The sequence below is a fragment of the Apodemus sylvaticus genome, chromosome 4 (genome assembly GCF_947179515.1).
Source record: "Apodemus sylvaticus chromosome 4, mApoSyl1.1, whole genome shotgun sequence".
Taxonomy (NCBI): domain Eukaryota; kingdom Metazoa; phylum Chordata; class Mammalia; order Rodentia; family Muridae; genus Apodemus; species Apodemus sylvaticus.
The window spans coordinates 156605393-156677481 of record NC_067475.1 but is presented as its reverse complement, the minus strand read 5'-3'; the positions used below and the strand labels follow the sequence as shown (position 1 = coordinate 156677481).

At 38.5% G+C, this 72089-nt stretch overlaps 1 protein-coding gene across 1 annotated transcript; it reads left to right on the top strand.

Moving 5' to 3' along the window:
• The first annotated feature begins 36895 nt into the window (after positions 1 to 36895).
• Positions 36896 to 61449, top strand: LOC127682423 (solute carrier family 7 member 13-like). Its single transcript, XM_052178797.1, has 4 exons — positions 36896 to 37562; positions 54021 to 54152; positions 55855 to 56216; positions 61192 to 61449. Exons 1-4 carry the CDS (start codon positions 36896 to 36898, stop codon positions 61447 to 61449), a joined length of 1419 nt encoding a protein of 472 aa, XP_052034757.1.
• The last annotated feature ends 10640 nt before the right edge of the window (positions 61450 to 72089 follow it).

Here is a 72089-nt window from a genome sequence, read left to right as displayed (position 1 = left end):
CTCAAATTGTGCGTTAGTTTTAGAGACTTGAGATTTTCCAGAAGACATCCCAGTGGGGTGCCTGGAGATACCAACGAAGACACTCTATTACCCATCAGGTGGGTGGGAACGTTGTTGGCTACAAATCCAGCGTCCTGAAAAGAGTAGCAACAATGAAAATGCAGCTAAGCCAAAGAGCCCAGGCTGTTGCAAGGGCCTTTAGGAGCTGGGGCATCCACGCCTGAAGAAGTGCCCCGCCTGGTCCAGGATATTGTCTGCGACTGTAAAGGCCAATGGGGGGGGGGGGTTTCAGGGTCACTTCTGGATTAGGGTACACCCGAGGGTTGAGTGTCCTAACACGAGTGTTAGCTGGAGAGGCAAACCTTAGCTCCAGAAAAGGTTGGCCAGATCCCTTCTGCAGTTAAGATTCCCTCCAGCCAACCGAAGCACCTTACCAATTAAGCCGCTGGTGTTTGTTAAAGGTGTGCAATCCGATAGCCGGGAGCATGGAACTGTTTGGTCTAGTAGCCCAGAGGCAACCCACATGGCAAGCTGTAGCTGTCTCCGGTGGTGGGCGGCAGTGGCGAGTGCAGGTGGCGGTAGCTGCCGTGTAGCAGAAGTGGGAGTACAGCTGCATAGCAGTTGTAAGCAGGATCTCCTGGCTGAGCTTGCCAAAATGTTGGTTTCTGTGCAAAAGGTCCTGTCTACCCGCCATGCACGCATGCCGCTCAGGCTACGGGGATGCGGTGGAAACGTGGGCCACAATGAGATACACCAGGCCAAACAGTTTCACGTATTTAAGATGGGGAAGGGGTAGCGAACAGGAAGGAAGGAGAGAAAGAGAGAAAAGAAAAGAGGACAGGGGAGAAACGCTGCCCGGTTATATACAGGTGATGATGTAATTACAGGTAAAGGTGGGCCATGGAATTCTGGGTATAAGGCGACTGTTGCCTTGGCAACAGACCTATACACTGTCTTAATTGTTGCTTGTGTGACGTCACAAGACTCGCAGGTCTTGGTACCTACAGATACTTCCCATTCTGTAGCCTACCACATTTCCAGAAACATGGTGTTCTTTGCTATACAGAAGCTATTCAGTTTCAAGAGATCCCATGTATTGATTGTTGATTTTACTTCCGGTGCTCTTGATGTCCTGTTCAGAAAACCTTACCCTATATCAATGTCTTAGGGTTTCATTGCTGTAAAGAGACATCATCACTAAGGGAACTCATATAAGAGAAACAATTTAATTGGGGCTTGCTTACAGGTTCAGAGATTCAGTCCATTATCATCAAGGCAGGAATATGGATGGCTACATCTTGGAAGGCATAGCACTGGAGTAGCAGAGATTTCTATATCTTGTTCCAAAGCCAAAAAGGAAAAGAATGGCCTCAGGCAGCTAGAAGGAAGGTCTCAAAGCCTACACCCCACAGTGACACACTTCCTCCAACAAAGCCACATTTATTCCAACAAAGACACATCTCCTAATAGTGCCACTCTTTGAGCCAAACAAATTCAAACCACCACAGCCAATAAGTTCAAGATAATTATCCTCCTTCTCTACTATTAGATTCAAAATACCTGGTCTTATCTTGAGATCCTTTATCACGTTGAGTTTAATCCAGAGTGATAAATATGGCTCTATTTGTATCCTTCTATATGCAGCCATCCAGTTTGACCAGCAACATTTGTTGAACATGCTATTTTCCCATGTTTATTTCTGAATTCTTTGCCAAAATATCAGGTGTCCTGGGTGTTAGGGCAGGGTCTTCAAATTTATTCAACTCTTCGACATATCAGTTTTGTGCCAATACCATGTTATTTTTAACGCTATGGTTTTGTAGTACAACTTGAAATCAAGGATGGTGGTATCTCCAGCAATTTTTTTATTACTCAGTACTTTTATTATTAAAAAATAATATTTTATTACTATTGTTTTAACTGTTCTGTTTCCATATGATGCTAAAATTGTCTTTTCAAGATCTGTAAAGAATAGGTTGGAAATTTGATAGAAATTGCACCGAATCTGTTTATTGCTTTTCATAAGATTGTCATTTTTTTATTGTATTAATGTTTTTAATCTACGAGTGTGGGAGGCATTTTCATTTTCTTATGTCTTCCTCAATTGCTTTCTTAAATGTCTTAAAGTTTTTATTATACAAGTCTTACACATGGTTAGTTAAAGCCACCCAAGATATTTTTTTTTCTTTTGAGGGTATTATGTGACTACAGCTTCTCTAATTTCTTTCTCAGATTGTCATTTGTACAAAGGAAGGTTGTTGATTTTTTTTCTCTTGGTAATTTTTAATGTTTATTGTATTATATTACTGAAAGTGTTTATCAAGTGTCAAGATTTCCTGCTGGAGCTCTTATGGTCTTTTATACTTCAAACCATATCATCTATGAATAGAGACTTTGGCTTCCTCATTTCCTATTTGTATACCTTTGATCTTCTCTTGTCTTGCTTTTATAGATAAGATTTCAGCTAGTAAGTTAATTACTAGTAAGAAATTACGTATTTCAGCTAGTAAGTTAATTATTCTCTGGAGAGAATGGGCAAAATTGTCTTTTTCCTGATTTGAGGGAAAATGGTTTCAGTTTCCCTTCATTTAGCTTGATATTTTATGTCGACTTGTTTAAAATTACTTTTATTATGTTGAGTTATGTTTCTATGTGTCTTGTATCCTTATTTTCTCCAGGATTTTGAAAAAAATCATATGGATTTTCTTTTAACTCTGTTTATAAGCAATGTTTAAGGTTTACATATGTTAAACTGCTTCTTCTGCTTTTTTATCTTCTGAAACGTTTGTTTCTATTTTGTGGAGGAATTAGAAAAGTGATTGCATGAATTAATTCTGAAGATATGGTAGGTTTCTGCACTGAATTTATCTGGCCTTGGGATTTTGGTTTGTGCTTGTTTTTTGGTCTGGAGGTGTTTTGTTTTGTTTTTTTTAATTATTGTCTCTATCTCACTAAAGATTATGGATCTCTTTAAATTGTTAATCTAACCTTGGCTTAATTTTAGAAGATGGTATATATCTTGAAATACAGCCATTTCCTTTTGCTTTTCCACTATAGTGCAGTTCAGATTTCTAAGTTATATATTTATGATTTCTTCAGTGTTTGTCTCCTTTTCATCTCTAATTTAACTTATTTGCAACTTTTCTATCTTTTAGTTAATTTGGCTAAGAGTTTATCAATCTTGTTGATTTACTGAAAGACAAACATTTTGTTTCATTGATTTTTTTGTATCTGTTTTTATTGCTTGTTCATTTGTTTCTATTTTATTGATTACATCCTTGAGTTTGATCATACCTAGCCATCTACTTCTTTTGAGTGGTATATGTTCATTTTGTTTTAGATGTTCCAGGTGGTTCTAAGCTGTTAATATGGGATCTCTCCTTTATTTCCCTTCATTGTGTCCCATAGGTTTGAAAATATTTCATTTTAATTTTCATTCAATTTTATTTAGTTTTTCTTTCCTCATTGATAAGGCATGGTCCTTTTAACAAAACTGTAGCCAAAATATGGTACTGCCTCACCCTTGCCTTTTGAACTTCTGAAGCTGATTTTTCCTCTCAAAAAAGCATGCCCTAAGAACAGACTAGTACCATAATTAGGGTCACCAGTCCTTTTTTATTGTCCTGATTGATCAGTCTTGGGGTGTGTTTATGTTCAATAAACTATTCTTGCTTAACAGAGATGAGTGTTTATATGGATTGTGTGATGATTCCTGAAGCCTAACACTCATTGGTTCCAGTTTTCTCCTATTTTTACACAATAGAGAGATATTTCATTTTCATGAATTTATATGGTTTCTGTTATTTCCCTTGCTGATGTCCAGTTTTATTGGTGGTCAGACAGGATGTAGGGTATTATCTCAGTTTCTTATATCTGGTGAGACTTGCCTTTATGTGCAAATATGTACTGAATTTTGTGGAAAGTTCCATGAACTACAGAAAGAAACATGTATTCTTTAGTTAATGGTGAAATGTTCTGTCTATTATGTCCACTTCATTTAGGATGTTATTTAACTCCAGTTCCTCTGTTTATTTTTATCTAGAAAACCTGATGTAAGACTGGGTTATTGAAGTTTCCCACTATCAGTGTGTGAGGGTCAGTATGTGATTTAAGCTGAAGAAGTATTTCTTTTATGAACTTGTTTGTTATCCTAAAGTTATGAATAAAGATAAGGACACTTCATACACATCAAAGGAAAAATCTACCAAGAAGAACTCTCAATTCTGAAAATCTATGCTCCAAATGAAAGGGCACCTATATTCACAAAAGAAACATTACTGAAACTCAAGGCACACATTGAACTTACACAACCACAGTGGGAGATTTCAACACCCCACTCTCATCAATGGACAGATCATGAAAACCAAAACTAAACAAAGACACAGTGAAGCTAACAAAAGATATGAACCAAATGGATTTAGCAGATATCTATAGAACATTTTATCCTAAAACAAAAGAATATACCTTCTTCTCAGCACCTCATAGTAGGTTCTCCAAAACTGACCATATAATCAGTCACAAAACAGACCTCAACAGATATAACCTTGAAATAATCCCATGCACCCTAACAGAATACCACGAACTAAGTCTGATCTTCAATAAAACAAAAATAACAGAAAACAAAAGAAAATAACAGAAAATAAAAGAAACTGGGGAAGACCCTGGAGGACATGGGCACAGGGGAAAAGTTCCTGAATAGAACACCAATAGCTTATGCTCTAAGATCAAGAATTGACAAATGGGACCTCATAAAACTACAAAGTTTCTGTAAGGCAAAGGACACCGTCAAAAGGACAAAACGTCAGCCAACAGACTGGGAAAGGATCTTCACCAACCCTAAATCCGACAGAGGGCTAATATCTAATATATACAAAGAACTCAAAAAGTAGAACTCAGAGAACCAAATAACCCCATTAAAAAGTGGGGTACGAAGCTAAACAAAGAATTTTCACATGAAGAACTTCGGAGAGCTGAGAAACACCTTAAGAAATATTCAACATCATTAATCATTAGGGAAATGCAAATCAAAACAACCCTGAGATTTCACCTCATACCAGTCAGAATGGCTAAGGTCAAAAACTCAAGAGACAGCAGGTGTTGGCGAGGATGTGGAGAAAGAGGAACACTCCTCCACTGCTGGTAGGATTGCAAGATGGTGCAACCACTTTGGAAATCAGTCTGGCGATTCCTCAGAAAACTGGGCATGACACTTCCTGAGGACCCTGTTATACCACTCCTGGGCATATATCCAGAGGATTCTTCAGCATGCAATGAGGACACATGCTCCACTATGTTCATAGCAGGCCTATTTGTAGTAGCCAGAAGCTGGAAAGAACCTAGGTGCCCTTCAACGAAGGAATAGATACAAAAATGTGGTATATTTACACAATGGAGTACTATTCAGCCATTAGAAACAATGAATTCATTAAATTCTTAGACAAATGGATGGAGCTGGAGAACATCATACTAAGTGAGGTAACCCAGTCTCAAAAGATCAATCATGGTATGCACTCACTGATAAGTGGATATTAGCCTAGAAACTTTGAATACCCAGGACATAATCCACAAATTAAATGATGTCCAAAAAGAATGGAAGAATGGCCCCTGGTTCTGGAAAGACTCAGTGCAAGAGTATAGGGGAATTCCAGAACAGGGAAATGGGAAGGGGTGGATGGAAGAACAGGGGGACAGAAGAGGGCTTATGGGACTTGCAGGGAGTGGGGACCCAGAAAAAGGGGAAATCATTTGAAATGTAAAAAAAATATATCAATAAAAATAAAGCCGGGGGTGGGAAGAAACCCCACATACACAGGGAAACTGAACAATATTCTACTCAACAATTACTTGGTAAAGGAAGAAATAAAGAAAAAATTAAAGACATTTTAGAATTTAATAATAATGAAGGCACAACATACCCAGACTTATGGGCACAACAAAAGCAAAGCTAAGAGGAAAACTCATAGTTCTCAGTGTCTCTTAAACGAAACTGGAAAGAGCATATACTAGCAGCTTTACAGAACATATGAAGGCTCAATAACAAAAAGAAGCAAATACACCCAAGAGGAATAGACAGAAGGAAATAATCAAACTCAGGGCTGAAATCAACCAAGTAGAAACAAAAAGAACTATGCAAAGAATCAACCAAACCAGGAGGTGGTTCTTTGAAATAACAACAACATAGATTAATTCTTAACCAAATTAACCAGAGGGCACAGAGACAGTATCAAAATCACTAAAATTAGAAATGAAAAGGGAGACCTAAAAACAGATACTGAGGAAATCCAAAAAAATCATCAGATCCTATTACAAAAGCTTATACACAACAAAACTAGAAAATCTAGATGAAATGGACAATTTTCTAGACAAATATCAGGCACCAAAGTTAAATCAGGATCAGATAAACAATCTAAACAGTCTGATAACCCCTAAAGAAATAGAATCAGTCCTTAATAGTCTTTCAACCAAAAAAACCCAGGACCAGATGGGTTTATTGAAGAGTTCTATCAGAACTTCAAGGAATACCAATACTCTTCAAATTATTAGAAACAGAAGGAAACCTACACAATTCATTCTATGAAGCTGCAATTACTCTGATACCTAAACCACAAAAAGATCCAACAAAAAAGAGAACTTCAGACAAATTTCCCTTATGAATATCGATGCAAGAATACTCAATAAAATTCTTGGCAATTGAATCCAAGAAAACATCAAAATGATCATCCACCATGATCAAATAGGCTTCATCCCAGGGATGCAGAGATTGTTCAATATAAGGAAATTCAACAATTCAATCCACTACATAAAAATAAAAAAAAAATACCACAAAGAAAAAAACATGATCATTTCATTAGATGCTGAGAAAGCATTTGACAAAATCAAACAACCCCTCATGATAAAAGTCCTGGAAAGATCAGAAATTCAAGGCCCACACCTAAAAGCATCATACAGCAAACCAATAACCAACATCAAACTAAATGGAGACAAATTTGAAGCAATCCCCCTGAAATCAGGGACTAGACAAAGCTGTCCACTATCTCCCTACCTGTTCAATACAGTAGTTGAAGTCCTAGCCAGAGCCGTTAGAAATCATTAGGAGGTCAAAGGGGTGCAAATTGGAAAAGAAGAAGTCAAAGTATCACTATGTGCAGATGACATGACAGTATTCTTAAGTGACACAAGAAATTCCACCAGAAAACTCCTAAACTTGATAAACAACTTCAGTAAAGCAGCTGGATATAACAATTAACTCAAACAAATCAATAGACTTCCTCTACTTAAAGGATAAACAGGGTGAGAAAAAAATTAGGGAAATGACACCCTTCACACTAGTCAAAAATAATATAAAATGCCTTGGTGTGACTGTAACCAAGCAAGTGAAAGATCTGTATGACAAGAACTTCAAGTCTCTGAAGAAAGAAATTGAAGATGTCAGAAGATGGAAAGATCTCCCATGCTCATGGATTGGCAGGATTAATATAGTAAAAATAACCACCTTGCCTAAAGCAATCTACAGATTCAATGTAATCCCAATCAAAATTCCAACTCATAGAGTTAGAAAGAGTAATTTCCAAATTTATCTGAAATAACAAACAACCCAGGATAGCAACAACAATTCTCAATAATAAAAGAACCTCTTGTGGAGTCAATATCCCTGACCTGAAGCTATACTACAGAGAAATCCTGATAAAAACTGCATGGTAGTGGTACAATGACAGGCAGGTAAATCAATGGAATAAAACTGAAGACCCAGAAATGAATCCACATAACTATGGTCACTTGAACTTTGACAATGGAGCTAAAACTATCAAGTGGAAAAAAAAAAGACAGCATTTTCAACAAAAGATGCTGAGTCAACTGGCAGTCAACATGTAGAAGAATGAAAAATGATCCATTCTTATCTCCCTGTACAAAACTCAAGGACAAATGGATCAAGAATCTACACATAAAACCAGACACAATAAAGCTTATAGAGAATAAAGTGGAGAAGAATCTTGAACACATGGGTAAAGGGGAAAATTTCATGAACAGAACACCAATAGCTTATGTTCTAAGATCAAGAATTGACAAATGGCACCTCATAAAACTACAAAGCTTCTGTAAGGCAAAGGACACTGTCAACAGGACAAAACACAAACAACAGATTGGGAAAAGATCTTCACCAATCCTACATCCAAAAAAGGGCTAATGTCCAATATATACAAAGAAATCAAGAAGTTAGACCCCAGAGAAACAAATAACCCTACTAAAAAGTGAGATTCAGTGGGATCTTTGAAGGCAGTCTGTAGCCAGGTTGAGCAAGGCTCACACTGGAGACCAAGTAGAACATTTTTCAAGGGACAGAACCCGAGAGTTATGCTCCCAGACTGCTGACTCCTAAAATCCATAATCCTGTGGCCGTCAGTCACATATGACCATGCCCCAGGCTTCTAGTGTTCTGGCTTGACTCCACCCCTACAGTTACCTGGATATAGCCAGGCTTTCCATGCTGCACAGTTACCTGGCTGTTGCCAGGTAACCTTGCCTACTATAAAAGGAGGGTTCTTTCCTCTCCTTGCTCTGTCTAGCCTCTCTCTCCTCTTCTCTCATCTTTGCCCTTGTCTCCCTCTTTCTCCATTTTCAACGTGGTCACAGCCAGCACTCATCTCTTTATGTTTTCTCTTTCTCTCTTTACTTCTCTATCTCCTTTTCTCTTCCTACTCTTCTATAATAAAACATTGAAACTATGAACTGTCTCTTCTTAACAAAACCCACTGCGTAGAAGCGTGGAGCCCTCAGTGTTTTCATCCACCAGGGAAGGACCCAGCCTCTTCTCAGCCAAGCTTCTTCCATATGTACCTGGGGCCAAGCAAAAGGCCCTACCTTCTGGGCAAAGACCTCCCCACTAGCCAGGCAGTCTCACACTCTACAGTACTCAGGCACCCACCATCCCTGCCCAGGTGTGGTGTGCAGGCCTAGCCAGAGCTCCGCTATGCCCCTAAGTAGGCTCTGCCTGTCAGTGTTCTCCTGTGAGGGCCCTGATTGCCAGTGTTTTTCCTATACTGGCTATGCCTGCCAGTCTTTTCCTATGCAGGAGCCACTGCTGCCACCCCCACCCATTCTATTTTTTTTTCCTGCAGTGTACAGAGCTAAACAAAGAATTCTTTATTGAAGAATACCAGATGGCTGAGAAACACCTACAGAAATGTTCAGCATCCTTAATCATCAGGGAAATGCAAAAAACCCTGAGATTCCACCTTACAACAGTCAGAATGGCTAAAATAAAAAACTCAGGATGTAGCAGATGCTGGGGAGGATGTGGAGAAAGAGGAACACTCCTCCATTGCTGGTGGGATTACAAGCTGGTAAAACCACTCTGAAAATCAGTTTGGCAGTTCCTTAGAAAAGTGGCCCAGCTATACCACTCCTGGTCATATACCCAAAAGATGTTCTAACATGTAATAAGGACACATGTTCCACTATGTTCATAGCAGCCTTATAATAGCCAGAAGCTGGAAAAAAAAACAGATGTCCCTTAACAGAGGAATTGATACAGAAAATGTGGTACATTTACACAATGGAGTACTACTCAGCTATTAAACACAATGAATTCATGAAATTTTTAGGCAAGTGGATGGAACTAGAAAATATCATCCTGAGTGAGGTAACCCAAAGAAAAAAGAACGCACATGATATGTACTCACTGTTAACTGGATATTAGCCCAAAAGCTCAGAATACCCAAGATACAATTCACAGACCACATGACGCTCAAGAGGAAAGAAGATCAAAGTGTAGATACTTTTGTCCTTCTTAGAAAGGGGATCAAAATAACCATAGCTCAAAGCCAACCAATTGACCCAAGCATAGGGTCCCCAATTGAAGAGCTTAGATAAAGGACCCAAGGAGCTATAGAGGTTTGCAGCCCCATAGAAAGAGCAATAATATGTACCAAATAGTACTCCCTGAGCTCCCAGGGAGTAAACCACCAACCAGGGGGGCAGCAGCAGCGGCAGTGGCAGTGGCAGCAGCACCTCATCTAGCAGAGAAGGCCACCACCAGTGGAACCAATGAGACATGGTCCAGGTGGGCCCTGTGCCCGCTACCACTGGCCACCACCAGCCAGCCAGGCTGCAAGCTGCAGCAGAGTTACAGCGCTTTTCACTGCACTGAAGCCACATTAGACCTCTGCCTCCTGCCAGCCAGTTACGAGAGGTGCTCCACCATATTGGCTCCAGGATGCCAGAGAGACCTGACAGCCCCAGGTACACAGGCATAGTCCGAGGCTAAGATCGAGGCTAAGATCGCTTGGGTCTAAGACTGACAGGCATTGACCTGCACCCAGGCCCTGGGCAGTTTGGTGGGCCATCTGTGTGCCAACCCGGCCAGGAGGTCATTTACTGTCCAGCACTTGCAGGGGGTGTGCGCCGCCATCTTGGCTACAGGATGCCAGAGAGCACTAACAGACAAAGCCAGCTAAAAAACATAGCCCAAAGCTAACATCGCGGGGGTCTAAGCCTGACAGGCGTTGACCTGCACCCAGGCCCTGGGAAGCTCAGTGGGCCATCTGTGTGCCAACCCAGCCAGGAGGTGGTTTGCCCGGCAGACTGCTCAGCACTTGTAGGGGCAAGCAGCACCATCTTGACTACCTGACAGAACCAGTTAGCAGACAGAGCCGAGGTGAACATTGCTCAGGTCTAAACCTGTCATGCTTTTGCCTGGACTCAGGGCCTGAGCAGCTAGGCTAGCCTTGTGTGCACCAACCCAGTTGGGGGATTGGGGCAGAGTGATCAGCACTTGGAAGAGGTCCGGCAGCATCCACCATCATCACTCCCTGAAGGAGCAAATGGGCATCACCAGGTTCACAGAGACAACCTAGAGCAAGGCACACTAGGGCTCCAAGGGCACCCAAGAGGAGGGCAGCAAGCACATCAGAATTCTGTGCCAGGGGAAACCCAGCCATCCAGTGTTGCGGAAATAGCCTTACAGCCTCACAGGAGGCTCAAACACCAGCCAGTGACAACAAGACCAACTTATGCAGGAGATTAAAAAAAATGGCAAAAGGCAAATGTAGGAACGTAACTAAGAGAAATCTAGGCAATATGGCAGCATCTGAACCCAACTCTCCAACAACAGCAAGTCCTGGATACCCAACACACCAGAAAAACAAGATTTGGATTTAAAATCACTAGTCATGATGCTGCTAGAAGAACACAAAAAGGACATAAATGAGTCTCTTAAAAAAAATTACAGGAGAACGTGAATAAGTTAGAAACCCATATAATGGAAACACAAAAATCACTTAAAGAAATTCAGGAAAATATGGATCAACAGATAGAAGCCAATAAAGAAACACAAAATAACTTAAAGAAATGCAGGAGAAAGTGAGTCAACTGGCAGAAGTCATGAAAGAGGAAACACAAAAATCTCATAAAGAATTAAAGGAAAACACAAACAAACAAATGAAGGAACTGAGCAAAATCATCCTGGATCTAAAAACAGAAGTAGAAACAACTAAGAAATCACAAAGGGAGACAACTTTGTAGATAGAAAACCTTGGGAAGAAATCAGGGGCCATAGATGCAAATATCAACAACAGAATACAAGAGATGGAAGAAAGAATCTCAGATGCCGAAGATACCTTAGAAACCATTGACTCAACAGTCAAAGAAAATGCAAAATGCAAAACGCTTGTAACCCAGGACATCCAGGAAATCCAGGACACAATGAGAAGGCCAAACCTAAGGATTATAGGCATAGATGAGAGTAAAGATTTACAACTGAAAGGGCCAGCAAATATCTTCAACAAAATTATGGAAGAAAACTTCCCTAACCTAAAGAGAGAGATGCCCATGAATATACAAGAAGCCTACGGAACTCCAAACAGACTAGACTAGAGCAGAAATACCTCCTGTCACAAAATAATCAAAACCCCAAATGATTTAAAAAATAAAGAATATTAAAGGCAGTAAGAGAAAAAGGCCAAGAAACATATAAAGGAAGACCTATCAGAATTACACCAGACTTCTCACCAGAGACCATGAAAACTAGAAGAGCCTGGGCAGATCTCATGCAGACTCTAAGAGAACACAAATGTCAGCCAAGACTACTATACCCAGCAAAACTCTCAATCAACACAGTTGGAGAAACCAAGATATTCCATGACAAAACCAAATTTACACAATATCTTTCTACAAACCCAGCTCTACAAAGAATAATAGGCGGAAAACTCCAATACAAGGAGGGAAACTACACCCTGGAAAAAGCAAGATAGTTACCTTCTTTCACCAAACCCAAAAGAAGATAACCACTCAAATATAAAAATAACATCAAAAATGACAGGAAGTAATAATCACTATTCCTTAATATCTCTTAATGTCAATGGACTCAACTCTCCAAAAAAAGACATAGACTAACAGACTGGATAAGGAAACAGGACCCTACATTTTGCTGCATTCAGGAAACACACCTCAATGTCAAAGACAAAAACTACCTTAGAGTAAATGAGCAGGAGTAGCCATTCTAATATCAGATAAAATTGACTTTCAATCTAAAGTCATCAAAAGAGACACAGAAGGACACTTCTTGCTGGTCAAAGGAAAAATCCACCAAGAAGAACTCTCAATTCCGAACATCTATGCTCCAAATGCAAGGGCACCCTCGTTCGTAAAAGAAACTTTAAAGCTCAAAGCACAGATTGCACCTAACACAACAATTGTGGGTGACCTCAAAACTCTACTCTCCTCAATGAACCCATCAGGAAAACAGAAACTAAACAGGGACACAGTAAAACTAATTGAAGCTTTAGACCAATTGGATTTAACTGATATTTATAGAATATTTCACCCTAAAGCAAAAGAATGTATCTTTTTCTCAGCACCTCATGGTCCCTTCTCCAAAATTGAACATATAATTTATTACAAGACAGACATCAACAAATATAAGAAGATTGAACGAATCCCATGCCTCCTATCAGATCACTATGGAGTATAAATGGCCTGCAATAGCAACAAAAACAACGGAAAGCCCACATACACATGGAGGCTGAACTATACTCTACTCAATGATACCTTGGCCAAAGAAGAAATAAAGAAAGAAATCAGAGACTTTTTAGAATTTAATGAAAATGAAGGCACAACATACCCAAATCTTTGGGACACAATGAAAGCAGTGATAAGAGGAAAACTCATAGCCCAGAGTGCCTCCAAAAAGAAACAGAAGAGAGCATTCACTAGGAACTTAATGACACACCTGAAAGCTCTGGAACAAAAAGAAGCTAATTCACCCAGGAGGAGAAGAAAACAGGACATCATCAAACTCAGGGCTGAAATCAATCAAGTGGAAACAAAGAGAATGATACAAAGAATCAACAAATCCAGGAGCTGGTTCTTTGAGAAAATCAACAAGATAGATAAACCCTTAGCCAGACTGACCAAAGGGTACAGAGACAGTATCGAAATTAACAAAATTAGAAATGAAAAGAGGGATATAACAACAGAAACTGAGAAAATTCAAAAAACCATCAGATCCTACTATAAAAGCCTATACTCAACACAACTGGAGAATCTGGAGGAAATGGACAATTTGCTAAACAGATACCAAATACCAAAATTAAATCAGGACCATATAGATCATCTAAACAGTCCCATAACCCCTAAAGAAATAGAGGGGGTCATAGAAAGTCCTCCAACCAAAAAATGCTCAGGACCAGATTGTTTCAGTGCAGAATTCTATCAGACCTTCAAAGAAGGCCGAACACCAATACTCTTCAAACTATTCCACAAAATAGAAACAGAAGAAACACTACCCAACTCCTTCTATGAATCCACAATTAAGCTGATACCAAAACCACACAAAGATCCAACAAAGAAAGAGAACTTCAGACCAATTTCCTTTATGAACATTGATTCAAAAATATTAAATAAAATTCTTGCCAACCAAATCCAAGAACACATCAAAATGATCATCCACCATGATCAAGTAGGCTTTATCCCAGGGATACAGGAATGGTTCAATATATGGGAATCCATCAATGCATTACACTACATAAACAAACTCAAAGAAAAAAAAAACCACATGGTCATTTCATTGGATGCTGAAAAAGCATTTGACAAAATTCAGCATCCTGTCATGTTTAAAGTATTGGAAAGAACAGGAATTCAAGGCCCATACCAAAACATAGTAAAAGCAATCTACAGCAAACCAGTAGCCAACATCAAACTAAATGTTAAGAAACTTGAAGCAATCCCACTAAAATCAGGGACTAGACAAGGCTGCCCCTTCTCTCCTTATCTTTTTAATATTGTACTTGAGGTACTAGCTATGGCAATTAGACAACAGAAGGAGGTCAAAGGGATACAAATTGGAAAGGAAGAAGTCAAACTGTCAATATTTGCAGATGATATTATAGTCTACCTAAGTGACCCCCCCCCAAAAAAAAACTCCACCAGAGAACTCCTACAGCTGATAAACAACTTCAACAAAGTGGTAGGTTATAAAATCAACTCAAGCAAATCAGGTAGACTTCCTATACTCAAAGGATAAGCAGGCTGAAAAAGAAATTAGGGAAATGACACCCTTCACAATAGCCACAAACAATATAAAGTACCTTGGTGTGACTCTGACCAAACAAGTAAAAGATCTTTATGACAAAAATTTCAAGTCTCTGAAGAAGAAAATGGAAGAAGACCTCAGAAAATGGAAAAATATTCCATGCTCATGGGTTGGCAGGAATAATATAGTTAAAATGGCCATTTTGACAAAAGCAATATACAGATTCAACGCAATACCAATCAAAATCCCAACTCAGTTTTTCATAGAGTTAGAAAGAGTAATTCTCAAATTCATCTGGAATAACGAAAAACCCAGGATAGCTTAAACTAGTCTCAACAACAAAAGAAATTCTGGGGGAATCAGTATCCCTGACCTCAAGCAATACTACAGAGCAATAGTGTTAAAAAAAAAAAAAAAAACTGCATGGTATTGGTACAGTGACAGGCAGGAGGATCAATGGAACAGGATTGAAGATCCAGAAATGAACCCACACACCTATGGCCACTTGATCCTCAACAAAGGGGCAGAAAACATCCAGTGGAAAAAAGATAGCCTTTTCAATAAATGGTGCTGGTTCAACTGGAGGACAGCACGCAGAATTCAAATTGATCCATCCTTATCTCCTTGTACTAAGCTCAACTCCAAATGGATCAAGGACTTCCACATAAAGCCAGACACACTGAAGCTAATAGAAAAGAAACTGGGGAAGACCCTTGAGGACATCGGTACAAGGGAAAGTTCCTGAACAGAACACCAATAGCTTATGCTCTAAGATCAAGAATTGACAAATGGGACCTCATAAAATTGCAAAGTTTCTGTAAGGCAAAGGACACCATCAAAAGGACAAATCAGCATCCAACAAATTGGTAAAAGATCTTCACCATCCCTACATCTGACAGAGGGCTAATATCCAATATATACAAAGAACTCAAGAAGTTAGACCCCAGAAAACTAAATAACCCTATTAAAAATGGAGTACAGAGATAAACAAAGAATTTTCACCTGAAGACCTTCGGATGGCTGAGAAGCATCTTAAAAAATGCTCAACACCCTTAGTCATTAGGGAAATGCAAATCAAAACAACCTTGGGATTTCACCTCACACCAGTCAGAATGGCTAAGATTAAACACTCAGGAGACAGCAGATGTTGGCGAGGATGTGGAGAAAGAGGAACACTCCTCCACTGCTGGTGGGGTTGCAAATTGGTACCAGACTGGAAATCAGTCTGGCGGTTCCTCAGAAAACTGGGCACATCACTTCCAGAGGATCCTGCTATACCACTCCTGGGCATATACCCAGAGGATTCCCCAGCATGTAATAAGGAAACGTGCTCCACCATGTTCATAGCAGCTCTATTTATAATAGCCAGAAGCTGGAAAGAACCCATGTATCCCTCAATGGAAGAATGGCTACAAAAAAATGTGGTATATATACACAATTCAGCCATTAGAAACAATGAATTCATGAAATTCTTAGACAAATGGATGGAGCTGGAGAACATCATACTAAGTGAGGTAACCCAGTCTCCAAAGATCAATCATGGTTTGCACTCACTAATAAGTGGATATTAGCCTAGAATACCCACGACATAATCCACACATCAAATGATGTCCAGGAAGAACAGAGGAGTGGCCCCTGGTTCTGGAAAGACTCATTGTAGCAGTATAGGGCAATACCAGAACAGGGAAGTGGAAAGGGGTGAATGGGGGAACAGGGGGAGGGAAGAGCGCTTATGGGACTTTTGGGGAGTGGGGAGCCAGAAAAGGAGAAATCATTTGAAATGTAAATAAAAAATATATCGAATAAAAAAAAAAAAACACCAACCAAAGAGTATGCATAGACAGACCCAAGACTCCAGCTACTTATGTAGCTGACGATGGCCTTTTCAGACATCAGTGAGAGGAGAGGCCATTTTTCCTGTGAAGGCTTGATGTCCCAGTGTAGGGAGATGCCTGTTAGGAAAGTGAGAGTGAGGAGGTTGTGGAGCAGGGGGAGGGAGAATGGAATAGGGGGTTTTTGAAAGGAAAAGGGGGAAAGGGGGAAAGGGGAATAACATTTGAAATGTAAAATAGCAAATATCTAATAAAAATTTAAAAAATGAACTTGTTTGCTTCTTTGTTTGATGCATAGATGTTAAGATATACAATATCATCTTTCTGGAATTTTGCTTTGATGAATATATAGTTTCTTTCCCCATCTCTTTTGATTAGTTCTGGTTTGCACTTTATTTTGTCAGATATTAAAATTGTTACAGTGGTTGCTTGGTATGTCCATTTCCTTAAAAATATTTTTCTATCTTTTGACTATGAGGCAATGCTTATCCTTAAGGTTCAGGTGTGTTTCCTAGATGCAGAAGAAAGACAGATACTGTTTTCGCATTCATTTTGTTAATCTGTTATTGTCCTCTTATTAGTAAATTGAGACCACTGAAGGTAAGAGCTACCAATAGGAGTATTTTTTTATTCCTCTAAATTTTTTGTTATGATGGGGTTTTATAGACCAGTATTTTATTCCAAGGTTTGCCTATTTTCCTGGCACATCAGTGCAATGAGTATGAAGACAAAGGGGACTGTAGGACAATGCTCTTAATAGATTTGGCTTAATCAACTAGACCTGCCTTGACATCATAGTATATTAAATTGATCTTACATATTTGGGACCTTGTGGGTTACAGTGCAGTGATTATAATTAGATGGCATCCTTCAAGTTCAGCCCTCATAGTTTTTATTGATCCTATATAAATCAAATAGATGGCATGTGTCTAGAATGTTATGTTTAGAGGTTATCTTAGTTGGGGTTTCCATTGCTGTGAAGAGTTACCCTCATCAAGGCAACTCTTATAAAGGACAACATTTAATTGGGGCTGGCTTACAGGTTCAGAGGTTCAGTCCATTATCACCATGGTGGCAACATGGCAGCTTCCAGGCAGGCATTGTTCTAAAGGACCTGAGAGTTCTACATCTTGATCCAAAGGCAGATTGGAGAATAGTATATCTTCCGCATTGGGCAGAGCTTCAAAGTTCACCACAACAATGACACACTTGCTCCAGCAAGGCCACACTTGCTAACAGAACCACTCCCTATGGGCCAACCATATTCAACTGTCACAGAGAACAGCATGTATATCAATCACCCGTATATTCTCTCTTGAAGTAGCTTTGTTAATTCTTTGACAATTTCATACAGTGTATTTTGACCTTGTTCATTCTCCCACAGTTTTTGAGAGACGAACCCTTTTCATATGCCTCTCTTTTCTCTCTGGTTTAAACCCCATACTAAGTTAAACCACAACTAAGATAACCTCTAAACATAACATTCTAGACACATACCATCTATTTGATTTATATAGGATCAATAAAAATTATTAGGGCTGAACTTGAAGGAGTGAATGCCATCTAACTATAATCACTACACTGTAACCCACAAGGTCCCAAATATGTAACATCAAAGTTTTGCTCCTTTTTCTTTCTTTCTCTTTCTTTCTTTCTTTCTTCCTCCATCAATCCAATTTTTGTTTCTCAACTACTCTTTGAAGTGGAGCTTGCTCTGGAATATGGTTACTCTACCAGAGCTCACCACACTAAAGAAATCTGACTCTCCTCTTCTTGTAGCTATGGAACTCCAATGCCTCCTCAGCAAGTGGTAGGATTCTATCCCCACATAGTACCTCTCTCTGTGCCTGGATTTTGTTAGCTTGAGCTTGGAGAGCTCTTGTGTATACTCCCACAATTGCTGTAATTTCACCTGTACTAATGACCTTCTTGTGTTAAAAAAAAAAAAACAACTTATTCCTTCAAATATTCACCACATCTGGCCTTTCCAATCTTTCCCCTCTACCAATAAGATAAACTTTGGGAGAAAGAATGTGATATGATCATCCCATTTAGAACTGAATACTGGATTTCACTCTCTGTGTATTGATCAATTGGGAATCTCTATATTAATTGCCATCTACTCCAAGAAGCAGTTTCTCTGGTAAGAGTTGAGAGATCCCCTGATCTATGGATATAGTAGTAAGCTATTTGTATTTCTTTTAATATCATGCCTATTTAGCAAAATAATACAATTAGATCTATGATCATTAGTTTATTGGTCCTATGATCAGGACCAGGTATTGGTTTTGTCTCATGTAGTGGGCATTAGATCCAAACAGAAAGTAGTTGCTTACTCCAATGCCACTCATGTCACTATTGCAGTAATTGTACTATCTTGACAGATCAGCTCTTATTATAAATTATAGAGTTTGAAGCTGAGTGAAATTGATGAGAAATTTTCTTCTCCATTTTTTGTGCATATCACTTACCAGGACCATAGAGGATACCCAGTATGGATGAAGTTTGAAGTGGGAACAAGGTTGATTTCTGCATGTCCTCTTACTCAAAATTTGTTAGATACATGACTAACAGAGTTTTATTGAGTCTCTGAGCCATCAGTGCACATTGACATCAATATTTAGAGATGTTTCTAGTTAAAGAAAGACTGTCAATAATCACCTGTGTTTCTGAGTTATACTTATTCCCTTGAGTAGTCCAAGCATCACTGCATTCTGAGATGGAAAGGGTGAAGTTGAGATGAAATGGGTGAGCCAGCAGGATCTCAATTGGGCTGTCAGTGCCAAGAAACAAGGCCTTCTCCAAGGTGTTCAGTATTACAGCTCTCTTTTAATCAGGGGAAAGTGAAATAGGTCTTCTAGAGATGATAGTCAGTGAAATAAGCTCCCTTAGATGATATTCTACGAAACAATAGCTCTCTTTCTTAACAGGTAACAAGAGTGATATAAACCTTGTGGAGTGGATAGGGGTTTCCAAAGAAAGTGTACATTATTGCCTGAGGCTTAAACCTGTAAGTTGGTAAAGAGGCTAAGTAGCTTCCTCAAGAAGAAAGGAGGTGGGGAGACATGGGGCTACATGTGCCCTGGGCATGAAGGCTGAGAACAATGAAGGAGCAATCCTTAACCATACTGTTGAGACAATGAGAATTTGGCTTCAAGACAACATATTAGGGGTTTGGATACTTCTCTACCTCACTCTTGTTCCAAGCCCATTCCCTGGTTGCACTTTCCCCACAACTACCCACTCCTCAGTTTTAGCATAAAATGCTTCTGATTTCATGAGATTATTGATGGAGACTCTCAAAAATTTATATAATTTTGTATTTAACATAGTATCACAAAATAAAATACATCATTGAAAGAAAATTTTGTGTAACACCGAAATAGTATCAGTGAGAGAACAGTGACAATTAAAGAATATTTTCAATTCCTTGTATTTCAAAGAATTCCAAGCTTTACAATATAACCTTATTCTACCTAACTTATTTTTGGTTTTTTGGAAGAGAGTTTAAAAAAATCCTGTGGAAATAATTCCCAGATCATTCACTTCTGTACTACATTCCATTGTAGCTGTGTTTTATTTATTGTCTAATGTATCCTCTCTGGCAATTTTGACTCTGAAGAAAATCATGTATGACTGAGTATAAATTCGAAGGAAAAGGCTGCCCCTTTCTACCCAGACTGAACTTGCATTGTCCTTCACATGGACACCCCAGGCACTAAAGATCCATTTTAGAATAGACCCCGTACATTCTTCTTGCACCATTATGCCTAGTGTTGCTCTCAGCCACATGAATATACCTTCCTCTGGGTGTAGCAGGATTTACTTCTAATGTCCTTGAGTCTAAATGCCTCATAAGGTCATATCCAACTCTATCTTGTTGTAGAGAATTTGAAATTCAGTTGAAAACCTAAAATTCAATGAAAGAAGGACTGGAGAGATGGCTCAGTGGTTAAGAGCACTGCCTGCTCTTCTAGAGGTCCTGTGTTCACTTCCTAGCAACCACATGGTGGCTCACAACCACTTGTAATGGAATCTGACAACCTCTTCTGATGTGTCTGAAGACAGCTACAGTGTACACATATACATAAAATTAATAAGTATAAAATTCAAGGAAAGAACTGTACTAAAATTCTGAAAGCATTAATTTCTTCAGAATAATAAACTCTGTTTTAGATCAGAGATGAGATATAAAACCAAAGCTCAGCTCATTCATTTTTCTAATACACATATTGCTCAGTGTGTAACTATTGTGCCAAAATACAAAAAGTAATAAAATTATTATTTAATCAAATGGGCATGCAAAAAAAGTACTCTAGCATAAAATTATAACTATTTTAGTTCATTTTAACCAAACTTTCATTGTCATTGACATACTTTGAAATACTTTCATAGTACATTTGGCATTTTACAACATAATTATTTTTGTTCCTAATATCAAACCTTTAGATTAGTGAGGAAACTATATTTGGGAACAGTGAGATTGCTAATCAGGTAATGGGCTTTTCCAGCAAGCCTGATGACCCAAGTTCAATACCTAGAATCAATACACCCATATTTTAGAAGAAGAGACATGATAAATGGTTCTATAAACTCCACATTAACATTGGAGCAGATTTATCTTAACCCATACACACATGAAAATACTCACAAGAAATAAATGAATGTTCAAACTAGTATAATATTTATATCCATTGGAAAAAACTTTCCATTTTTAATTTATTTGACAAGAGTTTCTGTGTCTGTTTCATATATCTATTGGATTCTATTGTTTCTTCAAATAATTCCTGGCACAAATCAACTGTTTTAGTTCACATGCCCTCAAATAAACAATTTAGAATATATTCATAAAAGGAATTATGTTCTTTTTTAGGATATTTAACATGTCTCTAGATTCTTCCAGCCTGGAAAGTAGCTGCCATAGAGTTTCACATGGACTGTGATTTTCGCTGGGAAGTTAGTTCTGATCCTTTAAAATTTGATCTCCAAAATAAGGTTCTAACCATAATATCTGAATAAGATCAAGTTTGTTTTGTTGGAGAAAAACAATAAGAATGAGATAAGACTGGACTCATGAACAATTATACACCTCAATCAAAAGCGAATGCAATGGAGGATGATTTATAATTCAGTAGCATCTTACATATCAGTAGATGAGTTTTGTGGTATAAAACTCATGTATAAAATGCCTCATGTAGGCTCATATAGTAGGATGCGGGGCCTCAAACTTAAGGTACCAGTTGGGAACACTTTGGCATCTTTTGGAGGTGAAGACATTAGAGGAACTAGGTCTGTGGAAAATGATCTCTGAGGTTTTAAAGACAGTCACTGGTCTTGGCTATTCTCTCCTTCTTGGCTACTCAATATGACTATATCTTTCGGCTATATGTTTCTGCAGCCATGCTCTATCCAACATGATAGATATCATCCCTTTAAAATTTAAGGGAAATTGAGTTTATCTACACATGATGGCTTCTTGTTGGTAAGAAAAAAAAAACAACTGAACCCTAGAACAATCATTCTTTGCAAATTGTGCAATGTATTCTCATAGTTCAAGAGCATGCATGGCTTATCTTGATACTTTCCTCTGACAAACTGGCTGATATTGCCATACATCTGCTAGGCACTGTAGCAAGGGGATGGGGGGAGGTGCAGAGAAGGGAACCTGCTCTGTTATTGGTTGAGGGTAAAGGACTGAAGCCCTGAGGGCCAACAGAAAGAATAGAAATAGGCAAGCTTGGGAGGTAGGAGATTATGGGGACCCTCCAGAATGTACCTGAGACTGGTAGGTGACAGATTCTCGGGTCTCAAAGGGAAGGACCTCAGATGAAATGCCAGAAAATAAGGAAAGGGAACTTATGGAGTCAACCTCCAGCAGAAAGTCAGGACATCAAAGGAGGGACGGGAGGCCATCCCACAGTAAAACTCTGACCCATAACTGTTTCTGTCTGAAAGAAATACAGGGATGGAAATGAAGAGAAGCCTAAAGAAAAGAAGATCCAGCGAAAGATCCAAAGTGGGATCCAGTTCAAGAGAAGGTCCCAAGGTCTGACATTATCACTGAGGCTATGGGGTGCTCACAAAAACGGACCTAGCATGACCACACTCTGAAAGACCCAACACATAGCCAAAAGAATCAACTGCAGATATTTGCACCCAACCAATGGACAGAATCTGCTAACCCCAATGTTTGATTCAGGAAATCAACTGAGAGAAGCTGAGGAGAAGGAAAACCCTAGAGAAGGACAAGCAGTCTCAATTTACCTGGACCCCTGAGATCCCTCAAATACTGAACCACCAAACAGGCAGCATATACCAACTGATATGAGGCCCCCAACACACATACAGCAAAATCCCACTGGGTCTGTGTTCAATCAGTGATGATAAACCTAACCCTCAAGAGAATACAGGCCCCAGGGAGTTTAAAAGTCAGGTGGGGTCAGGCGTGGGGACATCCACTGGAGTCCAAGGCGTGGGGAGGAGGTATGGGTTGTAGAACAGTAGGAGGGTGGACGGGGGCGGGGGGAGTAAAATCTCGAGTGTAAAAAAATAATTAATTAAAAAAAAAAGAATAATTGTACAGTGTCTCACGGAGTTGTCTCAACACAAAGATATAGCGATTTCTAATTTGGAATTCTTAAAAGATACATTGAAAAAGTGAGAAAAAAGAAAAAGTGAAGTAACCCAGACACAAAAGGCCAAGCATAGCATGTTCTCACCGATAAGTGAGTATTAGCCATAAAGTACAGAATTAACATAATACACGCCACAGACACAAAAAAGTAAAAGAAGAAGAAAAGCCCAGGCAAGGAGACTCAAATCACACTTAAAAAGGGAAGCAAACAAGTTATAGGAGCAGTGTGGAGGAAGAAACTGAGTGGGAGAGGGAAGGAGGAGAAGAAAGGGGAGGCAGGATGAGGAATAGGAAGAGAAACCTAGAGAATGAATGGAAATCTGCAGCTAGCTGCCAGAGGTTGGAGAGGGGAGAATCTCTAAGAAGTACCAGAGATATCATAGGATAGGGGAGGCTTCCAGGAGTTAATGAAGGTGACCTTAGCCAAGATGCTTAATACTGGGGACCTGAAATGTGAAACTGCTAGGCAACTTGAAAAAGAATCATTGCAAACTAATTGCAATGTGGTAATATTAATTATATGTATAACTATATATTACTTATATAATATACATTATATTGTATATGTTATATGATTACACACTAATAATATATGCATATTATATATCACTCAATTTATAAAAATAATATATAAATGTATTATATATTATATAGTAAATATAATATATAATATGTATTTATATTTTATATATCATGTAATATAGATACTTTATATGTATATATGCATGTATACATGTGTATACATAATATAAACGATACAGAGACTATGCATGGAATATAAGATAAAATATGTATTATATGTAAATAATATATAATATACTATGATATATAAGTATTATGTATGATATAATTATATGCTGTGATATATAACATATATTAATGTATGACATAATAAATATAAAAATAAATAGAAATAAATAATAAAAAATTCATCATGGAACAATGCCTATAGCATGGAAAATCAAAAATTTAAACTTTGCCCAGGTCAAACCAATTTATACTCCAGGATTCTATTAGTATATGAAGATTCATAAGCATACCAGAAGTAGAAATTCCATAATAATGGTCAAATAGTCTGCACACAAGTTTAATTTTTTAAAAAAAAGTACAAATCATCAATAATCACATAAAAATAATATTCAAAAAAAGGACATAAAGTTAGTCAGAATATTTTGACTGAGTATGGCAAAAGTCAGAAGTAATAGAGCATGGATAGAATCAAAATATATTACATACATGTATGAAATTCTCAGACTAAAACTACTAGATATATGTTATTTGCTGAAATGTTTTCTGAAAGCATCTACATAACAAGAATAGATAGATAGATAGATAGATAGATAGATAGATAGATAGATAGATAGAGAGACAGAGAAAGATAGAAAGAGAGACAGAGAGAAAGAGACAAAGTGAGAGGGAGAGCTCTCATCTACTGGTCTCATCTAGATATCATAGCTAGTTACAAGTTGTTAAAAATTGTAAGTTCTTACAACAAAATATTCAAGGTACAGAAAATCGCTTCAAAACTTCTATCCCACTAATTCAAAGCCAACTGTAGGCAGAAAACGAGATAATAGGAGCAGCTCAGCAGGAATATAATTAACAAATGCAAGAATATTTTGAAATTCTAAGAAAATTAACTAGAAAATTAATATTAATAAAATAATTAATAGATATGTCTTCTGGGAGGTGTGTACTCTACTTTGGTATACCTTTGAAAAAATTATTATGTTCATCAAATATCTCTAAATAATATAAGATAAAATTTCTATTGAATAGATGGCTATGGTTTTCTCTTTCAGGGATTTTCTTACTGTGATTTTAAAATCTTGTTAATCACATGTGTTATGATAGAGGTGTAAGATTGTCATGGATATTTGTGTTGGGATTCCCTTGCATAGTAAATATTCAAGAGATATAATGCTAATAAACATTGTCTTTCAAATCTTGGTAGGTTTAGTCTGTACATAAGCAAATGGAACTGTTACTAAGTCTTGTAAAAAAAAAAAAAAAAAAAAACAAAACAAAACAAAAAACTGCCTCTCCATTATCTTGGTTGGAACTATAAGGGAAAAAAATATCTTTGGGAAAACTTGGTCAGAGATGATAAATTAGAATTTGCAGAATTCTAAGACTCAGGTCAGACACTCAATACTTATAGGTAAACTTTACCCTACTGAGTTTGTTCCAAGTAAAGTGAGGCTACAGACGATCCAAGTAACAGAGGTACCTGGTAACACAAAGATGAGTCTCAGATGGGGAAGCCAAAAGGACTCATGGTCGGGTCCAGAGATCTTTCAAAGAGATACCTCTAGAGGGACAACTGGACCTCTAACTTTAATGTCTCTAGATCACTGTCAGAAGCCATCGAGGATAGACAAAAATCAAGAAGTCATCATTTTCCATGGTTGCGATGGATAAAGTGATTTGCGAGGCCTTCAGAGATCTCATCACAGCATTGATTCTTCGTTACCGTTATGTCTTTCCTGTTATTATTAAATAGTATAATGATTCCTCGATATTAGCCTACCTTATTGGGTAGATTTTCTGCAGAGCAACGAAGATGTACTCTTTTGTTAATGCTATGTAAACCAATTTATGATTTCATCATTCCTAATAATGATTCTATATAGTTCCTAAATTTAGACAAGTAATTTTGAGCCCTCTTTGGTTTAAAAGCTCCTATTCGAGTTCTGTAAGCCTTCATGTGTCTAATTGCACTAGGATAAGAAAGCAGGCTTAAAACAAATTTAAAATCAGGGAAAACATGACTTCTAGGCTAGCTGTAAAACCATTATCTGGTAACTAAAGTCATAAACTAGGAATGGACAATTTATTGTAGGTTCAACAACAAAAGACAAAATATTGAGTGAATTTATCTATTCAGAACTTCAAAATCAACAACACACAAGACAGATGGTGTGCCTCTTAACAAACAGTGCTAGCTTATAACATGAGAATTATATTTTAAACCCTTAATAAAGACTTGTGGATTTATAAGATAGATAATGAATGTTTAGTTAGATACTAATCTTAGTGAAAAACATGTAAACATTTTTGCTGTAATTCCTTATTCCGTTTATTGATTTGAAAATGTATCTTGAAAACTTGTTGAAAAAAGTACTTGGAAGACCATGGGATACGGATCCTGAGAAAGTATAAGAACTAAGAATGACAATAGGAATGGATCCTCCTTTTTCTTTTTCTTAGAAGTAAAGATTTGAGCCTACTTTCAAAGTCTTTTTTTATGAGAGTATGATTTTCTCTGACTGACAAGGAGTTCAGGAACTCAGACACTCTCACAGGACTAGTGAGGGACATGAGAGAAAACAGCAAAGAGCCAAAATAAACACTTCTTTACTTAATGCCCAGCTATTTGACAGCTGTTGTCTATCTCCAGAGGAGAGTATCTTCTGGCCTCCCAATAGAGAAGAGTTAAGAAAGGTAAATATTATTAATAGAAACCAGCAAATTTACTCTTGCAAAACAAAATTTTACCCCCAGAAAATGCCAATGCTGCTATGCCTGAGTCACTGCTTTCCAGAGAGAACTGGTGCCTGGCAGACTCCCAGCAGATCTCTCCCTTTTTCCTGTAGACTATTATGAGAAACCCTTTTTCTCAGTACCATTGCAATGTCCACTTAGCTGTGATAATAAACATTTAGAAACAGTTTGACTAAGCAAACAAAAGAAGGATATAATACTTCTTATTGTATGTCCACAATATAAGGTGGATAACCAAAAGTAAGTTGTCTTTTAACAGCAGCCTAAATCACAATACCATATTGCAATTAGACTTGTTTTGAGAACAGGTTGCTGTTAAAGGGATTCCACATAAACAGGATCTTTTTGGCCTTACATCAAACCACTCCACTTACAAATCAATCAGAGAATACCAGGCAGAAAGGGACTCCAACACTGAGACTAGATAATCTACTCCAGAAAGGTTCACATGTTTCCTAGAAGGGATTATGAGCCCAAAGTCCCCACCATCCTCCTAAGAAACAAAGAACCCCACAAGAAGAGGTTCTCAAGCTCTCAGCAAAGCTGCATCAGATTATTATGTTCCACCATTCACCTGGCTTTCCTGGCTTATATGAAAGTGCTAGAGTGTTGTGAAACATGGTGGTTTCTTTCATAAGGTACACTTTCAACAACATACATTGAACAATGTAAAGATTGAAGTATACTTTAAGGATACTAGCAGATTTACTTATAGCTTTTTCGGTTGCATCTATGGCCCTATAAATGTCCTATTCATCAACTTTCTGCACTGTTATTAAAAAGGAACATATTCTGACAGCAGCCCACTGAGAGGCAGAAGGGTTTAACAGAAACACTTAGGGTAATATTGTTCTTATCACAGACCTACAGTGGAGGTAAAACAACCCTGCCAGAATAAATGAGTGATCTAGATTCACAGAAATCCTGTGTTTTCAGAAAAGGGATTGAATTATAAATGAATTTAGATAAGATCAGGGATTGTTCAAGGTAAAAAATAAAATCCCACATATTCTACAATAGATAGAAGATGACTTCCCTAATCCACCAACGTATATCCCTCCTACCCAGAATAAGGAGCACTTATGATACAATATTTTACTAATCCATCTACTCCAGATATTAAATTAAAGTTCAAAAAATTACAAACAGAACATCAGAAAGTTAAAATATAGCTGGATGTTTCATGGTTTCTAACAACTAAAAACTAGAATAAGAAAGCAGATCATTGGGCGGAGGCGGTGGCGGCAGTGCAGCAGTGGCTGGTCCAGCTGAAGGGCCATCAGCAGTGGAACCAAGGCAACACAGGGTCCAGTTAGGCCCTGCGCCCACGACCACTGACCTTCGCTGACCAGCCGGGCGGCAAGCAGCTGCGGTTGTGCGGCGCCTTTCGCTGCACGGAAGCCACTTCAGAACTCAGCCTCCCGCCAGTCAGGAGAGGCTCATCTCCATCTTGGTTTCGGACTCCAGAGATCGGACAGACTGAGGTACACAAACATAATCCGAGGCCAACACCGCGGGGGTCTGAGCCCGACAGGTGTTGGCCTGCACCCAGGCCCTGGGCTGTTCGGGGAGCCATCGGGGTGCCAACCCAGCCAGGAGGTTTTTGCCCTGGCCGGCACACGCGCTGCCATTTTGCCTGCAGGACGACAGAGAGCTCTGGCGGGCAGACCCACAGGCATAGCCTGAGGCTAACAAAGCAGGGGTCTAGGCCCCAAAAGGCACAGGACTGACCCCAAGAACTGGGTGGCTTGGTGGGCCATCTGTGAGTCAACCTGCCCAGGAGGTTGTTAGCACAGCAGACTCTCCCGGCGCTTTCAGGGAGCGCGGGCGCGCACGCCCGCCATCTAGGTCACCTGGCAGACCCAATTAACAGTCATAGCCCTAGGGGAAATTGGCTTGGACCTTGGCCTCCCAGGCTTTTGCCTGGACTCAGGGCCTGGGCGGCCAGGCTAACCTTGTGTACGCCAGCCCGGTTGGGGGATCGGCTGCCCAGTGGAGTGATCAGAACACTGGGGAAGTCCCAGCAGCATACACCGGCAGCGCTCCCTGGGGGTGCACACGGGCTCCATCTGGTCCACAGACACAATCTGGGGCAAGGCCTCAGGCAGAAGCCCTCAGCTCAACTCTCTCCGCTTCCGGATCCAGATCAGCCTGGGCGGCCGCACCACATCTCCAGGTCCTGCAAGAGGCTAGCAGGGCTTCCGGGCGGCCAGCTGGGAGAAGTCGGTGTGCCCCAGTGAATCCAGTGGGCCCCAGCGGGAGCCTTCTGGTGCCTGCTTCGGGATCTGATCAGCCTGGGCAGCAGCACCCTGTCTACAGGCAGTGCAGGGGGTAAGCTGTGCACCAGAGGCCAACAGGGAAGGGGCAGCATGCACTGGTGAGTCCAGCACTGACAAGACCAAGTAACACCAGTGAGAACTAGATGGCAAAAGGCAAACGCAGGAACGTCACTAACAGAAATCAAGGCAATATGGCAACATCTGAACCCAATTCTCCTCTACCAGCATGTCCTGGATACCCCATCACACCAGTAAAACAAGATTTGGATTTAAAATCACTGGTCATGATGCTGGTACAGGAACACATGAAGGACATACTGAAAGAAACTCAGGAGAAAATGGATCAAAAGTTAGAAGCCCTAGCAAGGGAAACACAAAAATCATTGAAAGAAATCCAGGAGAATACAAAAGCCAACAAGGAGGAAACACAAAAATCACTTAAAGAAATACAGGAGAACTTTGGTCAACAGACTGAGGTCATGAAAGAGGAAACACAAAAATCTCTTAAAGAATTACAGGAAAGCACAAACAAGCAAGTGAAGGAGCTAAGCAAAACCATCCAGGATCTAAAATCAGAAGTAGAAACAACTAAGAAAACTCAAAGGGAGACAACTTTGGAGATAGAAAGCCTTGGGAAGAAATCAGGGGACAGAGATGCAAATATCAACAACAGAATACAAGAGATAGAAGAAAGAATCTCAGATGCTGAAGATTCCATAGAAACCATGGACTCAACAGTTAAAGAAAATGCAAAATGCAAAAAGCTTGTAACCCAAAATATCCAGGAAATCCAGGACACAATGAGAAGACCAAACCTAAGGATTATAGGCATAGATGAGAGTGAAGATTTACAACTTAAAGGGCCAGCAAATATCTTCAATAAAATTATGGAAGAAAACTTCCCTAACCTAAAGAGAGAGATGCCCATGAATATACAAGAAGCCTACAGAACTCCAAACAGACTGGACCAGAACAGAAATACTTCCCGTCACATAATAATCAAAACACCAAATGTTCTAAACAAAGAAAGAATACTAAAGGCAGTAAGAGAAAAAGGCCAAGTAACATATAAAGGAAGACCTATCAGAATCACAGCAGACTTTTCACCTGAGACTATGAAGGCTAGAAGGTCCTGGGCAGATCTCATGCAGACTCTAAGAGAACACAAATGCCAACCAAAACTACTATATCCAGCAAAACTCTCAATCACTATAGATGGAGAAACTAAGATATTTCATGACAAAACCAAGCTTACCCAATATCTATCCACAAACGCAGCGAAAAAGCAAGATAGTAACCTTTGATCAAACCCAAAAGAAGTTAAGCAATCAAATTTAAAAAATAACGTCAAAAATGATAGGTAGTAACAATCACTACTCCTTAATATCTCTTAACATCAATGGATTCAATGCCCCAATAAAAAGACACAGACTAACTGAATGGATACGTAAACAGGACCCTACAGTTTGCTGCTTACAGGAAACACATCTCAGGGTCAAAGACAAACACTACCTTAGAGTAAAAGGCTGGAAGACAATTTTACAAGCAAATGGTCTCAGGAAACAAGCTGGAGTAGCCATTTTAATATCAGATAAAATTGACTTTCAACCCAAAGTCATCAAAAGAGACTCTGAGGGACACTTCTTGCTGGTCAAAGGAAAAATACAACAAGAAGAACTCTCAATCCTGAACATCTATGCTCCAAATGCAAGGGCACCCTCTTTCGTAAAAGAAACTTTATTAAAACTCAAAGCACACATTGCACCTAACACAATAATTGTGGGTGACTTCAACACTCCACTTTCCTCAATGGACCGATCAGGAAAACAGAAACTAAACTGGGACACAATGAAACTAATTGAAGCTTTGGACCAATTAGATTGAACAGATATATATAGAACATTCTATCCTAAAGCAAAAGAATATACCTTTTTCTCAGCACCTCATGGTACCTTCTCCAAAATCGACCATATAATTGGTCACAAGACAGACCTCAACAAATATAAGAAGATTGAACTAATCCCATGCCTCCTATCTGATCACTATGGAGTAAAAGTGGTCTTCAATAGCAACAGAAACAACAGAAAACCCACATACACGTGGAAACTGAACAATACTCTACTCAATGATACCTTGGTCAAGGAAGAAATAAAGAAATTAAAGACTTTTTAGAACACAATGAAAATGAAAACACAACATACCCAAATCTATGGGACACAATGAAAGCAGTGCTAAGAGGAAAACTCATAGCCCTGAGTGCCTCCAAAAAGAAAATGGAGAGAGCATACATTACCAGCTTAATGACACACCTGAAAGCCCTAGAACAAAAAGAAGCTATTTCACCCAGGAGGAGTAGAAGGCAGGAAATCATCAAACTCAGGGCTGAAATCAATCAAGTAGAAACAAAGAGAACCATACAAAAAATCAACAAAACCAGGAGCTGGTTCTTTGAGAAAATCAACAAGATAGATAAACCCTTAACCAGACTGACCAAAGGGCACAGAGAAAGTATCCAAATTAACAAACATAGAAATGAAAAGGGAGATATAACAACGGAAACTGAGGAAATCCAAAAAATCATCAGATCCTACTACAAGAGCCTGTACTCAACACAACTGGAGAATCTGGAGGAAATGGACAATTTCCTTGACAGATACCAAATACCAAAATTAAATCAAGACCAACTAGACCATCTAAACAGTCCCATAATGCCTAAAGAAATTGAAGGAGTCATAGAAAGCCTTCCAACCAAAAAAAGCACAGGACCAGATGGTTTCAGTGCAGAATTCTTCCAGACCTTCAAAGAAGAGTTAACACCAATACTCTTCAAACTCTTCCACAAAATAGAAACAGAAGGAAGACTACCCAATTCCTTCTACGAAGCCACAATTACGCTGATGCCAAAGCCACACAAAGATCCAACAAAGAAAGAGAACTTCAGACCAATTTCCCTTATGAACATCGATGCAAAAATACTCAATAAAATTCTTGCCAACCGAATCCAAGAACACATCAAAACGATCATCCACCATGATCAAGTAGGCTTTATCCCGGGAATGCAGGGTTGGTTCAATATACGGAAATCCATCAATACAATCCACTACATAAACAAACTCAAAGAACAAAACCACATGGTCATTTCATTGGATGCTGAAAAAGCATTTGACAAAATTCAACATCCTTTCATGCTTAAAGTCTTGGAGAGAACAGGAATTCAAGGCCCATACCTAAACATAGTAAAAGCAATATACAGCAAACCAGTAGCCAGCATCAAACTAAATGGAGAGAAACTTGAAGCAATCCCACTGAAATCAGGGACCAGACAAGGCTGCCCCCTTTCTCCTTATCTTTTCAATATTGTACTTGAGGTACTAGCTCAGGCAATTCAACAACATAAGGAGGTCAAAGGGATACAAATTGGAAAGGAAGAAGTCAAACTATCATTATTTGCAGACGACATGATAGTCTACCTAAGTGACCCAAAAACCTCCACTAGAGAGCTCCTACAGCTGATAAACAACTTCAGCAAAGTGGCAGGTTATAAAATCAACTCAAGCAAATCAGTGGCCTTCCTATACTCAAAGGATAAGCAGGCTGAGAAAGAAATTAGGGAAATGACCCCCTTCACAATAGCCACAAACATTATAAAGTATCTCGGGGTGACTCTTACCAAACATGTGAAAGATCTGTATGACAAGAACTTCAAGACTCTGAAGAAGGAAATGGAAGAAGACCTCAAAAAATGGGAAAACCTCCCATGCTCATGGATCGGTAGAATCAATATAGTTAAAATGGCCATTTTGCCAAAAGCAATATACAGATTCAATGCAATACCCATCAAAATCCCAACTCAATTCTTCACAGAGTTAGAAAGAGCAATTATCAAATTCATCTGGAACAACAAAAAACCCAGGATAGCTAAAACTATTCTCAGCAACAAAAGAAAATCTGGGGGAATCAGTATCCCTGACCTCAAGCAATACTACAGAGTAATAGTGTTAAAAACTGCATGGTATTGGTACAGTGACAGGCAGGAGGATCAATGGAACAGGATTGAAGATACAGAAATGAACCCACACACCTATGGCCACTTGATCCTCGACAAAGAGGCTGATAACATCCAATGGAAAAAAGATAGCCCTTTCAACAAATGGTGCTGATTTAACTGGAGGTCAGCATGCAGAAAAATGCGAATTGATCCATCCTTGTCTCCTTGTACTAAGCTCAAATCCAAATGGATCAAGGAACTCCACATAAAACTAGACACTCTGAAGCTAATAGAAAAGAAACTGGGGAAGACCCTTGAGGACATCGGTACAGGGAGAAAGTTTCTGAACAGAACACCAATAGCATATGCTCTAAGAGCAAGAATTGACAAATGGGACCTCATAAAATTACAAAGTTTCTGTAAGGCAAAGGACACCATCAAGAGGACAAATCGGCAACCAACAAATTGGGAAAAGATCTTCACCAATCCTACATCAGATAGAGGGCTAATATCCATTATATATAAAGAACTCAACAAGTTAGACTCCAGAAAACCGAACAACACTATTAAAAAATGGGGTCCAGAGTTAAACAAAGAATTCTCACCTGAAGAACTTCGGATGGCGGAGAAGCATCTTAAAAAATGCTCAACTTCATTAGTCATTAGGGAAATGCAAATCAAAACAACCCTAAGATTTCATCTTACACCAGTCAGAATGGCTAAGATTAAAAATTCAGGAAACAGTAGGTGTTGGAGAGGGTGTGGAGAAAGAGGAACACTCCTCCACTGCTGGTGGGGTTGCAAATTGGTACAACCACTCTGGAAATCAGTCTGGCGGTTCCTCCGAAAACTGGGCACCTCACTTCCAGAAGATCCTGCTATACCACTCCTGGGCATATACCCAGAGGATTCCCCACCATGTAATAAGGATACATGCTCTACTATGTTCATAGCAGCCCTATTTATAATTGCCAGATGCTGGAAAGAACCCAGGTATCCCTCAACAGAAGAGTGGATGCAAAAAATGTGGTATATCTACACAATGGAGATACTATTCAGCCATTAGAAACAATGAATTCATGAATTTCTTAGGCAAATGGATGGAGCTAGAGAACATCATACTAAGTGAGGTAACCCAGACTCAAAAGGTAAATCATGGTATGCACTCACTAATAAGTGGTTATTAACCTAGAAAACTGGAATACCCAAAACATAATCCACACATCAAATGAGGTACAAGAAGAAAGGAGGAGTGGCCCCTGGTTCTGGAAAGACTCAGTGAAACAGTATTCGGCAAAACCAGAACGGGGAAGTGGGAAGGGGTGGGTGGGAGGACAGGGGAAGAGAAGGGGGCTTACAGGACTTTCGGGGAGTGGGGGGGCTAGAAAAGGGGAAATCATTTGAAATGTAAATAAATTATATCGAATAAAAAAAATTTAAAAAAAAGAAAGCAGATCATTGAAGAAATGAGAAGTCAAAATTATGGAAAGCATAATTCTATATAAATCATCCGTCACAACCCAAATGGATAACCCCTTCTAACAGCACTCCATATCATTTTTAATGAATAAAAATGTTGGGCCAGGAGAGAGAGAGAGCTTTGAAGTGGTAAGATTACTCAAGCCTGATACCATCCTGTGGAAATGCTTTACGGTTTTACTCTCAGCTTTCAAAGAAAATAAATTTTCACTGGGACTCCATGAATTTCTCATTATGTTCAATCTACAAAGAACACAGAAATCAGCTCAAAGGCATATCACTGAGACCCCCTCTCTTAACCAAAGCATGACACATGCATGCGTCAAACTATCACATTTGAAATGCATTGCTGAGTATGAGTAATATGCACAATAACTAGAAGAAAACGGTGATTCAGTTTTTGAAATTGTAATAACAGCATCTTACTAAACATTATTGAAAAGCAAAGCGAAGTTCAAGCCTTTTCCCACTTGAATTCAAACTAAACAGAATTGCATACAGCTATAAGATATTGTCTTGAGGTGAGCGCATGAAGTAATATTTCAGGGTTGCATAATGATACTACAGCAGTGACTGTTTTCTTCAGTGTTGCTTTTTGAGACTAAATTTTCCCTTCAATACTGCATTCTACATTCTAATGAGAAGCAATCCTAGCTGACTAAGAGTTTCACTGCTGAATTATTGTGTTTTGATTGGCAGAAGCCAGACCACCCACCGCTAACCAATTCTCATTACAATGGTGAGCGGTCTTCACTCTTCAGTCATGTGTATCAACTGAGAGAAAGTAGGTAAGCTGTCATAATGTTTAACTTGTAGAAAAATGCACTTGATTGAAGAATTCCAGGAACTAATTTCAACAGGTCAAGATGAGTCGCATTATTTCTAACAAGGACAAAAAAGGCAAAAAAAAAAAAAAATAGGAATATGACCAGCCTTTTCCTCCATGTTCATCTTGCTGCCCTCTGCTTCGCCTTATCAAAGCCCATTCATAATACCCTTCCAGGATCTAGTACTTGGGACCTTTTGTTTATTCCCCTCCAATTATCTCACATGTACTGGCTGTAGCCCAGAAAGGAAACAAACTGTATCCAGCAGTGTATTACCTCCGAAAGTACCTTTCCAAACTACAAAACAACAACAACAAAAAAAAAAATACAAAAACAAAACAAAACAAAACAAAAACCTTCTCATGATTAGCGTCAAATAACATGGCCATCAGTATCTTTGATATTTTTAAATTAACAAAACCATTTCCTTCTTCCTCCCAAGTGGGATTGAAGCATCCTCACTTGGGCCCTTCTACTCTGTTTGTTAACCTTCTTCAGTTCTGTGAATTGTATCCCAGCTAGTCTGTACTTTTGGCTATTATCCGGTTATCAGTGAGTACATACATACCATGCACATCCATTTGGGTCTGAGTTACCTCACTCAGGATATTTTCTAGTTCCATATACAGAGGGCAGGAGGGCCTTGGGCAGGAGAGGAAGCTGGGAAGGAAAAAGGAGGACATAATCAGGTATGGGGGAGAAGACTGGAAAGAAGCCTGAGTCAGCAGAATGCCTGGCAATATGAAACTCCAGAGGCTGGGAGGTGGGGAGACACTCTAGAAAGTACCAGAGACCCAGGAAGTGAAAGACTCTCAGGATTCAAAGGGAGGGACCTTAGATGAAATGCCCAACAGTGGGGAGAGGGAAGTTGGAGAATCGACCTCCAGTAGAAATACAAGGCATCAAGTGGAGGGATGGGGTTGCCATCCCACAGTCAAAAATTCTGACCCAGAATTGTTCCTGTTTATAAAATAACTACAGGACCAAATATGGAAAAGAAACTGAGGGAAAGTGAGTCCAGTGACCAGCCCAAATTGTGACCCATCTCAAGAAGAGGCTCCAAAGCCTGACACTATTATTGATGCTATGATGTGCTTATAGACAGGAGCCTAGCATGGCTGTCCTATGAGAGATCCAACAAGCAGCTGACTGAGACAGGAGCAGATACTTCTTAAAACCAAACATTGGAGTGAAGTCAGGGATTCCTCTGTTTGAATTAGGGAAAGGCTAGAAGAAGCTGAGGAGCAAGGTGACCCTAGAAGAAGACCAAGCAGTCGCAACTAACCTGGACTGCCAAGATCTCTCAGACCCTGAGCTGGTTGGTGAACCAGGTAGCATTCACTAGCTGGTGCCAGGCTCCCAGACACATATACTGAAGCTGGCTGCCTGGTCTGGCCTCGGTGGGAGAAGGCGCACCTGACCCTTGAGGAACTTGAGGTCCCAGGAAATGTGGAGGGCGGCGGGAGGGCAAGGGAGACATCTATTTGAAGACAGGGGCCACGAGGAATGGGATGAGGAGCTGAGGGAGGGCAGACCGGGTGAAGGGCAACGGCATGACTGTAAAAAACATAAGAGTATTTAAAAAATTATTAACAAGAAATCTGTTTGGTATGGTTTTAGAAAGAAGTCACCACTCCTCAGAATAATTCAGAAGTTAATTATTATCAAACCCAAGTTAGGTTCAGATTTTAAAAACTTTTATAAAGAACAAATGCTTTAACAAAGGCAACACCCTGTTTGGCAGTTTTTTTCACAAAATGACAGAAAAGCATCATAAAGAAAAACTCTATTTTTTGTTTTTTGAAAGAGCAAAAAAGGCATAACCATGCAACTCTTGAGGGCACTAGGATTCTTCCATGTAAACATGATCCTATTTAGTGCCACCCTGGGGACAGGGATTTTTGTGTCTCCTATAGGAGTGTTAAAATACTCCTCACTGAACATCCCTGTCTTCTTCAGTATTTGGGCAGGCTGTGGCCTTCTGAGCATAATGAATGCTCTCTGTCTTGCAGAGATGGCAAGCATCTTCCCTGTGAGTGGAGCATCTTATTATTTCCTCAAAAGATCTCTTGGATCCTCCATTGCTTTCCTCAGTCTCTGGATAAAATTGTTTGCTAATTTTCTAGGCATTGGTGCTCAGTCGTTGCTAATGGCTACTTCTATAATCCAGGTATTCTATTCTGGGTGCCCTGCTCCAGAGCTACCAACGAAATGTCTAGCTTTGGCTATTTTGTGGTCATTTGGAATTCTCAATGCTCAAGGGATAAAAACAGTAGCTTGGTTTAATACTGTCAGCAGTATAATGAAGTTGAGTGTTCTTGGCTTCATTTCTCTGACTGGGATTGTGCTGTTAGCGAATGGCAAAAAGGAGAATATGTCCAGGTTTGAGAACGCTTTGGACGCTGGACTTCCTAATGTCTCACAGATTGCAGATGCCATTCTCCAAGTGTACTACTCATATCTAGGAGCATCAGTCCTCGTCATCATCGCAGGTAAATCCATTTGTAAAACTATCTGGCATTACACAGAAGGATAGTGGGTAAATCCATTCATAAAATAAGCATAGACCTTGGGGAAAAGGCTAATATGTTTGTATCATGTTTTGTAGTGAAATTCAATCTTCTCTATAACACTGTTATAATTAAAACACGCATGTATACTCATACATGTAGACTGCATAGATTTTGCCTTTCTTCAAGTCATGTCTTTTGTATAAAACTTGGGAATGCTAAGAATTTTCAAAACAGAATTAAGATTATAATATATTCTCAATTTTATTGCATGTAATCCAATCATCTTGAATTTAGTAACTAAATAAGGAATACATTAGTAAGAATATATTTGTAAAGCTATCACAGGTCTCAGATTTTAATATACTTCACCTCAACTTGGAAACTTTGTTCTCTTCCCAGAAATACCCACTCTCATGCTTGCTGTGGGTCACCATCACTCTCAGTGTGTTTATATTGAAAACTAAATTGTGATTTCTTGTATATGTGTCACTAGAAACAGTAAAATACCAGATAAAGTTTATGTCCCCATATATCTTACTGGACTTATGCAGCTGGAGACATGGGTCCCTCCATGTGTATATGGAATGGATCCCCATGAGGGGCAGTCTCTGGATGGCCTTTCCTACAATCCCTCCTCCACACTTTTTCTCCATACTTATTCCCTTTTTTGTGATTATTTCCATGGTGTTACATATGTTTGTCATGATTATTCAATGTTTTCTTTTTTTTTATTGAGTATCTTCTTCATTTACATTGCCAATGGTAAAAAACCTTTCTCAATTTTCCCCCTCCCAAAAGTCCCCCTCCCCAAAGATTCCCTACCCCTCCTCCCACCCCTTGCCTCCATGTAAATGCTCCTCGACCTGACACACTCCTACCTCCCCCCCCAACCCCCCAACCCCGTCCGTTTCCCTTTGTTGGGTCCTCTATTGAGCTTTTACCTGACCAAAAACCACTCCTCCCACTGATGGCCAACAAGGCATTCCTCTGCCACATTTTCGGCTGGAACCATGTGTACCCCTTGGTTGATGGTTCAGTCCCTAGGAGTCTTGGGGTGTCTGGGTGTCCGAAGTCATTGTTCTTCCCATGGGGCTATAAACCCCTTCAGCTCCTCCAGACCACCCTCCAGATCCTCTGTTGAGGACCCCAAGCCCTGTCCAATAGTTGGTTGATAGTTTCTGCTTCTGTATTTGTAAGGCTCTGGTAAGGTCCCTCTGGAGACAGCCATGGCATGCTCCTTTTGGTACTCACTTCTTGTCGTAGTGTCGGGGTTTGGTGACTGTTTATAGGATGAATCCCCAGGTAGGGCAGTAGCTGGGTGGCCTTCACTTCAGACTCTGCTCCACACATTGCCTCCCTTGTTGCTCCTGTATTATGTTCCCTTTCTCAGAGGAACCATAGCACCCTCACTTAAGTCCTCCTTCTTCTTAAGCTTCCTGTGCTGGGTGAATTGGAAATTGTTTATTTTGAGGAGCTTTTCCCCTGTGCTCAGTATTCGAGGCTCTTCCTGACTTTCTTTTCTATTAGTTTCCGTGTATCTGGTTTTATGTAGCGGTCCTTGATCCACTTGAACTTGAGCTTTATACAAAGATATAAGAATGGATCCATTTGCATTCTTCTACATGCTGACCATCAGTTGAACCAGCACTATTTGTTGAAAATGCTGTCATCTTTCTACTAAACAGTTTTAGCTCCTTGGTCAAAGATCAAGTGACTATAGGTGTGTGGGTTTATTACTGGGTCTTCAATTCTAGTCCATCGATCTTCCTGCCTGTCTCTGTACCAATCCCATTCAGTTTTTTATCAAGATAGGTATTTCAATCAGCAAAAATTGTTTGATTACATTTATGATGTTTTGGAACTACTGTGCCAATGGGGTCTCTTTGCAGGCCAGTTGTTATATTTGGTTACAGGTTGCACAGCTTGGTAAACTGATAATTTGATTTTTTCCTCTGGTGTCCTGCTCTAGATACTTCCAGAATCATGAAAACTAGCCTTGAAACTTGCTTTATGTCTTCATGTTTTATGATTCAAATGTGTTGTATTTTCAATAGTAGCATTGATAATAGCTAGTAATTTTTCATCATTCACTTTAAATAGTAGCATTTATATTTTTAATATAAAATTTTAAATATAATTTAAAATATTACATTTCATCATTTAAGGCCAGTGAGTGTTTTTGCTCCTTAAGTCCTTGCCCTGACTTCTCCATTCCGGTCCCCATGCTCAGCCCAATGTTTGGACGCATGCATCTGCATATGTATTGGTCAGGCTCTAGCAGAGCCTCTTAGGGGACAGCTACACCAGACTCTTCCAAGCACTTCTTGGCATCAGCAATAGTGTCCATGTTTGGTGTCTACAGGTGGGATGGATCTCTAGGTTGGGTAGTCTCTGGATATCCTTTCTTTCAGACTCTGTCCATACTTTGTCCCTGTACTTCCTTTTTTTTTTTTATTTGATATAATTTATTTACATTTCAAATGATTTCCCCTTTTCTAGCCCCCCCCCCACTCCCCGAAAGTCCCGTAAGCCCCCTTCTCTTCCCCTGTCCTCCCTCCCACCCCTTCCCAGTTCCCCGTTCTGGTTTTGCCAAATACTGTTTCACTGAGTCTTTCCAGAACCAGGGACCACTCCTGCTTTCTTCTTGTATCTCATTTGATGTGTGGATTATGTTTTGGGTATTCCAGTTTTCTAGGTTAATAACCACTTATTAGTGAGTGCATACCATGATTCACCTTTTGAGTCTGGGTTACCTCACTTAGTATGATGTTCTCTAGCTCCATCCATTTGCCTAAGAATTTCATGAATTCATTGTTTCTAATGGCTGAATAGTACTCCATTGTGTAGATATACCACATTTTTTGTATCCACTCTTCTGTTGAGGGATACCTGGGTTCTTTCCAGCATCTGGCAATTATAAATAGGGCTGCTATGAACATAGTAGAGCATGTATCCTTATTACATGGTGGGGAATCCTCTGGGTATATGCCCAGGAGTGGTATAGCAGGATCTTCTGGAAGTGAGGTGCCCAGTTTTCGGAGGAACCGCCAGACTGCTTTCCAGAGTGGTTGTACCAATTTGCAACCCCACCAGCAGTGGAGGAGTGTTCCTCTTTCTCCGCACCCTCTCCAACACCTGCTGTCTCCTGAATTTTTAATCTTAGCCATTCTGACTGGTGTAAGATGAAATCTTAGGGTTGTTTTGATTTGCATTTCCCTAATGACTAATGAAGTGGAGCATTTTTTAAGATGCTTCTCCGCCATCCGAAGTTCTTCAGGTGAGAATTCTTTGTTTAACTCTGTACCCCATTTTTTAATAGGGTTGTTCGGTTTTCTGGAGTCTAACTTCTTGAGTTCTTTATATATATTGGATATTAGCCCTCTATCTGATGTAGGATTGGTGAAGATCTTTTCCCAATTTGTTGGTTGCCGATCTGTCCTCTTGATGGTGTCCTTTGCCTTACAGAAACTCTGTAAAATTATGAGGTCCCATTTGTCAATTCTTGCTCTTAGAGCATACGCTATTGGTGTTCTGTTCAGAAACTTTCTCCCTGTACCGATGTCCTCAAGGGTCTTCCCCAGTTTCTTTTCTATTAGCTTCAGAGTGTCTGGCTTTATGTGGAGGTCCTTGATCCATTTGGATTTGAGCTTAGTACAAGGAGACAAGGATGGATCAATTCGCATTCTTCTGCATGCTGACCTCCAGTTGAACCAGCACCATTTGTTGAAAAGGCTATCTTTTTTCCATTGGATGTTTTCAGCCTCTTTGTCGAGGATCAAGTGGCCATAGGTGTGTGGGTTCATTTCTGGATCTTCAATCCTGTTCCATTGATCCTCCTGCCTGTCACTGTACCAATACCATGCAGTTTTTAACACTATTGCTCTGTAGTATTGCTTGAGGTCAGGGATACTGATTCCCCCAGATTTTCTTTTGTTGCTGAGAATAGTTTTAGCTATCCTGGGTTTTTTGTTGTTCCAGATGAATTTGATAATTGCTCTTTCTAACTCTGTGAAGAATTGAGTTGGGATTTTGATGGGTATTGCATTGAATCTGTATAGTGCTTTAGGCAAAATGGCCATTTTAACTATATTGATTCTACCGATCCATGAGCATGGGAGGTTTTCCCATTTTTTGAGGTCTTCTTCCATTTCCTTCTTCAGAGTCTTGAAGTTCTTGCCATACAGATCTTTCGCATGTTTGGTAAGAGTCACCCCGAGATACTTTATACTGTTTGTGGCTATTGTGAAGGGGGTCATTTCCCTAATTTCTTTCTCAGCCTGCTTATCTTTTGAGTATAGGAAGGCCACTGATTTGCTTGAGTTGATTTTGTAACCTGCCACTTTGCTGAAGTTGTTTATCAGCTGTAGGAGCTCTCTAGTGGAGTTCTTTGGGTCACTTAGGTAGACGATCATGTCGTCTGCAAATAATGATAGTTTGACTTCCTCCTTTCCAATTTGTATCCCTTTGACCTCCTTATGTTGTCGAATTGCCCGAGCTAGTACCTCAAGTACAATATTGAAGAGATAAGGAGAAAGGGGGCAGCCTTGTCTGGTCCCTGATTTCAGTGGGATTGCTTCAAGTTTCTCTCCGTTTAGTTTGATGCTGGCTACCGGTTTGCTGTATATTGCTTTTACTATGTTTAGGTATGGGCCTTGAATTCCTGTTCTCTCCAAGACTTTAAGCATGAAAGGATGCTGAATTTTGTCAAATGCTTTTTCAGCATCCAATGAAATGACCATGTGGTTTTGTTCTTTGAGTTTGTTTATGTAGTGGATTGTATTGATGGATTTCCGTATATTGAACCAACCCTGCATTCCCGGGATAAAGCCTACTTGATCATGGTGGATGATCGTTTTGATGTGTTCTTGGATTCGGTTGGCAAGAATTTTGTTGAGTATTTTTGCATCGATGTTCATAAGGGAAATTGGTCTGAAGTTCTCTTTCTTTGTTGGATCTTTGTGTGGCTTTGGTATCAGCGTAATTGTGGCTTCGTAGAAGGAATTGGGTAGTGTTCCTTCTGTTTCTATTTTGTGGAATAGTTTGAAGAGTATTGGTGTTAACTCTTCTTTGAAGGTCTGGTAGAATTCTGCACTGAAACCATCTGGTCCTGTGCTTTTTTTGGTTGGAAGACTTTCTATGACTCCTTCTATTTCTTTAGGCTTTATGGGACTGTTTAGATGGTCTAGTTGGTCCTGATTTAATTTTGGTATTTGCTATCTGTCAAGGAAATTGTCCATTTCCTCCAGATTCTCCAGTTGTGTTGAGTACAGGCTCTTGTAGTAGGATCTGATGATTTTTTGGATTTCCTCAGTTTCCGTTGTTATGTCTCCCTTTTCATTTCTAAGTTTGTTAATTTGGATACTTTCTCTGTGCCCTTTGGTCAGTCTGGCTAAGGGTTTATCTATCTTGTTGATTTTCTCAAAGAACCAGCTCCTAGTTTTGTTGATTTTTTGTATGGTTCTCTTTGTTTCTACTTGATTGATTTCGGCCCTGAGTTTGATGATTTCCTGCCTTCTACTCCTCCTGGGTGAAATAGCTTCTTTTTGTTCTAGGGCTTTCAGGTGTGTCATTAAGTTGGTAATGTATGCTCTCTCCATTTTCTTTTTGGAGGCACTCAGGGCTATGAGTTTTCCTCTTAGCACTGCTTTCATTGTGTCCCATAGATTTGGGTATGTTGTGTTTTCATTTTCATTGTGTTCTAAAAAGTCTTTAATTTCTTTCTTTATTTCTTCCTTGACCAAGGTGTCATTGAGTAGAGTATTGTTCAATTTCCACGTGTATGTGGGTTTTCTGTTGTTTCTGTTGCTATTGAAGACCACTTTTATTCCATAGTGATCAGATAGGAGGCATGGGATTAGTTCTATCTTTTTATATTTGTTGAGGTCTGTCTTGTGACCAATTATATGGTCGATTTTGGAGAAGGTACCATGAGGTGCTGAAAAAAAGGTATATTCTTTTGTTTTAGGATAGAATGTTCTATATATATCAGTTAAGTCTAATTGGTCCAAAGCTTCAATTAGTTTCATTGTGTCCTTGTTTAGTTTCTGTTTTCCTGATCGGTCCATTGAGGAAAGTGCAGTGTTGAAGTCACCCACAATTATTGTGTTAGGTGTAATGTGTGCTTTGAGTTTTAATAAAGTTTCTTTTATGAAAGAGGGTGCCCTTGCATTTGGAGCATAGATGTTCAGGATTGAGAGTTCTTCTTGTTGTATTTTTCCTTTGACCAGCAAGAAGTGTCCCTCAGAGTCTCTTTTGATGACTTTGGGTTGAAAGTCAATTTTATCTGATATTAAAATGGCTACTCCAGCTTGTTTCCTGAGACCATTTGCTTGTAAAATTGTCTTCCAGCCTTTTACTCTAAGGTAGTGTTTGTCTTTGACCCTGAGGTGTGTTTCCTGTAAGCAGCAAAATGTAGGGTCCTGTTTACGTATCCAGTCAGTTAGTCTGTGTCTTTTTATTGGGGCATTGAGTCCATTGATGTTAAGAGATATTAAGGAATAGTGATTGTTACTTCCTATCATTTTTGACGTTATTTTTTAAATTTGATTGCTTAACTTCTTTTGGGTTTGATGAAAGGTTACTATCTTGCTTTTTTCAGGGTGGAGTTTCCCTCCTTGTATTGGTGTTGTCCTCCTATTATCCTTTTTAGGGCTGGGTTTGTGGATAGATATTGGGTGAACTTGGTTTTGTCGTGAAATATCTTAGTTTCTCCATCTATGGTGATTGAGAGTTTTGCTGGATATAGTAGTTTTGGTTGGCATTTGTGTTCTCTTAGAGTCTGCATGAGATCTGCCCAGGACCTTCTAGCCTTCATAGTCTCAGGTGAAAAGTCTGCTGTGATTCTGATAGGTCTTCCTTTATATGTTACTTGGCCTTTTTCTCTTACTGCCTTTAGTATTCTTTCTTTGTTTAGAACATTTGGTGTTTTGATTATTATGTGACGGGAAGTATTTCTGTTCTGGTCCAGTCTGTTTGGAGTTCTGTAGGCTTCTTGTATATTCATGGGCATCTCTCTCTTTAGGTTAGGGAAGTTTTCTTCCATAATTTTATTGAAGATATTTGCTGGCCCTTTAAGTTGTAAATCTTCACTCTCATCTATGCCTATAATCCTTAGGTTTGGTCTTCTCATTGTGTCCTGGATTTCCTGGATATTTTGGGTTACAAGCTTTTTGCACTTTGCATTTTCTTTAACTGTTGAGTCCATGGTTTCTATGGAATCTTCAGCATCTGAGATTCTTTCTTCTATTTCTTGTATTCTGTTGTTGATATTTGCATCTCTGTCCCCTGATTTCTTCCCAAGGCTTTCTATCTCCAAAGTTGTCTCCCTTTGAGTTTTCTTAGTTGTTTCTACTTCTGATTTTAGATCCTGGATGGTTTTGCTTAGCTCCTTCCCTTGCATGTTTGTGTTTTCCTGTAATTCTTTAAGAGATTTTTGTGTTTCCTCTTTCATGAGCTCAGCCTGTTGACCAAAGTTCTCCTGTATTTCTTTAAGAGATTTTTGTGTTTCGTCTTTCATGACCTCAGCCTGTTGAGCAAAGTTCTCCTGTATTTCTTTAAGTGTTTTTTGCATTTCCTCCTTGTTGGCTTTTGTATTCTCCTGGATTTCTTTCAATGATTTTTGTGTTTCCCTTGCTAGGGCTTCTAACTTTTGATCCATTTTCTCCTCAATGTCCTTCATGTGTTCCTGTACCAGCATCATGACCAGTGATTTTAAATCCAAATCTTGTTTTACTGGTGTGATGGGGTATCCAGGACTTGCTGGTAGAGGAGAATTTGGTTCAGATGTTGCCATATTGCCTTAATTTCTGTTAGTGACGTTTCTGCGTTTGCCTTTTGCCATCTAGCTCTCACTGGTGTTACTTGGTCTTGTCAGTGCTGGACTCACCAGTGCAAGCTGCCCCTTCCCCGTTGGCCTCTGGTGCACAGCTTACACTCTGCACTGCCTATAGACAGGGTGCTGTTGTCCAGGCTGTTCAGATCCCGAAGCAGGCACCTGAAGGCTCCCGCTGGGGCCCGCAGGATTTATTGGAGCACACCGACTTCTCCCAGCTGGCCGCCCGGAAGCCCCCACTAGCCTCTTGAGGGACCTGGAGATGTGGCGGCCACCCAGGCTGATCTGAAGCGGAGAGAGTTGAGCTGGGGGCTTCTGCCTGAGGCCTTGCCCCAGATTGTGTCTGTGGACCAGGTGGAACCCGTGTGCACCCCCAGGGAGCTCCGAAGGTGAATGTTGCTGTGACCTCCCCTGTGCTCAGCTCACTCCGCTGGGCAGCCGATTTCCCCAACCGGGCTGGCGCACACTAGGTTAGCCTTGTCGCCTGGGCCCTGAGTCCAGGCAAACGCCTGGGAGGCCAAGGTCCGAGCAAAGTTCCCCTAGGGCTATGTCTGTTATTTGGGTCCGCCAGGTGACCCGGATGGCGGGCGTGCGCGTCCGCGCTCCGCGAAAGCACCGGGAGAGTCTGTTGTGCTAATAACCTCCTGGGCTGGTTGACACACAGATGGCCCACCAAGCCGCCCAGTTCTTGGGGTCAGTCCTGTGCCTTTTGGGGCCTAGACCCCCGTTTTGTTAGCCTCAGGCTACGCTTGTTAGCAGTCTCTGCCCTCCCGAGCACTCTGGCTCCTGTAGGCAAAATGGCGGCGCGTGCACCGGCCGGGGCAAAAAAAAAACTCCTGGCTGGGTTGGCGCCCCGATGGCCACTCGAACAGCCCAGGGCCTGGGTGCAGGCCAACGCCCGTCTGGCTCAGACCCCTGCGGTGTTGGGCCTAGGATTATGTTTGTGTACCTCAGTCTGACCGATCTCTGGAGCCCAGGATCAAGATGGCGGTGAGTCTCTCCTGATTGGCGGGCAGCCGAGTTCTGAAGTGGCTTCCGTGCAGCGAAAGGCTCCGCAGAACCGCAGTTGCTTGCCGCCCGGCTGGTCAGCGAAGGTCAGTGGTCGTGGGCGCAGGGCCTAACTGGACCCTGTGTCGCCTTGGTTCCACCGCTGATGGCCCTTCAGCTGGAGCAGCCACTGCTACCGCCGCCGCCGCCGCCGCCGCCGCCGCCGCAAAAGTGTGCCCTGTACTTCCTTTTGACAGGAGGAATTCTGGATTAATATTTTTGAGATGGGTAGCCATATCCCTCAACCAGGACATGGCCATACCTGTATACTGGATATGGTCTCTATAGGTTCTGTCTCCACTTTGTTGGGTATTTCAGCTAATAATCTCCTTTTAGGGTCCTAAAAGCCTCTTGGGTCCCTGGCATCTGGGACTTTATAGTGGTTACCCCCAGTCCCCCCTCCCCTACTACTACTCTCCTCCTTTCAAATTCCTGACCCTCTGTATTTCCCCCACATCTCCTCCCATATCTGCACCAGCCTCTCTTTTTACATTCCTCTCCTCTCTCCCTCCCAAATTCCTCTCTCCCTCTATATCCTGGGATTATTTTCTCCCCCCCCCCCTTCTAAGTAGGATCTCAGCATCCACACCTTGGTGTGGTCCTCTATCTTCATGGGTTTCACATGGTCTGTGAGTTGTATCTTGGGTATTCCGAGCTTCTTTTTGGTTAATGTCCACTTATCAATGAATACATACCATGTGTGTTTTTGGTGATGGGGTTTCCTCACTCAGGATATTTTCAAGTTCCATCTATTTGCCTGCAAATTTTATGAAGTCATTGTTTTTAATAGCTGAGTACTACTCCCTTGTGAAAATGTAGTACATTTTCTGTATCCATTCCTCTGTTGAGGAACATCTGGGTTCTTTCCAGATGCTGGCTATTATAAATAAGGCTTCTATGAACATAGTGGAGTACGTGTCCTTGTTATATGTCAGAGCATATTTTGGGTATATGCCCAGGAGTGATATATCTGGGTCCTCAGATAAAGCTATTGCCAATTTTTCTGAGAAACTGGCAGAATGATGCAACTTTCCAGAGAAGTCGCACCAACTTGCAATCCGATCAGCAATATAGGAGTGTTCTACTTTCTCCACAACCTCCTCAGCATCTGCTGTCACCTGAGTTTTTGATGTTAGCCATTCTGATCAGTGTAAGGTAGAATCTCAAGGTCATTTTGATTTGCATTGCTGTGATGATTAAGGATGTGGTGGAATATTTTTAGGTGCTTCTTGGCCATTTGATATTCCTTGGTTAAGAATTCTTTGTTTAGCTCTGCACCCCATAATTAATAGAGTTATTTAGTTGTCTGTAGTCTAACTTCTTGGGTTCCTTGTATATTTTAGATATAAGCACTCAATCAGATATAGGGTTAGTAAAGACTTTTTCCCAATCTGTGGGTTTCCATTTTGTCATATTAACAGGGTCCTTTGCCTTACAGAAGCTTTTCAATTTTCTGAAGTCCCATTTGTCAATTGTTGATCGTAGAGTGTAAGTCATTGGAGTTCTGTTGAGGAAGTTTTCCCCTGAGGCAATGTGTTCAAGGTTCTTTCCCACTTTCTCTTAAATTATGTTCATCTGCTTTTATGTGGAGGCCCTTGATCTACTTGGACTTCAGCATTGTGCAAGAAGATAAGAATGGGTCAATTTTCATTGTTCTACATGCTGACAAACAGTTGAACTAACACCATATGTTGAAAATGCTATCTTTTTCCCACTGGCTTTAGCTTCTTTTTCATAGATCAAGTGACCAAAGGTATATAGGTTCATTTCTTGGTCTTCAATTCTATTCCACTGATCCTCCTGCCTGTCTCTGTACCAACACAATGTGATGTTTATCACTATTACTCTGTAGTATAGCTTGAGGTCATGAATGGTGATTTACCCAGAAGTTCTTTTATTGTTGATAGTAGTTTTGCTATCCTGGGTTTCTTGTAATTCAAGATGAATCTGAGAACTGCTCTTTCTATCTCTGTGAAGAATTGAGTTGGAATTCTGATGGGCATTACAGTGAATGCATAGATTGCTTTTAGTAAGATGGTCATTGTTACTATATTAATCTGTCAATCCATGAGCATGGGATATCTTTCCATGTTCTGACATTTTCTTCAATTTCTTTTTTCAGAGATTTGAAGTTTTTGTCATGTGGATCTTTCATGTGCTTGGTTAGTGTCACACCAAGATATTTCATATTATTTATGACTATTGTGAAGGGTATAGTTTCCCTAATTTCTTTCTCATCCTGTTTATCTTTTGATGGCTCCTGAATTTTTTGAGTTAATTTTATATCCAGCCATTTTGCTGAAGTTGTTTATCAGGTTTAGGAGCTCTGGTGGAAATTTTGGTGTCAATTAAGTATACTCTCATATCATCTGCAAAGTATGGATACTCTGGTCCTTCTTAGAAGGGAGAACAAAATACCCACAGGAGGAGATACAGAGACAAAGTATGGAGTAGAGTCTGAGGGAAAGACAATCCAGAGATTGTTCTATCCCATACACAGTTACAAAATACAGACACTATTGTGGATGCTAACAAGTGCTTGCTGACAGAAGCCAGATATAGCTGTCAAGTGGGAGGCTCTGCCAGTGCATGACAAATACAGAGGGTGACACTCTCAGCCAGCCTTTGAGCTGAGCACTGGGTCCTCAATGGAGGAGCTAGAGAAAGGACTCAAGGAGCTGAAGGGGTTTTCTGCACCATAGGAAGAACAACAATATGAGCCACCCAGTACCCCCAGAGCTCCCAGGGACTAAACCATCAACCAAAGAGTACATCAAAGTACTTGTTGGATTGTTGGACATCAAAGGGAAGAGAGGCCCTTGGTCCTGAGAAGGCTAGATGACCCAGTATAGCAGAATACCAGATCAGGGAAGCAAGAGATGGTGGATTGGTCAATAGATGGAGGGAGGATGGGTTATGGGATTTTCAGGGCTGAAACCAGTAAAAGGGACAACAATTGAAAAGTAAATAAAGAATATATCTTATAAAAATAAAGGAAAAAACTTCTTCCTGTCCAATTGGAATCTTTTGACCTCCTTTAGTTGTCTAATTGCTCTGGATAGAATTTGAAGTACTATATTGAATAGATTGAACTGAAGAGTAGACAGCCTTGTCTTGACCCTGATTTTAGTAGGATTGCTTCAAGTTTCTTTCCATTTAGTTTGATGTTAGCTATTGGCTTACTGAATATTGTTTTTATTATGGTTAGGTAGGATCTTGACTTCCTGACTTCTACAATACTTTTAGTATGAAGTCAAAGGCTTTTTCAGCATCTAAGAAGATGATCATATGTTTTTTTTTTACTTTGAGTTTGTTTATATAGTGGATTATGTTGATGGATTTAAATGTATTGAACTATCCATGAACTATCCATGAACTATCCTGGGATGAAGTCTACTTGATCATGGTGAATGATCATTTTGACATGTTCTTGGATACAGTTTGCAAGAACTTTATTGAGTATTTATGCATCAATATTTTTGAGAAAAATTGGTCTGAAGCTCTCTTTCTTTGTTGGGTGATGTCCTTTTTGTGTGGTTTAGGTAGTAATGTATCTGTGGTATCATAGAAGATATTTGGTAATATTCCTTCTGCTTCTATTTTATGAGATAATTTGAGAAGTATTGGTATAGGTCTTCTTTGAAAATCTGATAGAATTCTGCACTAAACCCCTCTGGTCCTTGGGATTTTTTGCTTGGGAGACTTTTAAGTACTGCTTCTATTTCCTTAGGGGTTATGGGACTATTTAGATGGTTTATCTGATCCTGCCTTAACTTTGATAACTCATATTTGTCTAGATAATCATCCATTTCATCCACATTTTTCAGTTTTGTTGAGTATTGGCTTTTGTAGTAGGACCTCATGACTGGAACTTGTTCTGACTATGAACCTGTGAGCCTGTGATCTTATGTATGTCACCACTCCTAGGAGTATAGAGATCTATGGCTCAGGATCAGCTCCAGGGTACAGAGTGAAACTGGAAGGTTCTTATCCATAGCTGCTCCAGGGAACTCTGGGCAGATCCAATTTAGGTCATGTATTGGATCAGTAATGATGGTCTCATTTCTGATCTTAGGTGTTTCAGCACTCCTGGGAGACCAGCTCTCTCTAGTCTGGATTTGTGTGTGGAATGCTGTGGCAAAGGGCTAGATCCAGTCTCGGGTGGAAACTGGGAGGTTCCTGTCCCAGTCTGCTCTGACATTCCTGTGTCCTGTAAACTCTGTAAGGGTCCCACTTAGGCAAGACATTGGAGTAGTAGCAGTGGTCTCACCTGTGATCTTAGATATGTCCCATTTTTCCTCTTTTATTAAAAGTAAATTCTTTTCTCATACAAAATATCCTGATTACAGGTTTTCATTCCTCTATTCCTCCAAGTTCCTCCCTACCTCCTCTCCCATTGGATCCACAACCTCTTTGTCTCTGTTGAGAAAAACAACAGGATTCTAATAGAAAACAACAAAACAGCCAGGAGTGGTGATGCATGCCTTTAATCCCAACACATGGGAGGCAGAGGCAGGCTAATTTCTGGGTATGAGGCCAGCCTTGTCTACAGAGTGAGTTTCAGGACAGCCAGGACTATACAGAGAAACCCTGTCTCAAGAACCCCCCCCCCCCAAAAAAAAGAATACCAGGAAAAAAGAAAACAACAAAACATAACAAAATAAAATATAATAAAAAAGCAAAACCTTGACGTGATCATCAAGGGTGGACAAGGCAATCCAAGGGAAAGGAGAGAGCACTATGAGAAGGCATAAGTGGGATGGAGTGATGACTCGTCTTTCAAAGTCTAGGCTCACAACCAAAAGTACAAGAGAAAGCACAAGAATTAGAGGTAACTTGTTCACATATTTTGATGTCCTATAAAAGTAAAAATAGAAAGCTATCATAATGTATATCTATACATTTATATATGTATGTTTACATGTATATATACATGCACATATATATAGAGAGAGATGCAGAGGATCTGATGTAGACCTTTGAAGATCCTGTGCTTGCTACTTCTGTCTCTGTTGATTTTTATGAGATTTGCTTACGTAATGGAGAAGTCCTTGCTCTTCTGGTGCCCTCTTTTCTTAAATTCTTTCTGACACCTCATTATTGGATTCCCTGAACTCGGAAAGAAGGGATTTGATGGAGTCATTCCATTTAGAGCTGTGTTTTCCAAGGTTTTTCTGTGTATGTAATGTATGGCTAAGAGTCCCCATAGCTGCTCCCATCTGATGCAGGAGAAAGCCTCTCCAATCATAGATGAATAAGGCACCAATCTACAGGTCTTATAGAATATCATGAAGAGACATTTTATTGTTACTTTTTTATGTTTTTATAAAAGTAGTTTGCTGTCCTATCCTAGGTTCCTGGGCTGACTAGTCTTCGGTATTTAGTTACCCAAACAGTGCTGGATGTAGGTTTGATCAAATAGAGTATGTTTTAAATCAAATCGGTTATTGGATAGTTACTCCCACAAGTTTTGTGCCAGCATTCATCTGGCAATATGGGCAGACAGGACAGATTGTAGACCAATTTTTTTGCATCTGAGTTGGAGTTTATATTTCCTTTTTCATTACCTGAAAAGTCTCTTCTTATATGAAAGTCATTAAATGTGGATGCTTTATACAGGCACCAGCTTAGTCTCTCCATGTACAATGGGTTCTGTAGGTATTTTCTTCAGCCTCTGCCATCTGTTTGTGTAGTGAACCCTGTTGGGTTTTCAAAAATAAGGGTTGTTTGGTGCTTTCCATGTAATATCTTCAGTCAACATAAGTTGGATGTACTGGAAGATTCATTTGGTCACAACAGATGTCCTGTTGAGGCTTCATGTTCCTTATAATTTGGATTTTTTTTTAGAATTGTCTTCATTTATTTTTACATTCCCACTGCACTATGTTTTCATAGTTTTCAAAATGTTCCTCAATTATAGATGTCTCTTTGCACAATTCCTCCCTCAGCCATACCTATTCCTTTCCCCATATCCTTCTGATTCGATCGCTCTCTCTGTTCTCAGTCAACCTAAAAATCTATTCTATTTCCCCCATCGCAGCGAAATATATATGTCTCTCAGTCCTTTTCTCTACATATAATCTTTATGTATCAAAAGATTGTAGCTTGCTTATCATTTATGTAATGGCTAATATTCACATATAATGAAATACAAACCATATTTATCATTCTGGACCTGAGTTACCTCACACATTAATGTTACCAGTCTTCTGTTGAAGGAAATATCAGATGTTTCCGATTTGAGACTAATATGAATAGAGAAAAATATTACATGGTTAAGCAAGTGTACTTGTTATAGGATGTGGTGTCCTATTATACCAGAAAGATGCATTACTGAACAGAGCATCATTAACACAGGCCCTAAGATCAACAATTAATAAATGAGATGTCATAAACTAAAAGGCTTCTGTAAGGTTAAGGGCAGCATCATGTAAAGAAACTGTTAACTAAACAACTGGAGAAGACTTTTTCTAACTTTACATCCAATTGAAGGATAATTTCCAAAATATATAAAGAATTGAAACATGATATTTAAAAAAACAAATGATCTAATTAAAATTGTAGTACAGATGTAAACACATATTTCTCAATAGAAGAAACTCATTTTGCTGAGAAAACTTTAAAAGTCTTCAACATTCTTAGTCCTTAGTGAAATACAACTCAAAATTACATGGAGTTTCAATCTTACACTTGTCTAAATAGGTATTATTCAAGGGTAGCTCATACTGGTTAGGATGTGCAGCAAGAGGAACACTCATCAATTGCTGGTGGGAGTGTGAACTTGCACAGTCAGAACTTAGAAAGATAGAGATGCATTTGATCAAGAGTAGCATTTATTGATGATACTCTGCAGGGTGACAACCATGAACTGTGCAATGTGCATGTGTTACACCTTCATTTACTTGACTGTAGTAAAGTTGCATTATCCAAACACTTGAGAACTATGATAAATTCCTCAAGATTGTTATGTGTTTGATTTTGAATTAATATTTGGTATTGCATCTCAGAAAACCTATTATTGTTGCCAAATTCTCATGTTCCCCACTTTCAGATAACTGTCCTCATACATGATCATAACCCACAGTTCAAGAGCCTGAGATTTGGGAACACTGTCTGAACAGCAGTGGATACGAGAGACCACACTATATAATGTCATTTACAAAGTTATAATATGAAGCTTATAGAGTTAAATTATTGGCTAAGATTGATGATTATGAATGCACAAAATGGTGTCTTTCACATTGTCTCATCAGACAATTTGTTCAACAATACGTACCTGAAGCAGAATGCATATGTCTAGACTCTTGTGTTGAGGAAGCGTTGAAGATAACCCAGCACTATTTTACATTCCTTAGACTCACTGAATACATGAGTACATGTGTTGGGTAGCTAAGCCATCAATGCTTCTGTCTCAGTTAAAGGGAGACAATAGATAATGCCTAGTGACAAAAATAATTACTTTATTAAAGACCTAATGGCACTACCTCCAGGACATGGGACTTTGAAAACTTTACATGTCCAGTATATCCTCTTCTAATGTGTTTATTTCTTTTTCTTAGGAGAAATAGAAAGGCCATCTGAAGCAATCCCTAAAACATTAATTTATGGTCTATCCACTGTGACTGTGTTATACTTATTGACTAATATATCATACTTGACAGTTTTGACAACCCAGGAAATCATCTCTGCAGGTATGATGAAGTAAATTTAAATAGTAAATAAAAGCCTCACAGTACTCAAAGAGAAAAAATGTGGGTGAGTTTAATGCTATGGCAGATAGTATAAATCTGGGACACTCAGACCTAAAATTGAGGTGGTCTAAAGTCTCATGTAATAGCAACCTTTGTTCAAAACATCAGGAAATTTATATGCTGAGGATTAAGAAGAATCACATGAGTAAGAAAACACATCCCAAGAACAATTCTGTGTTTAAAAGAAACTGAGGTCACAGGACTCTTGTTTTCTTGAAGTTTTCCCACAAGCACTCAGCATTTTCATATGGCACCATTGAACTGTGTCCAACAGGAGTGAATTTTATGACGTGTAAATATGTTGGTATACATACAGTGATATCAAATATTTGTTTTGGACATTTCAAGGAATCTAAGAGAACACAATTATATAAATCATCTATTAAAAAATAATCACATTTTAACAACTAAATTACAGAACAAGTAGTACATGTAGCAACCAAAACTAAAAAAAAAGGAAAAGAAGATGAGTATATAAAAAAATGAGAAGACATATGAACAAACAAAGCAAGAACACAAGGACAGATACTATGCATAGATGCTTTATCTTTCACTACTTACCTACATCTTTCAATAAATTCAGCTGTTCAAATAGGCAACAGATTCTCAGTTTCTTAGATGCAGAAATGAGTGCTAAGAAGTTAGATAAGGCTGTCATTTACAACCACCTGCAACTGGACAGACAAGTAAGTCACAGCCACTTCTCAGACTCATTCTCCACATTGTAGCTCACTGTCAGAGTCTAGTATATTATTCATGTGAGCAGTGATGAAATAAATATGAGTGGCAATTTTCATGATTTGCTCTTCAAAAATAATAATCACCATATAACTAGGAGTGTGTACCCTACATCATTTACTGATCATTGTCTGGGCTTTGTTTATCCTGATAAGTTGTCAAAAATATATAAAATCCTTTCCTGAGAAGTAAATAACTCTTCTGGTTGGAACCAAAGCTTCAGATTTCCCTTCTATGAAAATATTGAGTAAAATTCTATTCCACAGGAGGGACATTGAGTTTAGATAGAATGTGAATCAAAGGGAGAGACACACATAATTTTTCTTTAGGATAGTTTCGTTCTCATATAGATGGCTATAAAAATGACATAGATGCAAAAGAAAGGTTTGTCAGGGAATACTTACTCAAAGAAGACATTGGATTGAAGTATTTACAAGTATATCTGCAACACAGGGACTTTAAAGGTAGTTTTCTGAGGGATGCATGGTATTGCACAATTTTCCAACTCATTCTACAATAGACTTAGACCATTTGTACTGAGGTATCATTATCATGCAGTGCTAGAGCTCCACAAATAGGATGTACTTTTTTCTGAATTATCACTGACAAACAGGTGGGTTTTGCTAATATATGAGATAGGCACCATAGCAATGATGAAAGCAAGAATTCATTTTTATGACACTGAGTTGTCTTGAAGTTCACAAATATCTGCTTCTAATGTGTTTTACTGAATGAAAACAATCACAAGACACAACATATTCAAGCAGTAAAGGAGTCCTCCAAGAAAGCATACCAAGGTACATTACAAAATGTATGGCTACGGAAAAAATAAAGAATGCTCATTTATTTTCTGTCAAGCAAAAAATAACTTTGACATTCTTGACTTTTCATTTATCTTTTGCAGATTCTGTTGCTGTCACATGGATGAACAGAGTCTTTCCTTCCATGCAGTGGATAGTTTCTTTGTTGATCTCAGCTTTCCTAGTTGGCTCTGCTTCTTGTGGAATAGTTTCTGCATCAAGAACATTCTATTCTGCAAGTCTAGAGGGACAATTTCCTTTTATCTACTCAATGCTTAATGACCATCACTCTCCGGTTGTAGCTGTCATCCTGATTGTTATTTTATCTTCTGTTGCAGTAATATCTTCAAGTATGATATATTTAGTGAAATATGTTAGTCTAGGAGCATGGTGTATAAACTTGCTGCAGCTGATTGCATTGCTTAAGCTAAGGTACCAGAAGCCTAATCTACCAAGACCTTATAAGGTAAGGTAACATGTAAATACTAGTGTTGAATGTCATCTTGTTCAAGCTTTGTGATACTCTTCTACCCAGATGCAAACCCTTTATGTGAGGAAACTACCCTGTCTTCCTTTCCAGCTTTTAATTGGTACTTTAATTAATTCAAAGTTTTAAGACTAATCTTAAATGAGTTTAATTTATATTTTGTTTGTAATATGTAAGGCGCACATTAATAAAACATAAATTTAAGGACATTCTATCACCTTTCTTTTCCTTCTCAGTATTCCCATAAATTTAATCAAGATTTAAGCTTTTTTATAAGATATAATTATCATCTCAGGGGCACTTTATGATTGCTGAGATAACATTAAAATACAAAAATGCTCTTTCATATATTAGTAGGACATATAAATAGAAGAAAGGAACTGTGGGAAAAAACACTAAATCCATTTCTTGTGACATCCTGGTATGCAAAAAGACAATACAAATGTAATGATCACTTATGAGGTGCTCTCTGAATTAACTTTGCAACAGACAATAGGTAGAGGTGTAAAGTAAATAGGAGGGACTCTACTTTGGAAATTGCTCTCTATAAAACAGTAAATTGCAACACTGACTTTCAGAATATTTTGGAAACAAGAGATATTCAAATAAGCTCATAGTCCACTAGTTCTTCCATTGAAAACTTGTACTCAGAAAGGACCCCATCCTGAGAATTGAACTACTCACTTAGACACTCTTCTGTTGCCAGTAATGAATATGACACTGTCTATTAAACTTTCAGGTGTTTCTTTGATTACAAAGCCCAAGAGAAATCACAGATGGATATTACCATCAAATTTTAAATAAAATGTTTATGAAGGTGTTAAAACCATCCAGAATATTAATGTACCACTAAAACCACCTCTTAAAAAAGACGTCAAAAATTATAAAATCATCATGTTCTATTTTGTAATTATACACTCTAGACCATGATTTTGTGATACAGTTAAGATTTTCCACTAAGATACTTGTTAGAGTTATAGATAAATTGGTAAGTTGTAGATCAGAAATATATTTCTTAAAGACAATATATTTCTTAAAGACATGGAAAAAGAACAAATATTAGTAATGGTAGAGATCTACACAAAGAAACACATATCATCTTTGTAATATATAATATAATACTGGATTTTAAAAATCCAAATACATCAAAATTATTTTAAGTCACTCAATAGAAACACTAGACATTCTGAAAGCATAGGATGATATATTTCAAACCTGGAATGAAAATAACTTTTGAAGGTAGAAAAGAAAGTACTGAGGGTCAACAGACAAAGGGAGGGAAGAAAATATTATTTAAAAAAAGGATGAGGTTATACAACAAAACAACTTTTGTTTGAAAGTAAATAACTGCTAGGCAAGTGTGATATAACCACCAAAACTATCTTTTAAAATTATTGGGGCTATAAGGACATTTCAAGACAAATCAACAAATTATCTGTGGGGAATGTACTTAAAGGAATACTATATGTAACAAATAAAGAAAGACCACCAGAAAGAATATACTTCATGGGAGGAATAGATGCACAAAGAAGAAATAGAAATGATACCATTATTACTAAAATAGTTAACAACTGAACTCCTCATACGAACAGAAGAGAAAGAAGAAAGCACAATAATACAGACAACCAGAAAAATAAACCAAAATTTTACATTTTAAGACATACCTAATATTAAATCAAGTGCAAAGAGCTTCAAATCACCAAAAGACAGAAAAAGACTAGGTTAATAGATAGGAAATAATGTCTAGCTGCTTGGCATCATTAAAAAACATATCTTATTAGCAAACTTGACTATAAATTAGTTAAGAGTGCAAGATACCTTATTGAACAAAGGGAAGTTGAGAACTAGCTGGTGTGACTATTCAGATATTGACATATGACTTCAAAATCCAAAAAACTGTTGAATAAAGGACTACAAACTTTTTTTTTTGGTGTGGTCATTCTATTTTTTTTATTCGATATAATTTATTTACATTTCAAGTGATTTCCCCTTTTCTAGCCCCCCACTCCCCGAAAGTCCCGTAAGCCCCCTTCTCTTCCCCTGTCCTACCACCCACCCCTTCCCACTTCCCCGTTCTGGTTTTGCCGAATACTGCTTCACTGAGTCTTTCCAGAACAAGGGGCCACTCCTCCTTTCTTCTTGTACCTCATTTGATGTGTGGATTATGTTTTGGGTATTCCAGTTTTCTAGGTTAATATCCACTTATTAGTGAGTGCATACCATGATTCACCTTTTGAGTCTGGGTTACCTCACTTAGTATGATGTTCTCTAGCTCCATCCATTTGCCTAAGAATTTCATGAATTCATTGTTTCTAATGGCTGAATAGTACTCCATTGTGTAGATATACCACATTTTTTGCATCCACTCTTCTGTTGAGGGATACCTGGGCTCTTTCCAGCATCTGGCAATTATAAATAGGGCTGCTATGAACATAGTAGAGCATGTATCCCTATTACATGGTGGGGAATCCTCTGGGTATATGCCCAGGAGTGGTATAGCAGGATCTTCTGGAAGTGAGGTGCCCAGTTTTCGGAGGAACCGCCAGACTGATTTCCAGAGTGGTTGTACCAATTTGCAACCCCACCAGCAGTGGAGGAGTGCTCCTCTTTCTCCACACCCTCCCCAACACCTGCTGTCTCCTGAATTTTTAATCTTAGCCATTCTGACTGGTGTAAGGTGAAATCTCAGGGTTGTTTTGATTTGCATTTCCCTAATGACTAATGAAGTTGAGCATTTTTTAAGATGCTTCTCCGCCATCCGAAGTTCTTCAAGTGAGAATTCTTTGTTTAACTCTGTACCCCATTTTTAATAGGGTTGTTCGGTTTTCTGGAGTCTAACTTCTTGAGTTTTTTATATATATTGGATATTAGCCCTCTATCTGATGTAGGATTGGTGAAAATCTTTTCCCAATTTGTTGGTTGCCGATTTGTCCTCTTGATGGTGTCCTTTGCCTTACAGAAACTTTGTAATTTTATGAGGTCCCATTTGTCAATTCTTGATCTTAGAGCATACGCTATTGGTGTTCTGTTCAGAAACTTTCTCCCTGTACCGATAGGACTACAAACTCTTTAAATGAACAATTCAACAGGAGTATAGCAAATATTCAATAAATGATTGGTATTCTCAATTTCATTTTAAAGTCACTAAATACTAATGTGCATGAAATATCAGATAGGTACTGCTGTAATAATGCTGAGTGACTTCCCCATAGCACTCTGATCTTCATGTCATCCATCTAAACTAAAAATTAATGAAGATATCTTCAGAATTTTCCATCTAATATCCATGACATGCTTCTTTCTCAAGTCTATAGATTTAGGTAACAATGCAAGGTTCCAAATGTAATGTCTGTGGGGCGGGGGGGGCGGGGGGGGGCGGGGGCATGTCTATACTAAAAAGAAGTAGCCACACATAGAATTTGGAGGTGGAGAGGTCAGCTAAAACTAAGGACTATGTGAGCATAAAGTAATTCAGTGGATGCTTACAAAAATGCATACATATATGAAGGTGAAATAAACTAAAGAAATTAAACAAATAATGGGAGAGAGAAAGGCCCAAACAGACATCTCTTTTCACCAAATAAAGTTTAAGTCCCAGAAATGGGTTACATCAAAAGAAAAGTTGTTTGTAAAAAGAGCTACATGGAAACCCCCAAACAATTTAGGCTATTTGTTGCTTCCTACAGACTGACAATATGGCCTTATTGAAGACAACACCATCACAACTCACTCAACAAAGAGATGTTGAGCTGCCTAGAGCCTTCACTCTTCAGTAGTATTTTTGGCACTGTAAAGAACTCTTTAAGGCACTGTTTATTTCTACCAGCCTTTAAGGGTTGACAACAATGCTTCACAAACAATTTCATAAAATCTAAAGAGTAGAAATGCTAAAAACAATTCTACAAAACCATCATTACCATAATACTACCATAATAATTCATAATAATTAGAAAATCCAACAAAAATTAGAAAAATTATTAAACAATTTTAGTGAATATACATACAACAATTTGTAATATAAAAATTTTAATCTAAATTTCAGAGTATATCAAGAGAATAAGACACAACAAGAAGTTTTGGGTTAATTATAAGAATGAAAGGATAATTGAACATATTTAAATCAATAAAAGTAATATTATACATAACTAGATTGAAGGCTTAAAATCAGATTTATTTTTTCAATATGTGTTTATACATATGCATACATAGGACATAAACACAGACATGAGATGAGAATAAATGACAACACCTAAAAGACAGATTTATGAAAACATGAGAAGATAATAAAACATATATTAGAAATTTAAAGTGGAAACAATTTTCAAGAAGGGAATGAATAAACAAAAAGGGAAAGGAATTGTGGGGGTAGAATTAGAAAACAATAGAATTATGTATGTATATAAAAATTACAAGAGTAAACATCACTATACCTACAAACATACCACTATACTATGCCAACTGAAAATTAAAAGGAAACAAAGTAATAGATAAAGGAAGAGAGAGAGGAAAAGGAGGGAGGGAGAAAGAGGGAAAATGTTGCCTAGGTCTAAATATAGTTAGTTTTCATAATTCAGTAAAAGATCATAAAGATTAAAAGTTCTATGATGTTGTTATTTTATTTATGGAAATGATGTCTATTAAGGAACAGTTTTTGGTAATGTTTGATAATGAAGTGCTAGCTTTAGTGAATGCTGACTCTAGGTGATAGAGTAAAAACTCATGGATACTAAAGGTAAATAATTAGCTTGATGTTGAATTTTTTAAATAATACTTAATCTGTAATCAATTTATTTGTATGAGCTAATATCATGACTACCTACTTTAAACCTTTTGAAGATAGATGTGCATTCACTTCATATCAATTGAAAAGCAATATAGTTCTGTATATATATAAAGGCCCTTTTGTAATAAGAACTTATCATGACTACAAAAAAATCTTCATTTTGTTTTTCAGGTGTGGCTGCCATTTATATTTGGATCTATAGCGACATCACTTTTCCTCATTTTCACACCAGTGATTCAGGCACCTAATATAGAGCATGTTTATCAAGTTGTGTTTCTTTTCTGTGGGCTTCTGTGTTACTGGATTCAAGCTAACTTTAAGGGACGTGCTGCTTGTTTTGACACAATCACTTGCTACTGCCAATTACTTTTCAATGTCTCCCCATCTGAAGGCCCAGAAAAGTCAATTTCTTCTCTAAATCCTGACTAAAGACATATATATGAAAAGAAAGAAGCAAAACTATTTTTAAAATGAGTACAATCTTATTGTAATTTTGTTTTTAGATATAAATGTTCTTAAACACATGTTTGCTCTCATTATTCCCACCCCCAAAAATTTTGCTGCGAATTTTCAGTTTTACCTCTTAAACATCTTTATGCTATGAATAATTGGTGGAAATAAGATTAAAGGTTACAAACACAAACTAAAAGACTATGACAATTTTATTTCTCATTAAGAGAGATATAAGTGTCCACAGCATTATAGTATGTTGGCAAATATACTTTGCCACACAGAAAAACTTAGAACTGGTGTAAGATGAAATCTCAGGGTTGTTTTGATTTGCATTTCCCTAATGACTAATGAAGTTGAGCATTTTTTAAGATGCTTCTCCACCATCCGAAGTTCTTCAGGTGAGAATTCTTTGTTTAACTCTGTACCCCATTTTTTAATAGGGTTGTTTGGTTTTCTGGAGTCTAACTTCTTGAGTTCTTTATATATATTGGATATTAGCCCTCTATCTGATGTAGGATTGGTGAAGATCTTTTCCCAATTTGTTGGTTGCCGATTTGTCCTCTTGATGGTGTCCTTTGCCTTACAGAAACTTTGTAATTTTATGAGGTCCCATTTCTCAATTCTTGCTCTTAGAGCATACGCTATTGGTGTTCTGTTCAGAAACTTTCTCCCTGTACCGATGTCCTCAAGGGTCTTCCCCAGTTTCTTTTCTATTAGCTTCAGAGTGTCTGGCTTTATGTGGAGGTCCTTGATCCATTTGGATTTGAGCTTAGTACAAGGAGACAAGGATGGATCAATTCGCATTCTTCTGCATGCTGACCTCCAGTTGAACCAGCACCATTTGTTGAAAAGGCTATCTTTTTTCCATTGGATGTTTTCAGCCTCTTTGTCGAGGATCAAGTAGCCATAGGTGTGTGGGTTCATTTCTGGATCTTCAATCCTGTTCCACTGATCCTCGTGCCTCTCACTGTACCAATACCATGCAGTTTTTAACACTAGATTAAAAATTCAGGAGACAGCAGGTCTTGGAGAGGGTGTGGAGAAAGAGGAACACTCCTCCACTGCTGGTGGGGTTGCAAATTGGTATAACCACTCTGGAAATCAGTCTGGCGGTTCCTCCGAAAACTGGGCACCTCACTTCCAGAAGATCCTGCTATACCACTCCTGGGCATATACCCAGAGGATTCCCCACCATGTAATAAGGATACATGCTCTACTATGTTCATAGCAGCCCTATTTATAATTGCCAGATGCTGGAAAGAACCCAGGTATCCCTCAACAGAAGAGTGGATGCAAAAAATGTGGTATATCTACACAATGGAGTACTATTCAGCCATTAGAAACAATGAATTCATGAAATTCTTAGGCAAATGGATGGAGCTAGAGAACATCATACTAAGTGAGGTAACCCTGACTCAAAAGGTGAATCATGGTATGCACTCACTAATAAGTGGATATTAACCTAGAAAACTGGAATACCCAAAACATAATCCACACATCAAATGAGGTACAAGAAGAAAGGAGGAGTGGCCCCTGGTTCTGGAAAGACTCAGTGAAGCAATATTTGGCAAAACCAGAACGGGGAAGTGGGAAGGGGTGGGTGGGAGAACAGGGGAAGAGAAGGGGGCTTATGGGACTTTTGGGGAGTGGGGGACTAGAAAAGGGGAAATCATTTGAAATGTAAATAAATATATCGAATAAAAAATTAAAAAAAAGAAAAACTTAGAACTTTTTGGTAAATTTGTCACAATTCATATTTAGCATATTTTTACAAAACTGGAAAGTTTGTGTTATGTGCTGCATATGCAAAGAAATAGTTTTACTCTGTCACAGAGCAAGAGTCATTGACTCATTGCTGACTATTCTCCCTCTACACTGATAGATTTCAAAAGTGATGACAGAGATCACGCAACCTTCAATGATGAAAATTATCTTCTCACTAATTTTTCAGCAAAAGTTACCCAGCCCTATCTATACTGCTAACTTGAAAGGGTTTATAATGCCCAGAATTCTGACTGACTAAAGTTTTACTTGATGATTTAACAAGTAATGATTTATGGCCTATTGTAATGTGTCGGGTATTTGAATGTGCAGATTTTCTGGAGTTGTAGCAATTATGACAACAAACAACACTGAATGAGACCACATAGCATCTGGTAAATACTTTTCAAAAAACACTGAGTTCCCGGCCTATGCAAACAAATTTAGTGTATAAAGCAAACTATTTATAACCTAAGAGACATACAAGAAAAAAAGATTCATGTCTCTATTTAGATCAGTATACACACACACACACACACACCATTGTATATCACTCTGTACCCCATAAATATGGTCATTGGTTTTTTAACCAAGATATTTTTTAAAATGTTTGTCTTAGTCAGGGTTTCTATTGTTGTGAAAAAACATGACTGAAAGCAAACTATGGACTGGCCCTGTTTACTGGCTTGCTTCTCATAGCTTGCTCAGCCTGCTATCTTATAGAACTCAGGACCACCAACCAGCACAGGAATAACATCACTCACCATGGGCTGGCCCACCCCATTAGTTACTAAATGAGAAAATTCCTTATAGCTGGTTCTCATGGAGGCATTTCCTTAACGGAGGCTCCTTGTTCTCTGATTACTCTAACTCGTGTCAAGTCGAAACAAAACCAACCCATAAAATGTTTCAGGCAGAAATGTTGACTACCCTGATTACATCATTAAATATCACAAGAAATTAAGTTATAACACTATCCCCATAAAGTTATAAAATGAAATAATATTAAAATGCAAAATTATTTACTGTACAATTATTTCCTGTTTTATTTTTCTTAACAATATTTTGAGTTTCATTGTGACACACACATACACATACAGACACACACATATATCTATATATAATTTTACCTTCCGCAGTGTGCTCCCATCTCTTTAATCCTTTCTTCTTTCTGATTCTCAACTGCAAAGTAATTAATTCCCTCTCTCTTTCCATGACAGTTACACTCTTTAGCCATTAATTTTTCTCCCTTCTGCACATTAGAACATGCACATATATACAAATATTCATGTTAAGGTAGGTTTTACATATGAGAGAAAATGTAATATTTGACTACCTTGGTTTACCTTATATCACTTGTTGCCTTATATGACTTATATTGATCAAAATTTCATGCCCTTTTCTGAAATGATGAACTCAATCTTCTTTAACACTGAATAACATTCTATTGGGTATGTGCACCACATTTTCTTTACCCATTCATTCTTTGATGGATATCAGATTAATTCCATGTTTGAGGTTTGAAAATGTAGTAATAAACATGTATGTACAAGTGTGTCTGTGGTATGCTGTCTTATATCATTTGAGCATGTAACCAGGAATTACAAAAATGAAACTTATATTACTTCTAGATTTTCTGAAAGCACCACAGTGATTTCCTTAATAGTCACATGAGTTCAAAATCATATCAACAGTATATGTGATTTCTTCTTGAACTGTATCTGTACCAGAATTTGTTGTTTGTTTTCATGAAGATGAGATTTTTTGACTGTTCTGACATGGAATCTCAATGAAGCAGATGGGAAGCATTATGCCTCCATGATGGCTAGCAATGGAAGACACCCATAAGAAAGCTGAGGAAAGACTCTGGAGCCTGTGGAAGAATAACCAATGTTCTTGATGAATGAGCCATCTCTCCCTCATCTCCCACTGTTTTAAGATTATTTTTCCAATTATATGTATGTATGTGGGCTTATGCACAGGAGTGGAACCTGGAAGCATTGGGTCCCCTGGAGCAACAGGTAGCCCATAATTTCCTGTAACTGATATGGATGTTAGGACTTGAACTCTTGTCCTCTGGAAATATAAAAAGTGCTCTTTACTTCTGAAGCATCTCTTCAGCCCCTCAAGTTGTTTACTTAAAGCCAGAGATTACATAAAACACGGAAAGTTTGACCTGTTAGTTCTTCAATTGTTTTTATATCTTATATATTTTCTTCTGGAACTTCAAAATTCATGTGTTGGATTCCATCAGTTGTCTGCTACACTCACTCTGATGCTATGTTTTTGCTTTGACATTTGCCTATTCATTTGCCTTTCTTATTTTTAAGCTTTTGTAAAAATTACTTTTAGCAAAAACCCAATACAATAAATCCCCTAACATTATGAAAACAAGATAAAACCACACATGCCCAAATCACTAAACTGTAACAAAATAAAAGCATCCACAAACAAAACTGTGGAGATCATACTACGTTGGTCAATTACTCCTGAACATGAGGCCTGTCCTACAATGGTTGATATACCCAGTATCACACTACTGGAGAAATTGACTTTCCCTCTCCTAGCTGGTATAAATGATAGTTCAGTTCCTAACCTTTAATCTAGTGGATATATTTTTCTTTATTCTTTTTCAAATACAATGCAATACAATACAAAAAATAAAACAAAAGTAATTACATTGAAGTTGGGAGATATGACAGTTCACAACCATCTGTAAGTCCTTTTTTTGAAGATTTTTTTATTGATATATTTTTATTTACATTTCAAATGATTTCCCCTTTTCTGGGTCCCCACTCCCCACAAATCCAATAAGCCCTCTCCCGTCCCCCTGTTCCTCCATCTACCCCTTCCCGCTTCCCTGTTCTGGTATTCCCCTATACTCTTGCACTGAGTCTTTCCAGAACCAAGGGCCACTCTTCCATTCTTTTTGGACATCATTTAATATGTGGATTATGTCTTGGGTATTCAAAGTTTCTAGGCTAATATCCACTTATCAGTGAGTGCATACCATGATTGATCTTTTGAGACTGGGTTACCTCACCTAGTATGATGTTCTCCAGCTCCATCCATTTGTCTAAGAATTCATGAATTCATTGTTTCTAATGGCTGAATAGTACTCCATTGTGTAAATATACCAAATTTTTGTATCCATTCCTCCCTTGAAGGACACCTGGGTTCTTTCCAGCTTCTGGCTACTACAAATAGGCCTGCTATGAACATAGTGGAGCATGTGTCCTTATTGCATGCTGAAGAATTCTCTGGGTATATGCCCAGGAATGGTATAACAGGGTCCTCAGGAAGTGTCATGCCCAGTTTTCTGAGGAACCGCCAGACTGATTTCCAAAGTGGTTGTACCATCTTGCAATCCCACCAGCAGTGGAGGAGTGTTCCTCTTTCTCCACATCCTCGCCAACACCTGCTGTCTCCTGAGTTTTTGACCTTAGCCATTCTGACTGGTGGGAGGTGAAATCTCAGGGTTGTTTTGATTTGCATTTCCCTAATGATTAATGATGTTGAACATTTCTTAAGGTGCTTCTCAGCCCTCCGAAGTTCTTCATGTGAAAATTTGTTGTTTAGCTCGGTACCCCACTTTTTAATGGGGTTATGTGGTTCTCTAGGTTCTACCTTCTTGAGTTCTTTGTATATATTAGATATTAGCCCTCTGTCAGATTTAGGGTTGGTGAAGATCCTTTCCCAATCTGTTGGTTGACATTTTGTCCTTTTGACAGTGTCCTTTGTCTTACAGAAACTTTGTAGTTTTATGAGGTTCCATTTGTCAATTCTTGATCTTAGAGCATAAGCTTTGGTGTTCTATTCAACTTAAAGGGCCAGCAAATATCTTCAACAAAATTCTGGAAGAAAACTTCCCTAACCTAAAGAGAGAGATGCCCATGAATATACAAGAAGCTTACAGAACTCCAAACAGACTGGATCAGAACAGAAATACCTCCCGTCACATAATAATCAAAACCCCAAATGTACTAAAAAAAAAAAAAAAAAGAAAGAAAGAATACTTAGGGCAGTAAGAGAAAAAGGGCAAGTAACATATAAAGGAAGTCCTATCAGAATTACACCAGATTTCTCACCAGAGACCATGAAAGCTAGAAGATCCTGGGCGAAGCTCATGCAGACTCTAAGAGAACACAAATGCCAACTGAGACTACTATACCCAGCGAAACTCTCAATTACTATAGATGGTGAAACCAAGATATTCCATGACAAAATCAAATTTATATAATATCTGTCCACAAACCCAGCCCTACAAAGGATAATAGAGGGAAAACACCATTACAATGAGGGAAACTATACCCTGGAAAAAGCAGGATATTAAGCTTCTTTCATCAAACCCAAAGAAGATAACCACACACATATAAAATTAAAATCAAAAATGATAGGAAGCAATAACCACTACTCCTTAATATCTCTTAACATCAATGGACTCAATTCCCCAATAAAAAGACATAGACTAATAGACTGGTTACATAAACAAGACCGTACATTTTGCTGCATACAGGAAACACACCTCAGTGTCAAAGACAAAAACTACCTTAGAGTAAAAGGCTAGAAGACAATTCTACAAGCAAATGGTCCCAGGAAACAAGCCGGAGTTGCCATTCTAATATCAGATAAAATTGACTTTCAACCTAATGTCATCAAAAGAGACATGGAAGGTCACTTATTGCTGGTCAAAGGAAAAATCCAAGAAGAACTCTCAATCCTGAACATCTATGCCCCAAATAAAAGGGTGCCCTCATTCACAAAAGAAACTTTACTAAAGCTCAAAGCACACATTGTACCTAACACAATAATTGTGGGTTACTTCAACACTCCACTCTCACAAATGGACCGATCAGGAAAACAGAAACTAAACAGGGAGACAGTGTAAGTCCATTTTTAACTCTAGTGATTTCAACACCCCTCTTTTAGGCTCTCAAAACAACAGTCATTAACATTTGTACATGTTATATAAATATATATGTCAACAAACATCTATGTATAAAATAATATGAAATTTTAAAAATGTTGATTCCATCTCTTGAAAGCCATAAGCCATATAGGCTCTAGAGATTTCCTTTACATTCATGAAATAATCCATCCAGATTAACATTGGCTTAAAATTATTTTGAGGTACAAAACATTCAGGAAGTCTGGGTCATGAAAAGACCAGATTTAGGAATATTAAGAAGGAAAAATGAGATGAAAAACAGTGTACAGGCCCAGAAAAATATTGTCAACAAAATCGCAGAAAAAAATTTTAACTTAAAAGCAGAATGACAAATAGAATGTAATAGATAATAAAGTCACTCAGGGAAATAATAATCAGAACACTGAGTACAAAAGAAGGAAAGAATATTAAGGTCTGCAATGGAGAAAAGCCAAGTAATATAAAGCTAAACCTACTGGAATTACACCTAACTTCTCAATGAAAAGGCTAAATGCCAGAATATCTTGGACATACATACTGGATACTCTGAGAGAGAACACATGTCAGCCCAGAATACTAGAACCAGCCAAACAGTCAACTGCCATTGAGGGAGAAAGTAAGGTATTCCATGTGTTTGGTTTGAATATGCTTGGCCCAGGGAACGACACTATTTGAAGGTGTGGCCTTGTTGGAATGGGTGTGTAACTGAGAGTATGGGCTTTAAGACCCTCATCCTAGCTGTCTGGAAGTCAGAATTCTCCTAGCAGTCTTCCCATGAAGATGTAAAACTCTCAGCTCCTCCTGAATCATGCCTGCCTGTATACTAAAATGCTCCCACCTTGATGATAATAAACTAACCCTCTGAACCTATAAACAAGCCACAATTAAAAGAGTTGCCTTGGTCAAGGTGTCTATTCACAGCAATAAAACCCTAAGACACCATGATAAAACCAAATTTAAGCAATAGTTGTCTGCGAATCCAAACCTATACAAAATACTAGAAGAAAAACCCCAACCTAAGAAGGTTAATTGCAATCATGAAAACATAACAAATAAATAATACAAACAATCAAAATCAATGAAATGGGAAAACATTCACACATGTTTTAGGGGGTGAACTTTTGTACACTCCATGAAGATTGGCTCTGTATCAATTAAGTAATTGTTGATTGCCAAAAGAGCAGAGTACTGGCTGGATCTTGGTATTGTTATTCCTATGGCTCATCACTGGAATTATAGTTTGTAAACATTCATCCTTCCTTACTTGACGATTTGCTTTAATAAAACCTGCTGGCCAAAAATTTCTAGGCAGAATATGGAGGTCAGAACTTCAGAGCAGAGAAAGGGTATCTGGGAGAAGAGACAGATATGAGAGATTGGCAAGAGATGCAAAGGTGAATAGATGGACCAAAGCAGAGAAGAAAGATAGAGCTGGCTATGTGGTAGGATATAATGCCAGGTTAATTTTAGAATAGTTGGGAAACTACCCAGCAAATTGCCTAAGCTTTAAAATATGAAAAAAAAAGGCCCTATGTAATTATTTATCTAACTAGTGTGTCAGAGATGTTCTGTTATACATACATGTACACAAATCATTACCAACAGCAAAAGCAAAAAACAAGAATCAATAATCAGTGGCCAATGATTTCTCTCAATGCCAATTGTATCAATTAGCAAAACAAAAATAAAATAAAAGATAAAAACTAAGAGAATGGAATGGAAAACAGAACACAAGGTTTTGTTGGCCCTAAGAAAGATACCACGAGAGCAAAGATAATCGTTAAATCAAAGCAAAAGTTTGGAAAAAATATGACAAGCAAATGCACCTAAGAAATCTATACCCAAACACAAAGGCAACCAAGTTTATAAGAGAAATAATACTATAGCTAAAATGACATATTGACCCTTATACACTGATAGTGGAAGATTCAATACTCCACTCTCACTAATGGGCATGTCATCAAGATAAAAACTAAACAGAAAAATGTTTGACCTAATAGACTTTATAAACCAAATGGGCCTACTAGATATTGCAGAACATTTCACCCAAACACACAAAAATATACACCTTCTATCCTGCAGCTAAAAGAACTTTCTCCAAAAAGACCATAAATTCTGACACAAAGCAAGTCTTAAAATTAAAATAAATAACTGCTGTAGATTTTGGACTACTATAGATTAAAGCTGGGTATCAAAACCAACAGAAGAAACAGAGAGCTTAGAAACTCCTGTAAACCTAACAACTCTCTACTGAATGAAAATTGGGTAAAGACAAAAAAAGAGAAAGAAGTGGAAATATTTCTTGAGTTGGATAAAAGAAAATAGAAAACAGACCCAATCTTATAGGACACAATGAAAGAAGTTCTAAAGGGAAACTTCATACAACTAGGTGAAACAATCAAACAAATAAACAAACAAACCTGGCAAGATCTTCTAATAGGAACCTAGCAACATACCTGAAAGCTCTCCCTAAAGCAAAAAGAAATAATTACATTTAAAAGATGTAGAGAACAAATAAAATCAAACTTTAGAAGCAAAGAGAAAAAATAATCAATGAAACAGTGTGTTCTTCTAGAAAATTGATAAGACAACCATATTTTATCCACACTAAGAAAGGCAAAGAAAGAATATCCAAATGTTAAAAATCAGAAATAAAAAAGATGCAACAACACACACAAGAAATGTTTTCTTTTTTTTTAAATTTTTAAATTTTTTAAAACCTGCATTCCAACAAATTGTGGAATCTAAAAGAATTGGATAATTTTTAAAATAGGTACCACTCACTAAAATTGAATCAAGACTCAAGAAACACTGAATATATCTATAATTCCTAGTGAAATAGAAGCAGTCATTAAAAGATGTGCTACCCCTAATAAAAGCCCAAGCCCCAATATTTTGAGCATAGCATTCTACCAGATATTTAAAAAGAAAAGATTAACACCAATAATCTTCGAATATCCACAAAAGAGAAACATGTACCAATTCATTTTTTGAGGCCAGTTATCTTGACAGCCTAACAAGACAAAGACTCAACAGAGAAAGAGAGTTACCAACCAATGCTCTCATGAACACAGATGTGAAAAATACTCAATAAAATACTTGCAAACTGAATCCAAGAACCCATCAAAAACATCATTCATCATCATCAACTAAATTTCATCACAGAAATACAGGGATGGTCCTATGTATGAAAACAATAAATGTAATCTGCTACATAAAGAAACTAAAAGGAATAAAACACATGATTATCTCTATAGATACAAAAAAAGTGACGAAGTTCAACATTCCTTCATGATAACAGTTCTGTGGAGATTAGGGATAAAAGGAACATACCTAACATCATAAAGGCAATCTATAACAAGCCAATGGTCAACATCAAATTAATTGGAGAGAAACAAAAAGCAATTCCATTAAAATCAAGAGCAAAACAAGGATGTCCACTCTCTCAATAACTATTCAATATAGTATTTAAGGTTTTAGCTAGAACAATAAGACAACACAGGAGACCAAGGGTACACAAATGCTGGAGACAGAGTGGTGAGTGTCAAAATATCATTACTCCCAGTTATACATATAAGTAATCATAAAATTCCCATCAGAAAACTCTGATATCTGATGGACACTTTCAACAAAGAAGCTGAACACAAATTTAACTCATGAACATTACAAAAACATACATACAAAAGACAAACCTCCAACAAAAGAAATCATGGAAACACACACTTCCCAATAGCCTCAAATAATACAACATATCTTTTTTAATGAATACCCATATTTTAAAAATAATCAATTTTACAGCCATGATTATATGTATGGATAAATCAACAGAATCTTCACACTAACGGATTACCAGAAGACAGCAAATTGGCAGTATACATAGGATCCATTTGCAACTACAGATTGATGTCACTCATAAGCATTCAAAAGT

Excerpts from the sequence above, each read along its gene's own strand:
- LOC127682423 (XM_052178797.1), top strand. The coding sequence starts at position 36,896 with ATGCAACTCTTGAGGGCACTAGGATTCTTCCATGTAAACATGATCCTA. Across the intron at positions 37,563-54,020 it reads AGTCCTCGTCATCATCGCAG|GAGAAATAGAAAGGCCATCT; the intron begins GTAAATCCATTT and ends TCTTTTTCTTAG. Across the intron at positions 56,217-61,191 it reads ATCTACCAAGACCTTATAAG|GTGTGGCTGCCATTTATATT; the intron begins GTAAGGTAACAT and ends TTTGTTTTTCAG.